Source organism: Mytilus edulis, chromosome 14, assembly GCF_963676685.1.
Source record: "Mytilus edulis chromosome 14, xbMytEdul2.2, whole genome shotgun sequence".
Taxonomy (NCBI): Eukaryota; Metazoa; Mollusca; class Bivalvia; order Mytilida; family Mytilidae; genus Mytilus; species Mytilus edulis.
Window position 1 is genome coordinate 58,197,784 of NC_092357.1, and position 58,499 is coordinate 58,256,282.

Sequence of the window (58,499 nt, forward strand, 5' to 3'; positions counted from 1 at the left end):
ATCTGTTGCAAATACGGAATGAAGAGTGATCATTTCTGTTATTTTAAGTTGCAAACGCTACCTTCGAGTTTTGGACAGAACTGATGTTGTTGAACCTACAGGTTTGTATGTATTGTTTAAACTGCTGAATGTTTCCTTCTAGCTTTTTATCTTCTTATTCCATAGCACTAGTGTAATTGTTTTTATCATTGTTATATTGGTTTCAAAATCTAAGAAAAAATCATGAAACTCAACGTTTTGATATCTTTAAATATTTATTATGAAAACTGCGTGTTTGGTCAATTTAATGAAACAGACATTGTTTATTCAAACTAATACAGTAAACAGATAAAGGCAAGCTGTATCTATGGGAATGTTGATCCTTGTTATGACATGTGTTTAAGATTTTGTAACTTCTAAATAGTTTTATCCTTTATATGAGCTTCGCAACATTTACAAAATCAATACATTTCATTAAATCATGCATATTTAAACAAATATCAACTAAGTTACTGATGATTTTGTAAGACAGCCTTTCTATGTTGTTTCTTCTGTACAAATATTTGTCTGTTTGTCTTTTCATTTTAAGCCATGGTGTTGTCGGTTTATTTTAAATCAATGAGATTTACTGTCTTTATGGTATATGTCGTCCCTCTTTTATATGGAAGCAAATTGACCACATTTGTTTGTTTCTCTTCCTTTTAATATAAATATTTGAAAAGAGAAATGATTTTTGTTATTGATCTTAATTGGTTTTCACCATATTCAAATAAAGTGACATGAACCATAACTAGTTCCTACTCTAGCTAGTTTGTACTTTTTGTAGTTTTTATTTTTGTAATGAAGAATACACATTATAAGGATTATAACATACATAGATGATATATAATGCTCGGATACATTCATTTCATTTATCGAAGAGGTTCATCAAGGTTGTTATAAAAACAAGTTTTGAAATCAGATCCTTTTACCTTTTTTTAATGTTTATGAAGAGAGTAAATCAAGATAAACACGTTTCACACTCACGACTTTAAGGAAAAATATTTTTGTTATTTTTAGATAATGGATGATCGTGGTGTGATTAAAGATCTAATTGACAAGGACAGAAAAAGAAGGGATGCAATATTCGAAATTTATAAAGAGATAGAAGCATTTTTGCAGACTGATGTTGATTTACGCAGAGTTTTGACAACAGCGTTTGACGATGTAACGAAAGATTTAGATAAGCTGAGATTAGCATTGACATGTTCAGAGTGCCCAATACTGGTCGCAGGTATTTCTCATTTCAAAAATTCTAAACCAAATATAAAAAGAATCATTTGTTTTAAAAGTAACATTTCACATTATTGTTTTACTAAATTTAATCGTAACATTGACAATTTTTAAATCCCGATTTAAAATGCAACAAATGTACATAAAATCCCCTTTTGAATTCGAGTTTTTAAAGCAAATGAAAAGCATTATAAAATGCTCGGGTTCCCCAGAATAAAATGAATAAGTAGAATCGCTTTCTATTGATTCCAAATTATTTGCAAAAGTTAAAAATGTTTACACAAACAATACCTATATAAAGAATTAAAGGTATTAGTCTATCTTATATTACGACTCCAGTTTCCGGGGCATGACAAAACGTGGAGTGAAACAAAATAGTCCATTTTTTTATTGACTCATTTTTTTCTGTTTGATTATAAATGCATGCTGAATTAAAACTTCTAAAAAAAATCTTGCATCTTTTTGATGATATCAATCTAGGAAAGTGGACGGATATCATGTGTACTGAAAGTGGTGTAGCCTGGTAAAAATAGCAATCAAAAAGTAGGAAAAAATGTTTGGACTTCAGGGTTACGTAATTTTTTATTTTTCATGGCATAACCCACTTTTTTCGATAAATACACAATTTCACATTAGTACATACATGATATGAAGATGAACTTTGTTTTCTATGTAGAATTTTTTTTTATTTTTTCATTTCCAAAGATCAAATGTTTTGCATGTAGGCCTATGGAGCAGTCAATAACAAGACTGCAACCTAAAGTGAGATTAACGTTGCTCTATAATTTTAATTTACAATGATTTAATTTGTGCAAGGGAAATACACTTCCGTTTGTCCTATACTGTGACATAAGGATATAAACAATTATTGTGATACAATTAGTGGGAAATTAATTATCAATGGTGAAACCATTTTATATCAATAACAAATGTTTGTCCCCATGATTAAAAGTAATCGTGGTATGTTCCCGTTTGCATTTCTTCCAGATTAAGCAAGATACACTACCTGTATCCTATTATATCTTTATCATGTAGTTGTAGTCCTTTTCGCCAAGTTTTACAATAACAATCAAAACCAAGAAGTAAACAAAGACTAACAAAACCAAAGGACATTTACATCAACAGTTATAAATAATAATTTAGAAACAACACGAACTTCACTAAGAACCGGAAGGGTAAGCATTTCATGCACCGTATACGGCACCCGTCGTGTTATTTCTTTGTTCAGTTCGGTAATGATGGAAGTTTATTATGACTGAGGAAGAATATCAGATATGATTTCTGACACACTTTTTTTTCATAATGGCCAATCAGCTCATGATGACGACCGTAAAATGTCTTGAGTGATGACTTTAATTTGATTGATGCATAGCCCTGTCTTAACAACTTTTGAGAAAGCAGTATTCCTCGTTTAAAAAAATCAACGTACTTTGAGCTAGCCCTAGAGTAACGTATCAATTGAGACACATATACTCCATATGCTGGTGCCGCTGGGATGTTGCTACACAGAAATGGAAAGTTGACTATAGGAAAATTAAAATCATCGCGTTTGTCATAAATTTTGTTATTCAACCTACCATCAGTAGTCATTTCGAGAACAAGGTCTAAACATGAAGCAGATTTATCTGTGTTGGTAGTATCTTTAATTTCAAGTTCACTTGGATATATTAAATGTAAGTGATCACTGAATTTATTATTATTAAGAGACAGTACATAATCAATATATCAAAAGGTGAAATTAAAACATAAACACTCAATCAAAAATATTCACTAACATTTAAAACAAAGTAGATTAAATAAGATATTTTTTTCCAATTTGCATGAATGTTATATCAATCAAAAAACGTTTAGATTAATACACAGGAAAAATACAATTTATACAACTAAAAGAATTTCGTGAATTGTATACAATATAGCTGATATTAGATTCGTAGCATGATACTAAATTTTATATCAATACTCATCAGGTTGACTTGGGATGATGTTTCAGCAATTTGCATAACATAGTATGTGTCTTATAGAATATATTTTTTAAATTTCATACTGAACTCGGATTAAGTTTGATTGCATTTCCTATCTTCAGTATAGGGAAAACGGTATAATATATTTCTTCACAGGCGACAATACATTTTTTCTTAATTTGATACTTTTTAAAGTAAAATTAAAGACAAAAAAATAGTGAAGGTTATTATCCCTGTATCATTCTGTTTAAAAATTGAAGTTAAAGGGTAAGAAGATTATCTCACTTTTGCACTATATTCAGCTTACTTTTTATAGGCGGATTTCTGTACACGGATTATATATGTTCCAGACCATATGAGTATTTGGACCATACGCGTATGGTCATTACCATATGGGTATATACTCACATATATATATATATATATATATATATATATATATATATATATTCGGGGTAAATAACACGTTTAAATCTATTACTTTTAACTCTTCATAAGGTATGACCCTTCTAGTTGTCACGTCATGAAAAAGGTAATTTTATTGTATTTTGATAATAAAAAGGATTAACTAAATAAAAAAAACAGTTTCACACAGTTAATTTTACTCACTATTTGTAAGTTCAATAAGAAGATGTCAAAATCAAATGCACATATTCCAAAGGGAAGTTTTGATTTTTTAAGGGTATACATGGTCTAGTGATTTACCACATTTTTGTGTAAAGTAAAAGACATCATCTGCAAAGACCATATTTTTTAAGTTGCCATGTGAATATGGTGTACTGCAGTCAAGTTACGATATTGGAAATCTAGAGTAGTGACTCTGCAGCTTTCGCTAATCTAACAGAAGATGATTATTTGTGCACACCAATTTGAAGCATACTTATTGCCTGGTAAAAACAATGACATTATTTCTTGTTATCGGTACGGCAAATTTTTAAAGGACATTATCTCACCCTTTGGCGCATTTTCTTCTCTGGAGGAATCTGCTCTTTTCGGTCCTATGGCAATAAAACTAAATAATTGGCATAATTTTAAAATACCTTAGTAATTTCTAATAAATATAATGTATCACTGTTGAATAATTATTAGATTGTTTCAGGACAGTAAAGAGCATGAACAAGGTTGTGGTAATATTCCAAAATCTTATATCAGCAAAAACTGAAGTTCAGAAAATAAAAATATTTCATACCAAGGAAACTTCTGAGCAATGCATATCATTTTAAATGCAATGACTCTTTAAAATAATACTATTTAATAAAAACATACAATAAATTAAAATAAAATGACTTACATTATGTAATATCACTTAGTCACCATCAAAACCTTTATAACTACACAGAGGGAAGTCAATATGAAGTGGGATGAAACGAGACAAGAGTAGAAGATATTTCAAAACACATAAATTCAGTTGTCATATTGGCAATAGTACCACATCTCCTTCTTTCAATACTGATATATCCATCTTAAATGTGGAATAATTAAATTATTCATAAACAAGTTATGAAGCTACAATTCTGAAACCATGCAAGTTGCACCAAAGCTTCAAAAAGTTGCTAACTTTCAATTTAATTTATGTTGAAAAACCACAAATTTCATTTTTGCATAAAGTTTAAGTAGACCTCCAAATAGCTATTGGGATTGTGCTGCTGGCTTGCTGTCTCATTAAAGTTTATCCCAAATCTCATATTTGAAATACATAATAAAGAAAAGTTAGATTTATTTCTATTTCAAGGTAAATTTTTATTAAAATGGTGACTCTCATTCGTAGTTCACTGATGTTTCTTCTACTTCTACATCTGAAAATGACACAAAATACCAAAAATAAAATTGTTGAAATTGGTATGTGCTGTTCGGTTGTTTCTATATTTAAATATATTAAGCTTACTGGTAATTTAAAATCAAGACAACAAACATCAAATGGATTTTCAAAAATGTTATGAGTAGCTGTTATCTGTTTTCATAGATTTTATGTTTTTTCAACATTGACGCAAATTTGCAATTTGTCTAGTCTGCTTTGTCTAACCTGAAATATTGATCATTTTTTTTTCAGTCATAGAACTAGTAAATACTTTCAGCATTATTCAACAACATACATGAATACTTCTACTTAATAATTGTTAAGGCCATTTAAAGTTATTTTTTTAAATATTACTATCAAATTGTTTTTAATTTTGATTTGATGATCATGTTGTTTGGTTGCTGTCTAACTACATATGACTAATTTTTTTTTCTTTCTAAAACATATTTGTTTCATGATATGTATAAATAACCACCTACCTGATACATTTTCTAACCTAATCAAAATCTCAAAGTTAGACATCAGCACATCTATCATATCAGTAATTATCCATTCTACTTAAAAAATTAATAAAATACTCAATTAAAATAATTCATTTGAATATAATGAGTTTCAAAAATGTAAATGAGTTTTTTGTATGTGCATGATTGTGTGTGTTCTCATAGACAGGTCACAAAAAGGACGGGCAATAACCATATAAAAATATAAAAAAAAAATAATCAATGATGGGTTAAATGATATAATACATCAGTAATGAAGCAACCAAACAATACAAATCTAACAAGAATGTGTCCATAGTACATGAATTGCCTCACTCAGACTTTCATTTTCTACATGTATATTCAGTGGACCGTGAAATTTGAGTCAAACATCTCATTTGGCAATAAATTTAGAAAGATCATATCATAGGGAACATGTGAACTATATTTCAAAATTGATTGGACTTCAATTTCATCAAAAACTACCTTGACCAAAAACTTTAACCTAAAACGGGACAGATGGACAATCTTACAAACGGACTAACAGACCCAAAAATATAATACCCCTCTACTATCGTAAATGGAGCATATAAATTCTTATTTTTTTTCTTAGTCAAAAATATTGTATAATTTAAAACACTATCTTTAATGTAATGGAAATGGAAAAAAAGAAAAAAATCTGATCATTGAGAATATTTTTTTTTTAATTGGGGATCAGTTTACATTGTATTTGTAAAGAAAACATAACCCCCCGATTTTTTCAATATAGTTAATTGTTTAAATGCATTCAAAGTTGATTTGAAAAAATATATTGAAGGCGATTTCAGACAGGAGGTTTTTCTATACTAGGCTATTCTTGTAAACGAACATGGTTTAATGAAATTGAGAATGTGTTTTAGGGCGGCAAATACCCTGCCTGTAACAAAATGAACCAATCAATTTCCGCATCAAGTGCAGGATTAATTTCATTAAGGCCCTTTTGTTATTATAAGCGTTGTGTATAAATTTCATAACATTTAGTTGAAGCAAACAAGAGGAAGATAATTAAACCAACAGATTAAGTAATTGCTTCATTAATAAATGAACATAAGTCATGAATGGTAAAAATGACGCCACCCAATGTTAAACATGATCTGTGTTTTGGTAATAAGGATTGTGTACCTATTCGTTTTATAATATTTGTTTGAGGCGAACTAAAGCAAGAAACTGAAACTCAGCATTTTTTATTTAATTTGTGCTATAGATAAAAACTGTATGTTTTTCTATGCCACATTGTTGTGTTAATGTTTCATTGAAATTAGTTTCAGTGGCTGAATGGTCTTAAGTAAAAACCTTCTTTATCACTATCCTGTCAACAAAAAGGTTGTGAATTTCGAAACACACACTTAGCCGTTTCGTTTGACTACAATCTTGGTTTTCTACAAGCATTATTTTCTCACTAAACAATAAAAACCTACTACTACGAAATAGTACATAATGCTGAAAGTGGCGTTAAACACCAATTAACCATAGACATGAATCACACATGTGACAGAATAATTAAAAATTGGATACCTTTAAATGTTGTGTTTTTTGCACTCGGGGACTTGCTTTAAATATAGTAAATATTTGATAAATGTATTGACAAAAATATTTATATAAAGCATAGTATTACTTACAAATAATTGAAAAAACAAAAAGCATCATCATATTTTCTTAATTCTTGTGCGTTTTGTACAGCGGCTGGTATTAAATCTATATAGAAATTATAATAATTTTATCTCAAGATTTATCGCATAAGTAATACAAAAATGTAAGCCCACATTTTCTTGTTATATCATATTATAACTTGACCTTTGTTTTCTCTTGCTGAGAGCTATATATTTGTTGGATTGCTGTTCATGTCTTATTAACATACTATCTACTGGCTTATTGATAAATCATTGGTGTATCATTATACATTAAATGAAAATGTTTTTGTCTATAGCAGTATCTTTGTTTTTTTATCATTATTTTTGAATTTAGTTGTTTTTGTGATCTCTTTTTAAAAATGCACATGATTTAAAAAAATATTCTCTAATCTTAGCAATTCATCTAATATCAGGACAAACAAATACTTATAGAGTAACTAATCGAAGAATTAAAATAGAGAAAAATATTCAACGAGTGACCGAACAACACATTAATTCACAAATGCGCGTTGTACGGTCACGAGTTGAATATTTATCGATATTTGAATTCTTCAATTAGTTATTCTTTTTATTACATTGGCAAATGTTTTTTTTTTTTTAAAGAAATTAATGTAAAACATGTTAATGATGTAAGGAACTATATATTTTTTTTACGCATTCACAATTTGTTTTAATCCGCTGTTATCGACGTCTTGACAACGCCTATTGTTGTATGATATATAATAAGAGATTGAAATATCCACGTTTATTTTACATGTGAAATTTTCGGTTTTTTATTTAACTGGGAAATCAATGTAATTCATTGCAACCAATGTTATAATTGTTTATATATCAAAAAGGAAAGTATTTCATGAAAACGAATTTATCAAACAAATACAGCTTTGATAAATCTGAGTCTAATGATTTTTTGAAGCAAAAAGATATGCCTTCGATTTTTTTTGCATTTTTTTATATTTTTTGTTAGTAGTTCTATCTGAATTATATAGCAACAAATTGAAACACCCACGAGTCTAAAGACAGTAAGGTGAAAGTTAAAAAAAGAAACAGACTTTAGTTTCTCGTGATATATATAGACAGTATGACAAACAACTCGGGTCTCCGTTTCAATCAGATATTACATAGAGTATGCAGTCTTAATTTCGCGTAGATCTTTATTAGAAAGCCAGATCAAGCTAAAATTGTGTGATTATTTCAACGAAGTTCTCAAGTATGTTCTCTGAAAAGCTTCAATTTATTTACGTACGTTTTTGACCGAAAGATAACATTTTACATTTTAAACGTACAGGGCTAAAGTATTTACCCACCGAACGATAGTACAATCTCTGAAACTTTTCAATCACAATGAGTCTTCTGCTATAAATATCCGTTGTTTTTATAGATGGCGCCCTACATTAATAAAATAAGGTCTGTTCCAATAAAATAAACGTAAAGTGTAACGTCGTCTAAAAAATAACCGTTTTGTATATCAATAAATATAATGGCATGTGAAATTTGCGATAACAACTAAATATTGTATGATGCGAAGATCGTAAAATTACGACTTCCTTTAGCGGACAGCGTGCCTATCTAGAGCTTCTTAAAAACACCGTAGACATATCAGAGTGTCCCGATACATCGGTACATGTATCAATGCAGCTGCAAAAACGTTACCTTTTCAATCGTTAGCAAAAGGTGTTACTGAAAAGGATCGTACACAACCATGACATGCAAATACAGAAAAGATATGGTACCGTGTGGAGGTAAATGTCATCCTTAGTATACACGTATTAATATAGAATTAGGGATGAAAACTAAGACCATAAGACTGTTGCATTTATATCTAATGTGTATGTAGCATTTGAATTCTAAGACAATAACAATCAAAACCAAGGAGTAAACAAAGACTCACAAAACCAAAGGCATTTACATCAACAGTTATAAATAATAATGAGGAAACAACAAGAACCCCACTAAAAACCGGAAGGGTAAGCATTTCCTGCACCGTTTACGGCACACGTCGTGTAATTTCTTTGTTCGGTCATGTAACGATGGAAGTTTATTAGGACTGAGGAAGAATATCAGATATTATTTCTGACATACTTTTGTCATAATGGACAATCAGCTCATGATGGCGACCGTAAAATTTCTTGAATGATGACCTTAATTTGATTGATTCAAAGCCCTGTCTTAGCAACTTTTGAGACAGCAGTATTCCTCGTTCAACAAAATCAACGTACTTTGACCTAGCTCTACAGTGACGTATCAATTGAGACACACATACTCCATATGCTGGTGCCGCTTGGATATTGCTACACAGAAATGGAAAGTTGACTATAGGAAAATTAAAATCATCGCGTTTGTCATAAATTTTGGTACTCAACCAACTATCAGTAGTCATTTCGAGAAAAAGGTCTAAATATGAAGCAGAATATTTTGTGTCGGTAGTATCTTTAATTTCAAGTTCACTTGGATATATTAAATGTAGGTGATCACTGAATCTATTAATATTAAGAGACAGTACATCATCAATATACCAAAAGGTGAATTCAAAACAATTTGATGCAACCATCATTGTTTTTCAAGATAAAATTTGAGATGTTTCTACCCGATTTTTGACATATTCAAAAAAATACCTTTATGGTCCAAATACTCATATTTGTACCGTGTGTCCGGCCAGTTAATTACCAAACGAGTATATATACCGATATGGTCCAACCATATACGTACGGTCAAACCTTACACGTATGGTTGGACCATATGAGTTTACGCATATGGTCCTGACCATACGCGTATGGTCAAAACACACATATGGTCAGGAACATAAAAACATGTGATTGAGGTACACTTTTATTTGATTACTTTTTTCTATCAAAAACATTGGCTTAATGACAAGATAGTGTATGGCCTGATCGAGTATATATATATACATATAATTTAATTTTGGATGTAACGCGTCTTCTGATTGGCTGACGTTATTTTGTTATCAGCCGATACACATAATTTAGTCACAACTGTTTTTGTATATTTACTGTAAAAACACATCGGAATTCCGCACCAGTCGAAAACTATGGTCCGTTACAAACCTTACATCAGGATTATATATCTAGCCTGTGATATATAAAATCAACTAACTTGTCTGACACCTTTATATTAGATTTATCTTTGAAAGCAATCGGCATGATAGCTTAACCTTTACATTTCTACAGTTAATGACACAACTTATCTGTATCGGTGGTTGTGGTGAAAAGAGATACTGTTACAAGACAAAACATCTTTTAGCCAATATGGACTTCCTTTGGATACACTGTATACTGTGCATTTTTTTCCCAGACAAATAAAAGAATGTGCTGCCTCATATCTTATATATTTTAAATATGCAACAAAAAAGTAACTTATTAATAAAACTGTTCTTATTTAGAAGGCTTTGTCCTGTAAAGGGATAAAAGATACCAAAGGGACAGTCAAACTCATAAATCTAAAACAAACTGACAACGCTATGGCTAAAAATGAAAAAAAAACAAACAGAATAACAATAGTACACATGACACAACATAGAAAACTAAAGAATAAACAACACGAACCCCACCAAAAACTAGGTGTGATCTAAGGTGCTCCGGAAGGGTAAGCAGATCCTGCTCCACAAGTGGCACCCGTCGTGTTGCTTATGTGATAACAAATCCGGTAAATAGTCTAATTCGGTAGGTCACATTCATGAAAGGGAAGGGGATTGTAGTTACGACGTAAGGAACATATCCGATATCATTTGTGAAACGGTTATTCCATAACGGTCAACCAACTCGCGATGGCGTCCGAAAAAATTTAACTATAGTAAATACTCAAAACATTTACCCAATTTCGGTATGAAACACCTCTACAAAATAGTACGTGATTTATTGAATATTAAATGTATGTATCATGAAAATAGATAATAAACTTCTGCTATGAAATACGCATTAGGACCACGGGTTTAAAAAGGTGTCACTTAAAGATAAACACTTCTTCCCATCTGACCTTGTATTATTAGTGATATAGTGTGCTAGTGACCTAATACGGAAGATATGGGGTCAGTGAATTCCATATGGGGTGAGACCCTATATATACCGTAGTAGGACACTAGCACGATATGTAACAAATTTATCTTACCGAATATCTTTACGTGTGAAATTTAGACTATTGACCTATCAAAATGAGCAAATCTTCAATACTTTTAGCATAAAGAAACTACTTCCATTTATCCTACAAAAACAGAAGCCACCTGAACAATAACAACTTTTTAGTTTTAAATGTGTTTTATGAATTTGTTTCAATCTTAATCATCAATTTCTTCGTCTGTTGAAACATTTAAGTTTTTTTTTTCTCAGTACCGTTTTGTTTTTATAAAGAGACGTAACAGCACTACTTATAAACCGTATATGAAATAAAGCCCGCCTCCATTCTAACCTAATATGGAATATAAAGGGGCGTTACACCGCTACTAACCATGTTTGAAATAAGCCCCGCTTCCCTACTAACCTTTTATGAAATATACACAGTCTTCACGAGGACGCTTTTAACCAATCATATTCCTAGAAATGTATAGGAAGTAAGGTAAATATAATCAGTCCTAAACTTTGTTTTTTGTTTTTTTTTTTTGGTTAAAAATTTGATGCTAGCAGGATGTTATTGTATAGTGTTAGTTGGATTTTTTTTTTCTTTAGCAATATCATTAGAAATCTGCTGACATTTAAGGAAAACGAAACAATTTGTATTTATTCATTGCATATAATGTACAACCGAATGTGATTTATATAACGCTGGTAAAAACCCTTAACAATCATGTTTCTAACAGTTTCCTTTCAAAAATCAATTCACAAATACTTTAATTTTACACATAATTATACAAAAATAATCTAGAAAACATATTTTTTTGACGATGTATTTTTAAATATCAATATGAAGACATTTGATAGCACAGACGAGATTCCTTTCGGGTTCGTGTATTCCTTTGAATTTTTCAAAAAACTAAGAATTTTCTTATCCAAGGCATAGATTGCCTTAGCCGTATTTGGCACCACTTTTTGGAATTTTGGGTCCTCAATGCTCTTCAACTTTGTACTTGTTTGGCTTCATAAATATTTTGATATGAGCGGCACTGATGAGTCTAATGTAGACGAAACGCGCCTCTGGCGTACTAAATTATAATCCTGGTACTTTTGATAACTAATTATATATACATTTATTTTTAAAATGTCGTACATGTTGTTCTGTTTGAACGAACTTATAGATTTTAATTATCATAGATAATGTAATATTTTCTCTTTGAATTGCTGTTTTTATCCAACACAACCATACATAATTAAATTGGCTTTTCAGTGATTTGAGGAATCGAAACGGTATTAAAGGCCATATAATTTACGCTAATTCAGGATAGACTCTTGAATTTTATAGGAGTCGAAATAGGATGAACGGATCATATAAACCCGAAGGCAGATATAAGCCGAAACGAAAAATAAAGACAACAGTAGCATACCGCTGTTCAAAACTCATAAATACATGGACAAAGAACAAAATCGGGGTAACAAACTAAACTGAGGGAAACGCATTAAATATAAGAGGATTCTAAATTGAAAACAAGGTTCAAACCTATTGGATAAAAAACAGCAATTGTTATACGTGTGCATGTAAAAAAAATGTTCTTTGTAAAGGTGTCTAAATATAACTTGATATAAAAGGCAAAATATATTACGCAAATTTAATATTTTAGGAGAAACTTCAGCTGGAAAAAGTAGCCTGATCAATCTTCTAATTGGAAGATCTATACTCCCACACAAATTGTTATCCTGCACGTCTGCTATCTGTAAAATATGGAACAGGAACGACAGAAAAGTGGTTTTCACAAATCTACAAGGCAAACAAGAAATGTATTCATTTGATCCTGACGATTGTGAAGAACAAATGAAACATCTCCTAAATGAGAAATTAGGAAACGAATCTGACGATCATAATTTGGAATCAGTGGATATATATTTACCGGTTCCAATGTTGCAGGTATTGTTACTGTATATATGCTGTTACTTGTGCTAAAGCTGTATGAGCATATTAGTGTTGGTATCAGTTGACAGAGTTATATGGCATTCAATGAATACACACAAAATGTTGCATGTACAGTAAGGAACAATGTCATTTCTTTATATAAAATAAGATTAACGCGTAAACAATAGTCCGTTTCCCGAAATGTCTACCCTCATTTTACATATGATTAGGATTGAATTATTTTTGAAAGTCTGTCAGGTAAAGTTTGTGCTTCATAATTAACTTATCACAAACACCTAGCTTACATGTTTGTACATCTGACGCGCGTTCGTCTACAAAACATTCGTCAATGACGCGCGAATAAAAGAGGAAGGGACAAAATTAAGTACGAAGTATAAATACAATTTTATTAGTGTTGGATACATTAAATTGAGGTCATGGTTAGATGAAACGAACATAACTTAGAAAACTTAATATTGTCAAATGTACAATTCCATTGAAATTAAAGTACGAATGATATATACATCTTACAATCCTTTAAACCACCAAATATAGATAAGACACGTTCTGTATACATATACACAGTGAGAAGAATAATGCACTACCTTGATTTTCTCACAAATCCAAACATTAAAGCATATTCTATACTAGTTATGGCCCCACAGGTATATATTTCATAGATTGTGCCATTTTGTATTGATAAGTCAACATGCATAAATGATTCAAAATAAAGATATTTTTTAAGATAAGAAATTGTTAAGGGGACTCAAAAGTATTTTGGATTCGGACAATAAGAAAACTTCGATATGATCATAATGCTTTTTGTTTGTACAACAAAAATATGTATCAGTGGCTACAATTAACAAGTTGCAATGTCCAATAACGAGTGAAACCATCATTCAAAAGAATCGTCAAATGAATGCATACTGTCTATGATTTCCATAGAGCAAACATTTACTGTGTTGTGGTAGTCTTTGCTTTTCCTGCTTTAAAGTTGGGACTAACTAGGAATTTTATGCACACTAACAAGTACTACGACAACAAAATACATGTATGTTAATGATTTGCTTGGCCAATGATTTATTCTGAGTTTGGAATTATGAATTGTTGATATTACTACAACTAAACATTCAAAGTTTAGACCATGGAATGAGTAGATGTTTATCATTGGTGATTCATATGAACTGTGATCTTAGCTGGTACTAAACATTGTATGGTTTATTCTTACCACTCACACATATTCTTGTTTATATAAAAAAGGAAAAAGGGCTTATCAATTTTTCTACTTGTAAGCCAAATAAAGGCATCAGTAGTATACCGCGCTTCAAAACTCGTAAATCTATGGACAACAAAATTGGGGTAACAAACTAAAACTCAGGGAAACGCATTAAATATAAGAAGAGAACAACGACACAATATTAAAATGTAACACACACAGAAACGGACTAAGCATTAGACAAAATCCGATGAGAATAACAAATATGACATAAAAAAAAAATACATGAATTTGGGATAGAAAAGTACCGTGACACGTCTTATAGTAATGTGAATTCACACTCAAATATGAGAGAAAACAAACGATACAACGGAAACACAACGTTAAAATGTAACACACACATAAACGAACTATAATATAATAATGGCCATATTTCTGACAAAGTTCAACCTTGATCATTTTAGGACCCAACACCGCCTTGCGTTTGAAATAATTTGTACTTGATTAAATTCGTTATTTGCGTCAGCCCCTTTATTTTATTTATGCTAGTGATTCTGTCAATGACAGAACTGTCTACTTTATATACTTTTGGAGCAATATATTATATTGTGTGTTCTTATATTTTCGTTTGTGAAAAAAATCAAGGTTGTGCGATACTTTTTTCCATATGTATATAGTTGAGCAACTACTTACGTATCTCAGATAGGGACAATGCACGATGATATTTGAATGTTGACCAAGAAACCAAATAAATGAGTTCAGGATCAAGTCAACTCTTCTAGACAAGTTTTCCTTACACTTTGCAATATTTCCCGTCGTTGAAATATACCGTTACCTCCAAACTTTGACCTATGCACGAGTTATAAGTCATTATTGGTTCATTTACTTGTGTATTTGCGTTTGTTGACATTTGAACGTGTACTGACAGACTTTAAAACAACATGATAAAAAAAGACAGTAAATTTGTAATACACAAGGCAGATCAAACATAGCTTCCGTCTGTTCATTACATCTATGCATGCATTTACAGTTGTAATATGTGTGAAATAAACGGTGACAAAACATGCAATAATCTTTGAATGTGAATGTAAATCTAAGAAACTGACTTCTCGCGTGTCCCAATCCGTGATGATAAATGCAATTTATTAATAGTTAGCAAAAGATGTCGGAAGTGTTAATATTTAAATTTTCCGGGTAAATGTCCGGCTTCGTTAATACGTATTGCGTCAAGTGACCAGTTTATCATTCAGTTTCCTATAGTAAAATGTTGTCATTTCAATTCATTCAATTTATAAGTATCCTACCGGCATATCCAAGGGGACTTTAGGTTTGCACTTCATCTGTCTGTTCGTCCGTCCGTCGTCAGTCCGAAACAGTGGGATTGTGGAAGAACAAAACAACTTAACAATTTACCAACCTAACAAGTCAATCGTTATCACTTGGGGTAATTGTTTTCTTTCAAATTTCTTTTACTTTTTAATTGAATTTACCTTCCAACTATTTTCATTGGAGATATTTTCATGAGATTTCTGTAGACGTCACATATGTCTTGCTTTTAAAATTATCAGCGATGCATCTTTGTTGAGTTTTCATCTATATTTTTTTTTAGGAACACATTGCATTTGTTGATACACCGGGAATAAATGTTCAGGGCAATACAACGCTGCTGGAGCGTCTATTTGAATATTTGCCTAATGCTATTGCATTCATCTATGTTATAGATGTGAATAGAGCTGGAGGTCTTTTAGATGATCAGTGGGTAAGCTTTTCTTATTCTGATTATTTCCAAATTTACTCACTATGTTTGCCATATATATTCTATTGCATTTGCAATAAAGGTCACCACTGATATATTTAGGTCTTCTTAATTTTTACTATGAATGAATGCTAGTATTAAATGATCATTATGATCTTAACATCACATGAGACGTCTGAACAACACATTATTGTGATCATTCATTCAGTCAATTTTAAAACTCATTAACTGCTGTAAATTCAGTCTGATCAGACAATCTGCCTTCAGTCAAGACAGTTCTGTTAAGTACTTTTGCAATACAATGCAGTATGATGCTTATATGTACAGGTAGATAACAGCTACTGAAACGTTCTTTGTTGACAGCAGATCGGTTAAAAAATTGAACATGTTGAACGAAAAACTGAAAATGACCTAATAGTATAGTATTTAATATTTTGAGCGATGTTCAGATTGAGATGACCGTTTCATACCAAACTTAGTTTAAAATGTTTGGTCAGAACCTGTATCAGCTCCTTGGATGAATCTAAATATGCTCACAGTTTTTAGAAAAAGTGACATCTTCACATTTTCATGATGCCGGAAAAGAGTAGGCAGTCGTTCGAGATTATCGTTTATCAAAATTGAAAAAAATATTTGATTATCATTGACGATATACAATTATAAGATTTTGAATCTGTGAGTGAATAATGACAGAGGAAATTAGCACTACTAAAACATGCCTCAGTCCGTTTTCTGGCTTGGAATATTTTAAAGAGGCTGTGCTTCAGGAGGAAAGTGAAAAAAATAAAAATCATCAAACCTTGCTTTAAATAAACATCTTAGTCTTAAAAAATCATACGACAAACAATAACGATCATTTTTGAGGAAAAAAAAAACTTTTTTGACAGCTAAATAATGGTTTCTATAGAAACTAGTGAATCTGAGACACTATTTGAGGTAAAAAACAGGATATTCCGACATGAAATATAAAATCAGAATAAAGAATATTTTATTCATATAACCTTAAAATTATCAGCTAAAAAAAATCTTTTCTTAAAAATATGTTTATCTATGGTTGCTATGGTAACAGAAAATCAAAGGGTTCAAGTTTATAAATTTTACACAAAAATAAGCAATTTTTTGGGTCAAAATTGTAAAAGTTCCAGATGTATATAATATAAAATATGGTTCTGACAAAAATGAATGACTATCATATAATTCAAAGAAAAAATCAATTGAATTTTTATTGGTGGCAGCTACCCAACATTATGCTGTTCCGGAAGCAATTTTGTACAAAACTACACATTTTGTCACCTAATAGGGGTCACTATCATAAAAAAATGCACATATGATTTAATTTGTACTGACAAAATAAGTGACACATAAAAGTATATTCAATTGAGTAGAAAAATATGCATAAAATTTCCATGGCAACCATCTTTTTTGCATAGCAACCTCTTGAGGCTGAATATATTGAATGATGATTTTTAACAAAAACGTAGAAAATAAGTCACTTGAAGCCTGCTAGTGATAAAAAAACACACAATTACAGTCAAATTGTGCGTTAAAAGATGCGAAACTCTCCTTAGCAACACTTATTCATGACATAAATGCCTAGTAACCAACTGATACTTTAAAATACCCAAGCTCATTTCATGGATAACAAGCTCAATTCAAAAGTATAAATACTTGATAAAAACTACACTAACATAAAAAGATCAATTATGCATCATGTGCATAATGATCTTTTATTTAAAAATAGCTTATGTAACACTACTTATTGCATAGCAACCAGCATATGTGGTGTAAAAGAGGGACGAAAGATACCAGAGGGACATTCAAACTCATAATCAAAAATAAACTAACTATGCCATGGCTATAAACTAAAATGACATATCGGGAAAAGATGTATAATTTGACTGATTTTTATCATTCAAACTAATAATGTTTGTTTTATATGTATGAAGATTATGTGTATCAAGTTTCAAGAACGAATCAATAATGCATTTTTTTTCTACATTCATGAATATTTGATAGATATGAGTTATTTAAATAAGAATTCATGAATTTTATGATTTTTTTTATAAAACAAACATTACAGATCACTTATAGAAAAAAAGCTTGTGTTTATCATTTAAAATGAAAAAGTTATGTATTTCTTTGAATGGAAAATTAAGTCCACAAATCCAAATTTTGTGCAAACATCTGAAATTTCGACCTCATTTTACTCAAAAAGTAGCACATGAAGGTATATATTTTATTACATATTTGATTTAATCAGGACTGGTATTAATAAATATGCAAATTTCATCAAAATTTCAATATGGGATCAAAACTGTATTGTATGCCCTAAAACACTGCTATTTGATTTTTCAATACTAAAGGAGAGGGTGACTATAAATATTTTCGGCCCTTTGCATTCGAAAATAAAGTCATAATACAAGTAAGATTTAAAGATAAGTCAACATAACCAAAATTGACCAAGGAGATATGGCCTTTCAAATTACATAGACAAACCGATGTTGAATTACTCCCGCTCAATTGCTAATATTATTATTGATAAATAAAAAACAAAAACGGCAAAATGTGTAGCAAGGTAGTATCTACAAATAAGTCACCATGATCAAAATTGCCATTGACCCATAAAGAGTAATTGGCCTTTGCAGAAAGTTTTTCAACACTTTTAGTAAATTTTGTATTTTTTACAAAAATAGCTTCTGCTAATCATCTGGGCAAAATAAAACCAAAATTGGTTTAAAATTTATTGTCTAATAGCCTGTTGATTTATCAATAAAGTTATCATACTTTTGATAGACTTGAATAATTTTACTTTTATGTTTTTTCTGCAATTTCAGGGTTTTAATAATGGCTTGTATCCTACCTCCCTCTGTCAGATAAGATTGTCAACAAAAATACTCAATTGACTTTATTGTAGGATTGTCATTTCAAATAGAAATTAAAGTGAATATTAAAAGTTTGATCTTTTTATCTTTTACTTTAAACTTTTGGGATTTAATCTTTACAGAGCCCCGTATATACGTAGGTGCCATGTAAATATAAATATTTTGTTTGCTGTAATTTTAATCTGGTGCGCACCAGTTTGAAAATTCGTGTGCATGACTTTAAAACTGGTGCACCCGACTTTTTGAAGCATATGCATGACTTCGAACGTCATGCGAACAAATTTAAATTGTGTGCATAAGTTTCAAAAAATTGTGTGCATAACTTTCAAAAATATTTCGCACGACTTTCAAACTTGTGCGCTCCTCCTTATTGAATCAGTCAACTTTGTTTGAAAGTCGTGGTCACTAGTTTTTAAAGGACTGCAAATTTCTTGGCGTCATATATTTTTTGTTTTTTCCCATTGATCATTTCTGATTTATATATATAAAAATATTAAGTTTTGCGTAATAGTCAGAAATCTTCAATTGCATAGTATTGCGCAATATTGAGAAATAATTCAATTGCACAGTATTGCGCAATATCACAATGTTGCACAATATCAATAAATCCTCAATTACACAGTATTGCGCAATAGCAAAAAATCTTCAATTCTATAGTATTGCACAATAAATCTTCAATTGCACATAATTTCGTCATAGTAAAATAGCCAAATAACAGAAAATCTTCAATTGCACAAGTTGTTGCATTAGCAAGAACTGTTCAATTCCACAGTATTGCTCAAAAAGCAAAAAATATATCTGATCGCAAAGTGTTTTGCAAAAGCAAGAAAATGTTATAATTGAAAATTAAACAAAATAGTTGGTATAAAAGTACAAAAAAAAGATGTGGTATGATTGCCAATGACACAGCTTTCTAAAAGTGACCAAAGTGAAACAGAAATTAACAACTATAGGTCATTGTACGGCCTTCAACAATGAGCAAAGCCAATACTGGATAGTCAGCTATAAGAGGCCCTGAAATAACAATGTAAAACAATTCAAAAGAGAAAAGTAACGGCCTCCTTTAAGTACAAAAAAACACGAAATACAAATATGTAACACATAAACAAATGACAACCACTGAATTACAGCCGGCTCCTGACTTGGAACAGGCACATACATATATAATGTAGTGGGGTTAAACATGTAAGCGGGATTTTGCCTATTTCAAATTTTTAAGATCTTTCGCCACATTAATTATGTGTCAAAAACCTATATTATGTTAAACACTTGATCATAATCCATTCAAACTGTATCAAACTTCAATAGTGTGTCCAAAAATGCACCAACTGTTCAATGTTTTACCTCAGAGGTCGTATCAGGCTGCTATCGGCGAAGCATTTTTTTTTTTAAGTTGTGCACGAGTATAAATTCGGTACGATGTTTTAAACTGGTCTGCATCACATTAAACCTCTGGCAAAAAAAAAATATCTATTTTATTTACATCGCACTTAAGGGACTCCATAAATGATTGACAATCTCTTCATATTTGTAATTTATTTGGTGATCAATCTCTGCATTACCTTGTCCCGCAAAATTAATCAATGTTCTTTCGAGTTGGCATTGATGAAAAGGGATACAACTGCAATGAAAAGTTTGTATTCTTCGCAAATAATTTTAATCAGAGTTTTTTAAGAGCTATATTCATCACCTAAATAGAAAAGAATGTATGATATTGGAATGAATTGACCTAACAATACTTGTATTCAAAACCGTCCCTTATGAGGAGAAAACCAGAGGAGATAGGACCTTCAAAGGGACTTTGGGTCTAGTTTGGGTTCGGGTGTGATTAAGCTCGGGATTGTGGGATTTACCCTTTCAGGATAAGTTAATCTTTTTTTCTAATTTCGCGATGTCGGGATTTAAATTTATTTAAAGTTGGGGCCTCAGGATTTGGTGTTTTTAAGCCAGGGATTTCGGAATGAGGACCCCTTTTACCCCTCCCTCTTTATAGTAATACAATAGATACAACATTAATGCAATTTAAGTTAAAGTTTTAGGTATATTCCTCCCATGGATATATATCAGTTATAAAATGAGAGAAGAGTCAGTAAAATGACAGATTTTTTTTTGATCAGATGAACTCAAATAAGAAGTTGTGGTATAATTGCCAATAAGACAAATACTCACAAAATACCAAAAACTTATGTGTCTACTATTGGTCTTCTTACAACCTTTTACATTGAGCAAACCCCATACTCTATAGCAAGCTATAAGCAATGACAATGACAAATATTTAAAGCAAATAAATTAGAAAACCCATGCATGATTTAGGCTTTAACTATACACAACGAAATAATATTTATGGCAGACTTTGAAAATTGAGAATGAAAATGGGGTATATGTCAAAGAGACATTAACTCAACCAAATGACTAGGCTACAACTGAATCACATGCTTCTGAGTATTAGGACAGGCACTTACCTTATGTGTAAGGTGAGGGGGTCATTTGTTTACAAGCTTAACCCTACTAGTCTTGAACAATAGTGTAAAATTTCGCACCAAATTGGTTCAGAAACTTCCAGCAAATACCATGTAAATTGACTGATTTCAAAAATTCAACAGGTTTTGAATTAAAGATGCTTGACCATAGTTGAAATAAAGCAAATAATTAACATTAAGGTTATTTTGATAGGATATTGTGGGTGCTTTAATTAGAAAAAGAAGTTAGATCAATAATTATAGTGAATTCTAATCAGACAAACTCTGTAAAGTTATCAACTGTTGAACATATGAAAAATGTCATTTGTGTAATTGTAAAGGTTGGAATAAATGAACTTGATATTTAAAAAAATCAAAATCATTTATGAAATTCAGGACTTAGTATTACATAAGAGGGATATAACCAAGGTTGGTGAAATAAAAGAGGGTTAAAATTGTGAATTTTAAATGGCCATTAATGTGGTAAAAGTTTTAGACATTTTAAACCAATTTAAACCCCCCCCCCCCTTTTCGAACCCTGAATCCACCTTTATTAGTCCCCAGTACTTGATAATTGGCATATTTCATCTATAAATAGTTATATCATGAAACAAAACAGTGTTATAATGATATTATATTAGCAGTAGGGTGACGCCAGGTCATCTCAAGTCTTCACCCCATATCTTGCACACTTCAGAAAACTCAGAAAAAATGAAGAAAAAAGCATTTTAGAAACCGTCAGCAAAAAAATCCTCTTTAGGGTCTACCCACTTTTATTTTATTGATTAACAGTATAGATATTTAATATTAGGATTACATAATACATCATATCACTGTATTTATATGATACAAATCAGGTCGTATTCCTTAATATTTCCAATTTAAATTCCTTTGCATTTTCCTGTTGCCATAGCAACGTATTACAAAAACATCATCACTAATAAAGATTTTTTATATGATTTGCAGTGGTAACCTTACTTTTTACTTTTGACAACAAACACACTACAAGTCACACTTTTGCTCTAGGTAGCCTGCAAATGTATTGATTTTTGTCTAATTTTGGTACGCTTTTTGGACTCGTAACTAAGGAAACATTTTCCTTAGACATGTTAGATACGAGATGTAATGATGTGATCGAAATTGTTTTTTTCTTTAACATGTTTTTATGGTATAACAAATCAATTAAGAGCACTTTAAACAAAATCTAAATTTTTGTACATTCCATGTTTGTACAGTATGAAGCTCTTTGCTTATTGGCACGGCCTCTTAATGCCTGGCTTACCCCCAAACTATCAGACAACAGATGATTAGTAAATACAATGACTAACATTCGTTGTTCAATTTATCTTTATCAATGTATTGAATAATCACTGTTTTAATTTTTTGACTTATGACTTAATTTGTGTAATAAACAAGTGTCATCAACTATCCATTGTCAAACAGGGACCATAATTTCTTTTTCCGCATTTGATTTAGATGTTAACTTTCCGAGATATGACATTCTATTCATAAAAAAGGGGGGATTTTCCAGTTTTCGGACAATAACTCAAAAGTCCTTTGAGCAGATTTCATAAAACATATAACATTTTATTCGTCAATTTCTGATATACAATGTAACATTGGGGAGTAATTGAACTTTATTCGTTGAAAAAGCGAATGGCGCAGCTCTTTATTAGCCATGACGTTGTCAGTTTATTTTCGATTTATGAGTTCGACTATTCATCTGGTACAAATGTATCTTTCAACCCTCTCCTCTAATTTTAAGTTGCAAACGTTACCTCCGAGTTATAACAGGATTGCTATTGCTCAACCTATAGGTTTATGTATATGGGGTTTGTTTAATAAACTGCTGAATGGTTTCTTATAGCTTTTCATCTCTTTGTTCCATAGCACTAGAGTAATTGCACCTAGTTTTTAATATTGTCATCTTGCTTTTAAAATCTAGAAAAGATCATGAAATGAAACGTTTTGAAATCTATTTATTCTGAAACCTAGTGTTTGATCAATTTAACAAAACAGACATTGTTTATTCAAACTAATACAGTAAGCAGATATAATCAAGCTGTATCTATGGAAATTTTGATTATTGTTATAACATGGGTTTAAGGTTTTGTAACCTCTAAATAATTTATCCTCTTATATGAGCTTTGTAACATTTGCAAAATGAATACACTTTCATTAAATCATGCATAGTAAAACAAATATTTACTAAGTTACTGATGATTTTGTAAGATAAATTTACAACAATACTAGCTAACATATTGACTTTCTTGCATTTCAATCTTATCTGAAAATTTGATGTTGTGTTCTTTAAATCTATTTTAACACTCAAATACTACACGATTTTCACATGCCAAAAAGATTTTCGATTCATGGAGTACAAAATGTTGATAAAATATGATAACCTGAATACATGTGCACAGTTTTACATTGATGAATTTGCGTTATATTTTGTAGCTAAAAAAGATATTGTTAGGAATAAAAGAACAACAGGATAGAGGAAACATGCTTGACTTTCAACCAGAAACAACATTGTTCGTATGTAATAAATGGGATGCAGTTGAAGAGGAGGAGGAACGAGAGGTTTTAAATTTCATTTCAAGTAAACTACAATCAATTTGGCCAAATGTGAATCCTGACAAACAAATGTTCAAACTTAGCTGTAAAGAGGTTGGTTTATAGCTATGTGTTTTTCACGAGAATATTTAATTTCTGTCGTTGTATTTCAAAAATCTTATCATCTGAAACAACTTGGCAAAATACCTCCAATTTTTAACTGAATATTTCTTATGGTATCTAGTGTATAAATATCCGAAGTTTTTATCAATCAACAAACATGGCCAACAAGGCTAAATAGAACATAGGGGTCAAACGCAGTTTTTGCTTATATCTCAAAAGCTATATGTAAAGCTGTCAAAGCAAAACTGACATGAAGTAAACATGTTCAATCAGTATGATCTATCAGTCCTGAAATTAAAGACGAATGGAATAACCCACTATTGGGATGCTGCCACTGAATTAGTAATTTAAAGGAAATTGTGTAGGTTTTGTTTTGTAATTATCTTGCATATTATAATAGACATTTTGTAAACTTAGATGCATGATTTTTTTATTGGTTGTTAGTGTCTTTGAACTAGCTGTCAGATAACTGCGAGTACTCTCAGATCTGTTCATTGTGTCTTTTTGTGTCGGGATGTATAAGTACCCGGCCACGTCCACTTGTATTTTTGTCCATCTGATGAGTTAATCCTTTTTCAACTGATTTTTATAGTTCGTTCGAATGTTGCACTGTTATTGCACATGTATATATATATACACATATAGATTGAAAAGGGGGGCCTAGATAAAATATAAGTGTACTTGTATTGTTTAAATCTGTATTCTCATTGTTTTACCTCATGCTTGTATGATGTGCTCGAAAACCATATTTCAAACCATTATACAATAAATTTGCAAATATTTAACGGGGTAGTCTGTCAACATATTCCCTTAAACCGTAGTATTAAAAGGGTACAACCAAATATACCAAATATCATACTGTTGATTGCAAGCAGTAAACAAAATTAAAAAATTTGAAATGATTAAATTGCATCCGTGGAACATTTGCCTGCTGACAGGGAAATCTTTAATTATTTATCGAAAAACGAGTATTTGGGTTAGAATTTCCATGTGTATTCAAAAACCTGTTCGACTGCGTTGTAGCTCCAGCACTGGACTGATACCTTGTTGCAAAATTGTTTGCATCAGGTGCCCTAGGGTAATTTTGATACCTAGGAGTAGAATTGTCCGAAGTTACAGAACTTTGAGGATTATTCTTGAATAATTTGTACAGTACATCGAAGGATGGAACTGGCTACATCTTATACATGAATGGCTGTATACACAATTCATACGAGTACAAACGGCCTTAAAATTATAATCGTAGCAAGGACTATTAACTGTGTGAGAAGTATAAGAAGATGTCTGTGGAACATGATTTATGCCTACAGCAAAAAACTGAAGCCATAGCTGCCCATCAATGACGTCCCATGCACGCATATGGGGTATTAATGGCTGTTGTTGTGGTATTAATGGCTGTTGTGTTGGCATTAATGGCTGTTGTGGTGGCATTAATGGCTGTTGTGGTGGTATCAATGGTTGTGGTGGTGGCATTAACGGCTGTTGTGATGGCATTAACGGCTATTGTGGAGTGACTACATTTTGTCTTATAATTTCAGCTCTCCTTGGGCGAAGCTTTCTGTTAACTTGTAGCTGTACTTTATTTTGCCTACGTACAGCACGGTTTGGCAGCACCCTCTCCCCTTTTTCTCTCGGCATACTGGCTTAAAATTAATAATTACAATGTTAGTCAATGCATTAGTAAAATATAATATAATTTGTCAATGTTACATCCCTTAATTAAACAATTGAAACAATATAGAAATACAAATATTTCAATTTTTACCATTGCCTAATTAGTATTAAGATACAATGGCAATAACCAAAGTAGAAAAAGCCGTAAATGCCTGATTATAGCTGTCAATGTCCAGTGGCAGATATTTCAAGTATATTCATAATGATAATATCATGTTGATAACGAAAGTCATAAAAGAAATAATTATTGTATCCACCGAATATCAATTAAAGTGGCCTTCGTTAATGAGAAATATTCCTATCCTATAATTGACTATAAAACATGAAAACTATGAAACAATTAAATCGAAATGTATATATATTTTAAATAGTCAACTAACATCCTTGATGGCTCCCAAAGTTTACAAAAAGTAGAGATTCATAGATTGTATCTTTATTCCAGTGGCACCTATTTCATGCATATTGAGGACTAAAAAGAATTTATATATACATTCATGTTGAAATTAATATGTGGCTTACTCACCAGTTACTTCGCACTGCAAGATTTAGATTTGGATTAAGAATGAATAACATGGTAAATGTTCATTAGCGTATTAAGAAAGTTAAACAATTAGATATAACAACTCGCACTATAAGTATAACCATCTACTCAATTTACAAATAGAATATTTTTTGTAAATGTTGCTTAAATCTAAAACTAAAACGGAATACTCATCTTTTCTTCTGTGTTTTAAATTCTATAGCTTTGGTCAAACTCCGTGTAAGGTTTGAATCTAAATGACCAAACCACACGAGGTAAATTGCACGGACTAACATTTCGCGGGCTAAACTAATTAGCATATGAAAGTGACCAGTATAAAATGAATCGAACACACCGTCAATTTAAATCATTAATAGGCATACCAAGTTATAAAATTACAATAACTGAATTTAATTATTATTGAATTAAATTCTATTATACCACTGTCCCAGGTTAGGGGGAGGGTTGGGATCCCGCTAACATGTTTAACCCCGCCACATTATTTATGTATGTGCCTGTCCCTAGTCAGGAGCCTGTAAATTCAGTGGTTGTCGTTTGTTTATGTGTTACACATTTGTTTTTCGTTAATTTTTCTACATAAATAAGGCCGTTAGTTTTCTCGTTTGAATTGTTTTGACATTGTCTTATCGGGGCCTTTTATAGCTTACTATGCGGTTTGGGCTTTGCTCATTGTTGAAGGCCGTACGGTGACCTATAGTTGTTAATGTATGTGTCATTTTGGTCTTTTGTGGATAGTTTTCTGATCGGCAATCATACCACATCTTCATTTTTGATATAAACCGAAAACAGCAAAATTATTCAACAAAGTAAGATCTACAAGTTAGTCAACTTGAAAAAAAATGTCATTGGACCCCAGAAGCAGTTATTGTCATTTAGGGACAATTTCACACAATTTGTTTATGTTTTATAACTTGATAAAATCCATTTCTAAGCCACACATTAATAAATATTGAAAAGCAAAAAAAATCATTGATGAAAAATTTAAGCAAAAATTAACAAGTGAGCAATTCAGGCTTTAAAAAGCCTCTTTTTATTATTGCGAAAATTGCGACAGGATTCAGAAAATGAGAAACTCTCATATTAAATTTTGAAGTATTATGTGTATGCAGCATTGCTTTAAATTAAGATGGTTGATGTCGTACTTGTGTCAATTCTTAAACCACCGTAAAAATAAATGCACACTAAATGATCTACATTTGCACATTGTTTTGTCGCATTTATAAAAACTTATGATTACAAGTACTTGTTTATAATAATGATATTTTTTTAAAGAGGGTGATTCAATTAAAATTAGTCTACTTTTCATTGAGGTCCTAGAAAAAATGCATTATATAGTTAACATCAAAATACAATATATTATTATATACAAATTATTAAATAATTTAAATGTAACAATCACTGAAGTTTTCATCATCTAACCATATGAGAAAAAACATTTGACTTTCATAGAATTTCCTGGAAAATATTTGTAATAATGTTTCAGGAATAATTTCACATTACGGCATTTTTATGCCCCACCTACGATAGTAGAGGGGCATTATGTTTTCTGGTCTGTGCGTCCGTTCGTTCGTTCGTCCGTTCGTTCGTTCGTTCGTCCGTCTGTCCCGCTTCAGGTTAAAGTTTTTGGTCGAGGTAGTTTTTGATGAAGTTGAAGTCCAATCGACTTCAAACTTGGTACACTTGTTCCCTATGATATGATCCTTCTAATTTTAATGCCAAATTAGAGATTTTACCCCAATTTCACGGTCCACTGAACATAGACAATGATAGTGCGAGTGGGGCATTCGTGTACTGAGGACACATTCTTGTTTTTAATGTGAATGGTAAGTTATTTCATATCTTGTTTGCAGAATAATGAACAGATATTTTTTTTTTAAATTGGCTTGGAACACACAAATCGTTAACAGAGAAAAAAGATTAAAAGCCTTACTGAAGAAAAACAACAACAAAAAAAACACACAGAACTTACATTTTCTCGATTATCTAAATATTTTAACCATTTGTCAATTAGTTTAACAAGTGCAGTTGACACGAATGACCCCGCATGAAACCTAACTGAGCATTTGTCACATATGTTTTTATTCAATTCAATTCAATTCAAATATTTATTGTCATGTAAACTCTGAACAATAAGTTTGTAACACATACTATAAACAAACACAAAATACATTAGTCAAAAATGCATATAAATATGTGCATACATGGTTTTCAAAAATCTTAGATATTGGTTTCAAAAAAGAAATCGGACGATTATTTGAGCGAGTATTTGATGATAGCAGTTTCTTTGGCGTGTTTTAAGTTTTTTGGAAAACGATTAGATGATATACGTTTCTTTCATAGAAGCGATGGTGATAATATCTCTGTGCGAAGCTTTAAAACTTGCATACCAATTCCATCTGAACCATCTGAGTTATTATTATTAAGGTGTTTCAGTTGTGTATGTACCTCTCCAACAGAAATGAGGTTCAATTCAACATTTTTTTTCCTCAATTTTTGTAAATTGTGTAACAAGAAAAAAATCCATATCTGAATATTGATATTAATAAGTTGTTCATTTACCGGATAAAAATTAACATTTGGTTTATGAACAATATCTTTGGGGTTATAACCAGTTTAGTCGGACTTTCATACTGCAGTTAAGATGGAAGAATATTATTCATTATTGGATCTGTAAATATGCAATTTGCCTTTGCAATTGTTTTCTTCTTCCCTCGCCGGGATTCGAACCCATGCTACTGAGATAGCGTGACTCCAAATCGCCTGCACTGTAGCCGTCCCGCTACACCACACGACCATCTGGGCTTCATAAAAATGAAGCTTTCGGTGGCCGGGTGTTACCTTTCCATGTCAGTTCTAATCTAGCGTCGATTGCCAAATAAAATTAATCACGAGATGTAACAAAATGGATCTGAATATAAATTTAATACTAAACAGAAAACAATAAACGTGTTGCCCAGATGTCATGCCACAAACAAAAGGTGTCCATATTTTTTGTGTACACCAGATCTAGATTTCGACAATATATGTGTCTTCAGTGATGTTGGGGATCGAAACGGTATTTGGAAGGCCATATAATTTACCCTCAATTTAAGATAGACTTTTGAATTTTTAGAGTCAATAAAGGATGAACGAATCATATAAACCGGAGTGAAAATATGATACAAGTCCAAACGAAAAATATAAAAAAGTCTAAATTGAAAACTACGTTCAAACCTATGATTTCGTTGGATATAAACCGCAATTTTTATACGTGTACATGTAAAAAATAAATGTGTTGTAGAAGGGTCTAAATACATCACAAACAACATTTTCCAAAAGACCAAAAAAGTGAAAAAGTATATTTAAACAAAACACATTTGACTAACAGGTTGAACAACTGATGTTCTTTAACCCTGCTGACTGCCATTGGCGATCGCCCAAAAAAAATGATCTCTAGATGTAACAAACTGGATGTAATATAAATTTAATACTAAACAGAAAAGAATCAACGTGTGGCCCAGATGTCATGCCACAAACATAAGGTGTCAATATTTGTTTTTACACCCGATCTAGATTTCGATAATATATGTTTCTTTAGTGATGTAAGGGATCGACACGGTATTTGGAAGGCCATATAATCTCAATTTAAGATAGACTCTTGAATTTTAAGAGTCAATATAGGATAAACAGAGCATAGAAACCGGCGGGAAAATATGATACAAGCCCAAACGAAAAATATAAACAAGTCTAGATTGAAAACTACGTTCAAACTTATGATTGCGTTGGATAAAAACCGCATTTTTTATACTTGTACATGTAAAACAAAGTAAGACCCCTTTTTGGCCCCAAAATATAGCAGTTTTACAAAATTGTTAAAATGTAAACTTTTAGTTATTTATTGTACAGTAGAATGCTTCTGCTACATAAATATGGGCTGTTTTTGACAATACGATGCACATTTATCTTGTACTAGCACCATTAAGTCATGCTAAATTACGGAAACCTTCACAATTCTAGCATTTTAGTTAAATTTTAGACGGTTTTCGTGTGAAACAAAAATGGCCGCATTCTGGTTCATCCTTAATATTAAAATGTAAGTTGTATTTTATGGTAATACATAACATATATAAAGATTGAGAATGAACACGGATGCGGCCACTTTCATTTTTGACAAAAACCGTCTGAAAAGTGACATTTTTCGGCATATTTGGTATGATTGCGTTGGATAAAAACCGCATTTTTTATACGTGTACATGTAAAACAAATTTCGTTGTAGAAGGGTCTAAATACAGCATAAATAACATTTTACAAAAGACCAAAAAAGTGAAAAAGCATATTTAAACAAAACGCATTTGACTAACAGGTTGAACAACTGATGTTCTTTAACCCTGCTGACTGCCATTGGCGATTGCCAAATAAACTTAATCACGAGATGTAACAAAATGGATCTTAATATAAATGCAATACTAAACAGAAAACAATAAACGTATGGCCCAGATGTTATATATATATATCGTATTTCCGTATTTAATACAAAATCCGTGACAATATTATAACAACGCATGCGTAAGAATGAACAAATAAAAAGCTTGAACTTATTTAAATTTCACGGCTGTAATGTAAATAAAAGCGTAACGTGCGCTCATTTTTAACACACAATATCATAAATATGCGATTACGGCAACGCATTAACAACCAAACAAATTATAAAAAAATAAGCATTCAATTATTAATTATAAAAAACAGTCATTAATCTAGTACGTCTAGTTCGTTGGTGTTGTTCAAACTATTATTTTGGAAATATAATCCAAACAATTAATTTTATGTTTGGTTCGTTTTGAAATGTATGTACAATATCGACTTCTTGGCAAATAACGCTTTCATTATTAAATATAAGTTGACCAAAAGAACACGACGAAGACGTTAGGAAGAATAACAGTAATTTATCAGAGAAGTTTTATCGATTTAACATATATTTTTTTTATTTCACAAGGGAAAGCGGCTATCCGTAGTTAAAGTAATTGATACCGATTATGTCTGGGTTTTTTTGCCCACACATTGTTTTCAATATTATAATGGAATTTTGTTTGACTGTCATACAATTTAGAGGTTGAGCTACCTCTAAAACCAGATTTATTTCACCTGTTCTACATTAGAAAATGCATGTAAAAAGTCAGGAATATGCCAGTTGTTTTTCATTCGTTTGAAGTGTTTGAAATTTTGATCATTTTATTTAATTTTTTTTATTTTCCCTTGGAGTTTTGTTATTTGTATTTTTTTTTACTTTTTTCATACAACATATACACATATTGATATTGTTGACAAAGCTTCAGAATCGATATTTTAAAACATTTATATTCCAGGGTTGGCGGCTAATAAAGACACTCTTTTCAAAATTTAGATATGTTAGATTGAGCAGAAATCTAGCCTTATAATTGGCCCCATTATAATCTTTAAATGAGTTATGAGTTATTTAAAGAGGGGAAAACTAGGCACTATATCATTAACTCGTCTGTCAATTCAAACCGGACATGTTTGTGTATATAAACATACAGTACATGGTTACCTTTATGTAACCATTTTGACCAAATGTTACGGTGTATTTATTCGCCATTTTGTTCTCTTTAATAGCATTTTCTTTTGATGCAATGTCATTAATATCAAGCGTAACGTTTAGAATATTAATACATCTTTGTTGTTAAAGGAATGCGTAAGATACCGAATAGACATTGAAACTCATAAGTCAAAGATAAACAGACACTTTTTTGGCAAAACAATCCCAAGAAAACCAAACCAAAATGAAATTAAAAAAAAACCAATGAGCACAAAATGAATTTACTACAATCTACACCACAGAAAACTTAACACTAAGCAACATTAACCTAACTAAGATCTGGGGTGATCTCAGATAGATGCTCCGAAGTATTGAGTATTAAATGTCTTATTCATTTCAGGAGAAAAAAAGGATTGGTAAGGGATTATCAAAAACAAAAGACTTTACCAACCTAGTTGAAGCAATCACAAATATGATGCTTTACATATTAGAGACAAAACTGGTTAAACATGTCAGGTAAAAATATGTCATTTTATTTTTTTTAAATGAATGTGTATTTAATCAATTATTAAGAGTTTATACAAAAACTTCTCGAAAACACTGATAAACACCTTTACTTTCATAGTCATCAATTCTTGTCAGTCAGCTAGTAACGTGCATTTTAGTGAGTGCTCACATCTACTATATACTAGTGAAATGTATGCCACGGATACTTTACAAACGAAAAGGTCTGATCGAAATCTTGGAATATTGATTGATATTGACACATGTTGAACTTATATTTTAGCGGTCTAGTGTTTTGGATACCAGTTTAGTCATATTTGAATCCAAATGTTTCCTTTTCCTAATAGTGAGATTATTGCTGAGTTATCATATGCATGGCGGGTAGTATTGGAAAGCAACCTACTATAAATTACAGGATCAAACTGTTGTACGCCAGACGCACGTTCCTCTATAAAGAAAGCCATCAATGACAAACAAATCAAACAGTTAAAAGTCAAAAGGCACGGACCCTATCGACGTACCATATCTCAATCATGATGCATTTCATTCGAATTCATCAGTTTTATTTGGTTTGTTACCTTGAATTGTATTACTTTAATTGAACTTTCTGTTATTTGAACATAAGTAATTTATTTTTGCTTCTGATTAATGACAAAGTGCAATTAAACTTCGTCATAAGCATTAATTCATAAACAGATTTAACAGAAAACTGTTTGATAGCACAATAGTATGTATTTAGTGTCTAGCTTGGATTTACCCAGGCAAAAAAAAATATAAAATAGCGATCAATAGCTGTAAAATGATAGGAAAGCTTTAAATCTTCCGGGGTTAAAAATCTGTATAAATAGATAAAAACAGAGATTGTCAAAACTGTAACATACACATAAATACAGTTATATTGTTCAATATATGGCAATATAATGGTGTAACATATTGAAACTCGAACCTGTTCTGAAAACAAAACAAATCGCAAGAATCCTTACTTCCATTGCTTGCTAATGTGTTTAAACATTTTCCATTTTTCTCATTTATTGCTGTATATATATATATGTTACACTGTAGCATAAGGCAAAAAAGAGGGACGAAAGATACCAGAGGGACAGTCATAGATTTGAATAAGGTGGTAGATTTGGTGTTCTGTTTTTGTGTTTGTGTGTATGCGTAATTGTGTTAGGGGATGTTTCACTTCTTTGATGTATTTGTCATTATGGATCGCGAGTAATGCAGATACATTCAGTTTTCAGTTCTGAAAAAAATGTATATACCATATTCAAGCAACAGATGCTTTTTTCCAACAGCAGGATCAATGCTGCTGTAGGTTATATGATGTAGACACAGTTTATGTATCTATGACATCTGAATGACTAAATGTGTCTATTTATACGCGTTTTGATCACCTGTATGTTTTACCTCATGTTATATGTAAACAGTTTTCTGTTCTGTCTGCGGCAATGCACTGACAGTCTATTTCTTAACATTGTCTGAATGCACAAAATATCTTGTGATACAGTCTTGCATGTCGGTGTTGTAATATTATGTGAGTAACTGAATACTTTTAAAAAATGATAAACGGTTCTTTGTATTGGTATGTAATAATTTTAAACGTTTCAAATTAATAAGATTACATTGATACATCATTGTCTTTTTAAATACACACACTAAAAAAACTAAAATTTATTGAATTACAATTTTTTTTAATTATCTAAAATTTAATAAAATAGCTATACGTTAATATAAATTTATGAACCTGTTCAAGAGAAAGAATACTCACATGGCTTGATTGCTCCACCTTCAATGCATATTTTAAATTATCAATATAACAAAAATTTGTAAATTTATATATTAGTGACGACTAATGAATAATAACCAACAGTAAAGAATATTTCTTTGAGCTACACGGCTTTCAAAGCTCATAATGAACGTGTTTACATTATGATATAATATAGTAGATAAAGCTTAATCGCTTTTCATAGTACATGTAGTATCAGATGCAAGACATGTCGTATGCTTCCATCAACTTACCAAAATACATATTAAATTAAAGCCTGAACATTTTACATTGTTTTTTTTTATCAATACCGGTTTTTAAAATTACCTGTTAAGATCCGGCTCTATACCTATATCCATATATCGTCAGGTAAATATACTACTTAATATATACGGGATAATTCCATTCAATGCTAGCAATGATTTCCATAAAACAAGTTTTAAATGAAAATGCATTATATTTAATTAGGTTATGGACCTATTCAGGCATATCTCTCCTAGGGTGCACTCGATAAAGATGCAATCACAACATTTTATACTTAAATTGTATAAACGAAAATTTCTGTAACAATGTCTATATTTTCTAAAAAAAATCTTGGCCTAATTTGCCACAAATTCCCCATATTCTTCGAATAAAATTGTATAATAAATATGATTACTGTAAACGACGTTTCCATTTAGTATTTTTCTCAATATACCACATCTGTTGTATTAAGCATTTTTGCCGTTTTGATTGTACATTACCTTGAATATCTCGTAAAACACAGGGCTACAGAAGGCGACAAAAACATTAATCCATGTAGTATAGACTAGTCTTTTTGACTGTTCGCCAATAAATGATATAATGAATGTGAATGAAAAAATTAGATAATAGTTAATATTGTAGGCATATCGTATAGTATAGTAAATCATACAAACAATGAACATAGTCTGTTAGTGTAGACTTCAAACAAGATTCAGTTTGGGAGAATTAGGTAAAACAAAATATTTATTGATACAAGGGCAGAACTTATAGTATAACATGAAAACAAAAAATATACCGTTGAAAGTGAAAACTTACGATATGGTTTGCACAACTAACGCGTTGATATGTCATATAATTTAGGTAACGGATAAATGCGTTAAGTCAACAATCCGTGCGTAAAAACGAATAACAAACGGTTAAAATGAAACTAAAGCAATACAAATGAAAACCAACGCGTTTAAGATTTATACAATTTTATACTGGCAATGACATGGATGGCCACTCATAACCGTGTTCTGATATACATCATATGATTTATAAACACTATGATAACTATTTACACCACTGTGTCGATGCCACTGCTGGTGGACGTTTCGTCTCCGAGGGTATCACCAAGCCCAATAGTCAACACTTCAGTGTTGACATGAATATCAATAATGTGGTCATTTTTCTAAATTTCCTGTTTACAAAACTTTGAATTTTTCGAAGAACTAAGGATTTTCTTATCCCAGGCATAGATTACCTTAGCCGTTTTTGGCACAACTTTTTGGAATTTTGGATCCTCAATGCTCTTCAACTTTGTTCTTGTTTAGCTTTATTATTATTTTGATATGAGCGTCACTGGTAAGTCTTATGTAGACGAAACGTGCGTCTGGCGTACTAAATTATAATCCTGGTACCTTGGATAACTAATTATACTAAGTCCTGCTGTTGATATTTACTCGTTGTAAAAAGTTAATCTATATACGGAGTCATAAACCTAATATGCTTGTTATATAAACTTAACTTGAAATTCAAATCGAATCTCCACTAAATTTACCTTGTTTGGTTTCTTCTCTGTTTTTACTTTGTACTAAGTGCAACATTCATTATAAAAAAATGTTATAATTTTTTTCGGTTCTCGAATTTTCATATTGAATTTATATTTCTAGAGGTTACTTTTCCTGGAAAGAGGTTTGCTGTTAGTTTTCTATCAAGGATTTAAGTTGTTAAGTCATTCTCTTGAAAAGATTTTGATCCCTGTTACGGAATATTTATGTAACTGATGACTAATCATGTGTTCCGATTGTCGTAACCACAATTCTATCTTCCCGATTGTTACATTCGAATTAGACTTATCAGCCAATGTCTAGTTACCGTGAGCAACACGTCAGGTACAACCTGTTGGACGTGATCTACCTACCATGAAAGCACAATCAATATCATCTCAGTTGTTTGTGGGAAATGTGTTGATGCACTTAAATGTAGTTTTAAAATGTTATTCTTTGGCTGAGTTTTTGCATTTTACCATATCGTTATGAAAGAAAAAGTGTTTAATGTTTATTTTCAAATATGTCTTTTCTTGCTTACATGGCATTGTCATGTTATCAATAATACATGTTACCAAATGTGTATATATATATATATATTTATTGATAATTGATATTATGAAGTGACTAAGTCCGAACTCAATCTCGACAAAGACAGTCGTCATGCAATGAATGTGTGTTTTTGTTGTTGTTGTTATAATGTCACTTTTGTTCATATAGCTCCTAAATTTTATGCCTACTTAGACATTTCTTGCATTTCTTTCTTATCAATTTACAAGATTTCTGCCGAGAAACTGTCGTTCCTTCAAATTCAAATATCCAGGTTTGTTCGTTCCTAATGACGGTTAATCCAGCAAAACGCTTTAGATTCCCAAATAATACAAATAGTTATATTCATTTTGTCTGTTAGCTTTTGTTATATATTTTTCTTAGTTGGCAAAAGCATGCTGTGCAAAACATGATGGATGTCTTCGCATCGACAATAGTATCATCAAAACAATCATTGGTAGAACGAGAGAAAAAAGCAAAAGAAGCAGAAGCTCGACTTGCTTTCCTTGAACATAAAGTAAATAAGGTATGTTATAAAAATGTGGGCATTTTGCAGTTGGGTAGTTTTATTAGAAATCAAGTGATTTGTCTTTGATATTTTTGAGTGCAAATATACTTTATACACAACAAAGAAATGCAATTTTTAACATATTGAAATTTAAAATGTCTGCGTATTATATATGTTGTTCTTCATGCATTATTAAAAGGTAAGACAATTTAGATTATCACTAATATGTATTATACATTTTACTCTTATTAAATGTGCTTTGTTTCTTTTTTATTTGTCAAAAAATTAAAAAGATGGGATATGATTGACAATTAGACAAATTGTAATATTTTAACATACCATTACCACATGTTTGGCTGCTGCGTCGGCTGGTATGAGCACAAACATATTTACGAGTACTTTTAAACATGTGTATCTTTTCTAGCAATAGGCGTAAAATGTCCAAAGTATTTTCAGAATATGATATTCGAACATCACCTATAGTCATACAAATTTGAATAAGAATCAAGAGATATTTCCCGTTTACACTATTTTAAAAGAAAAGATAACCGAAGTACACAATTTGTATAAAACGTAGACACGCTTAATTCTAGAAAATGTGAGCACGATAAACACTTTCACAACCCTATTAAATTAGATTTTATGCTAAGACCATACAAAAAAATATTTTAAATTTTTTCATCTTTTTTTTTCTCTTCTGCAACATAAATAAGGGTTGAGATCTCACAAAACACGTTTAATCCCGCCCCCTTTTTGCTTTTTTCAAGTCATGAGTCTCTGGCCTTAGTTAGTCTTGTATGTGTTTTTAAGTTTGATTCATTTATATGTTTCAGATTCTGGCACACACTTAAGTGTGACGTCCATTTTACTTAACTAGTACACATTTTTGTTTAGGAACCAAATACAGCTCATCTCGGGTGCTGGGTTTTACTGTTGTGTTGAGGTCTCATTGGTGGCATTGGTGGGCTGGTTTTCTTCTAAATCGGGTTGTTGTCACATGACACATTCTCCATTTCCATTCTCATTTTTTCTTAATATCATAGAGTTGGCTGAAAAACAAAGTCATCTACACTCCTTGAGAATGTAGTTTACTATTTATATTTGACCAAGCTAACGTATTATGTATGCCTACCATTATTTTACTATAAATAAACATTTGCGAAACTATATTTATACTCAGAATACACTTAGACTTACAATTAAAGTTAATGAAAAATTAGAGGTCATCTTACACTAATAGATGTTTCTTTGGTTATGTAGCCAAGGCTTTTCGACGACACAACAATGCAGCGCATATAATGTTTACAACAGATATAAAACATTAAAGTGAATTTTGCATAACTTTATTTTATTTATTTTCTATGGCGTGTTCAATTTGTCTATTTACGTTTTATATCCACCACAACGCAGTGTATTTGGAAACAATTATGTCCTTGTTTTTATGATTTCATGTTTTATCCGCATTTGCCCTCTTGCCAATTTGAATATTGTGAGATCTTTGAAACATTCTGCATGATATATATATGCCTTTGCATCTTTTGTTCCTTTTAAACAACGAACTAATGTTGCAGATAAACGTTCTGTCACCGTCATAGTTGTACTTGATAGTTAAAATACTTTATTTTATTGCATCTTGTAACAATCTCACCTCCCGAGTAACTGCTTATGCCTTATGCTTCTAGCAGAAAACCGCTCATGTTCATAACATGAATCCAACATATATGGGTATATATCTTCAAATTGATACGATATTCCTGTGCTTGCATTTCCAATCATGATTTTCTTGGTAGAGGGTTGCTGCTCAAAAGGAAGCTATAAAACCAAGAGTTCCAAATGGTGGAGTTGAAATCATTCCTTCGTAAATTTTACGGACGCCATCACGAGTTGGTTTATCGTTATGGAATAACCGTTTCACAAATGATATCGAATATGTTCCTTACGCCGTAACTACAATCCTCTTCTCTTTCATGAATGTGATCTACCGAATTAGACTATTTACCGAATTTGTTATCACATAAGCAACACGACGGGTGTCACATGTGGAGCAGGACATGCTTACCCTTCCAGAGCACCTGGTATCACCCCTAGTTTCTGGTGGGGTTCGTGATGTTTATTCTTTAGTTTTCTATGTTGTTCCATAATTTTTATGTACTATTGTTTGTCTGTTTGTCTGTTTCATGTTTAGCCATGGCGTTGTCAGTTTATTTTAGATTTATGAGTTTGACTGTCCCTTTGGTATCTTTCGTCCCTCTTTAATAGAAGAGAACTTTTCGATACCTTAAAAAGGTTAATTCAATAATGATTTTTCAAAATCTGTAAAACAAATTGCACAAAAGCAAATAACTCCGAACCTGGTGGTCATTTCACATGCGTGTCTAAAGGCGACAATTGAGCTAGTTGACCGTGAGTAGCAATATTCCGTCAAAGTTATCTTGACTTCAAATGAAGGGAATAGTTTTATATTCGGTCTGTTGCTTTTTGATAATGAGTTGAAGCAACATCTTCATATACCCTTAAGTCACTTCCTCTTTGCAGATGCATTGCTCGTTGCACAAGTATTTTTTTCGTCACATTTTTTTTTTTTAATTTGTAAAGAAGGAAATGATTTCTTTTGTACCGTAGAAACAATTTTCACATCTGTCATGCAGTCACTTTCTGTTTTCAGTCAAATACTTTCAGCGATGCATTTCAAGACCCGCTTTTGGTCGTGTTCAGTTTGAATAAAAAAATATATAGTAAAGTTCAAACTATTTATATACATATATTTTACATTTCAACAATAGCTGACGAATATTCTAGATTGTAAACTCCACACAATGATGTACAATGATAAAGGTGTTGTGTTTTTCGTTTTCATTCCCCATTTATGGGCATATTTTCTGTGCATCCGTTCCGTGCGTCAGTTTGTTCGTTCTTCTGTCTGTCCCGCTTCAGGATAAAGTTTTTTGTCAACTTAAAGGTTGTTTTTGATGAAGTTGAAGTCCAATCAACTTAAAACTCAGCACACATAATCCCTTTGATATAAAAGTTTTGTACCCAAATTCACGATCAACTGAACATATAAAATGATAGTGTACTATGGACACCTTCTTGTTTTAACATATATTCCTTAATACAATAAATGTGCCAAATTCAGAAAATAGTATAAAAATCATTCCGAATGACATTATCAAAAATCAGAGAAAAAAATATCTTGCCAATGGCAAATGTACCTACCAACAGAATAAAGTATGGTGCATGTAGTACGATACTATCATTGTATAACCTGATTATTTCTTATTGCACTTGGTATTAGTTCAAGACTTATTGTACTGCAGCTGACAAAAGACCAATAGCTAAACCAATGCAAACATGATGACGTAATGGTACTTCCATTGCATGAACAATGCATAAGTCTAGTACATAGTCACGCAGCTGACAATGTCGTAATGCAATAATAAAAATAAGGAGATTTTATTTGACAGTAAGACCACTACAGATGTATCTATAGAACAATTGGGTAATGTACAAAGATGTGAACAAATACAGGTTCTTTACACATTCAATGTAACAATTGATGTTTGCACTAGGTTGAAAGAATTATGAAATGGTTTTGCAAGAACCTGCGAAAAGAAGGCAAATAGACACCTTTTATTACGAGGTCGCCATGAAATGAGCTTGCGACTACGTTCAAAAATTACAAACTAGTTTGTCAAACCCATAACAAAGCTATTAAAGTGTATACTTACAAAGGGCTTTCCGAAAAAAAAAACTTTTTTTTTTTCATCATGAAAAGTTGCCCCACCGGACGATACACGATTTTGGTGTATTAATGAAAAAGGAGTTTTTCAGACGACCGTTTACAATAAATTGGGGTTCATTAATGCTTCCGATCTTATTTCCAGAAACATTCCGCAATCATGCATTGGTCATATCAAAACACGGCTAATAGCATAGGTTCATGTTATTCTATTTGATACATCATCTAATAAAAGAGAGGCGAAGTATACCAAAGGGGCATTCAAACTCATAAGTCAAAAAAATAATGTGATAACGGCATGGCTAAAAAAGAAAAAAAAGTTAACAAAACAAAACATAGAAAACGGATGTCTTAGGAACAGGAATCCAACTCATGTGACCGGAAAGGTAAGTAAATCCCACTCCACATGTTGCAACCGTCATGTTAGTACGAATCCGCTGATAAGTTATATTCGGGAGGTCACATTTTACGAAAACGGAACGGGATTGTAGTTACGACAATTGAAATATATCCGTTGTCATTTGTTTGACGAACATCTAAAAACGTCAACCATGCGGATTGGACGATCTTAGCTATACTGTAGAGGTCTAAAACCAATAAAGCAATCAATATAAGAGACAGGTTGGTACGTGTGAACTGATACTTTGAATTACATGCATTGAGTGCATATTTGTCAAATATTAATACATTGTCTTCCTGATTACAGGTGAAAGAGTCTGCACTTGAAAAGGTCAAAGAAAAAGGTAAAGCAATAGCAAAAGATATGATAGAACACCTGCATGCAACGAAGTCGAAAATGTTTAGTTGGAATCCAAACGAAATACCGAATATATCGCTATCGAATACAACTTACGCAACCACCATCATAGGTAGAAAAATAGAAAATGAAATAATAGCATGGAGCATACAGAACAAATATAATATAAATAGTGAAATGGAAAACATTCTAAAGAAAGAATTCATGATTTTAGAAGAGGATCTGGGTATTGAAAAGGGACAATTTGGATCAATTGATGAGTGTCAATCACAGTGTGGGAATCGGGCAATGGTATTTTGTGCTACGCTTGGATTTTCTCCTCCTGTTTCCTATTCTTTGATAGGAGGAGCAATTATAACTGGAATTTTAATTCCAGAAATCATCGTTCCTTCTCTGATATTATTGAAAGATGCTGTGTATAGAAAAAATAAAATGCAAATAATGGAAATATTTGCCAACAACATTTTAGAAAATTACGTGACAGAAAATTACACCTACAAGCGTATAACGCCATTCTTAACACATATACTGGACAGAGTAAAATATATTTGTGATAGTGTTGTTCCCAGGAAAATAAAAGCGGACAAAATGGTCATTGAATTCGCTTCAAAAGAAAGGTTGTCTGTGAAAGACATTATGCGGAAATATCGACCTAACCAAATTCGATGCGAAATGCTACTTGGTAAAATTGATATTATCTTAATGGAGTATTTTCCTGAGAGCAAGGGTTCATTCCAATATATATATAATTCGAAAATTGTAAAAGACATTGGAAGGGGAGCATTTTCGTATATTCAATCAGCAGTTGTCTCTATTAACTTTGAAGACACATTGGTCGCTGTTAAAACACTGACGTCACCACTGGATGGCATGTATTCCTACACACAACTTTCAGAAGCCCGTATTCTAAGGTAGTTCATAATTTTCTTTGGTAGTTCTTAACTTCTTGTATACCTATTTTAATGTTTCGCAAGCAGAGCCTGATTCATATTTCTCTTTCAATTGTTGTAACAATCATAGGTTGCAATGTAGCTCCTTGAATTTGAAAATTATACAAGAGGGGCGAAAGATACCAAGGGAACCTTTTAACTCCTATTTTGAAAATCAACTGACAATGACATGGTAACAAAAAGAAGGTGTAATACCACTAAATCATATAACGTTACATCCGGTTGCATCCGAAAAAGGGTCGAACAATATTTTCTTGAATTTGACAGTCGGAGGAAATTAATTCTTAATTTCATTGCAGTAAGAAATTTCTGACTCATAAACATATATCTTCTTAGGTGTTTCGAAGCACCATTCTATTTTTAGTTGGTGTTTCTATAAAACAGTTTGGAATCTTGAGGTTACAAGGTTACGAATTAAGAAAGAGATGACAATCTGATTGGTCAACTTCTTTTGATAGTTATTAGCTTGTGTGCAATGAAATGGTATGTGAAATGTTGTCTATAGTCCTGGACAGGATAAAACCTTACTCATACCAGGTTTTTTTTAATTTGAAACAGAGATAACTTCTGCGCATGTTGTTTTTCAAAAGTTCAAGTTTGACAAAGACTAATGGGAAAACGATGGTGGTATTACACCTATTGAACACCCATCCGTACACAAAGCACACCATAGAAAACTAAGTACTCAACAACCTACCTCCTCTAAATTGATGGGTAAGGGCAAAGGGTTAAAATAAAATACCTTATTAACAATATTTTGAGCAGCAGTTATATGCAGTTTTTTTTTAAATAATATTTTTGAATAGGAAGTAAACACACGAGAATTTAGACAAAAAATGGAACAATCGTATGCTTATGCTTGACAACCGACCCTTTACTAACATATTACGTATTTTCAACTGATTTTGATATATCATGGGTAGTCTTATAAAAAAATTATTTAGAAGTAAGATACAAAATTCGAGACATTTAATTTCATAATTCTATATCTTGTGCTATGACAAACTACTTATTTAAAATCTATTGGGTTAAAAGTAAGTTATCACAAAAGGCAGAATCAGTGAATTTATATCGAGCTTGAATATTTATGAATACTGGTATAAGAAACAATAATTTTCTTTTAATTTTTAGAGTCATTATTTTTTTTATTTGTTGTTATTGGCTTTGCGAGTCCTATCAAATCTGTTCCTTAAGTTGGGTGTTTTGTTGTTGTGAGTGTTTTATGAATTCGCTGTCATATACGTCATGTTTCCATGATAAATGTTTCCCTTATCCATCACATCTCATATTTTTAAACATGTTTTCACTTACATTTGTTAATAACATTAATTAATGCATAGTATCGATTAAATAATTATTTAATCACTCCGTAAATCTAACGTATCATTTTTTATCTCTGGAAGATACTAATAAACTGGCATAAAATTGTTGGATCAGAACTTGTAAGGAAATGTTAGCATTGTTTTCTTATCAAATGAAACAAAATACTCACACCATTAGCCGAATTACCATGAGCGGATGTTCGTTCTTGTTTATGATACGCATCTGTGTTTACTGCAATGCTTCGTTTTAATACATAGATCACAACAATTTGACAATACAAAGAGATAAAGACACTTTATATATTGGTATAGTAGATTTGAATCATCGAAAAAAATATATCATACAACTAACAATCATTATCTTGCATAAGCTTTCCGTAGACAAACAGAAGACTATTGGATTCGAGAATTGTGAATTACGACACCATATTGTAGTAATGACAAATCGATGATATATGTATTCTAGTCTTGTTTGTAGCTCTGTGAATATTTTTAAACTCTACTCCTAGACGTAGACGCAGTCAGGCTCATCGTCATAATACATCACTTACTTATCCTGATATCTCTATTCATGACCTTTGAGTAAACATCAAATTCGCTACCACTTTCAAATACTGTTACAAACCCTCATTCAACAACTAATATCAATCATATCGGATATTGCCAGTCACAGACTGTTTAAAACGGTTCGAATTCAAAAAAGATGAAAAGGAGAAAAAATCCTTTCTCAAACTTTCCTTTGCTCTCACAAATCTTGATGCTATCAACTTGGGCAATGTCCTTCGTCATAATCAATTCACTGGAACATCCATCCGTATTTTAAAGATCAATCTGTAAATATCACATATTATGCCTATCCCTAACCAATTACCAATACAATGTTCATTTACAAACACATTTGCATGGTCTCAATATTGTTGACTTCAGATACAAACTATCTGCTTCCACATGCATATATAATCCGACTGGGCATATCGCAGATGTCATCTTTCTTAATTACCTTATGGATAAACTAATACTCAAATCAAAAGATTATTAAATACAACTAATATACAAGTAAGACATTTTTTTTTTTAATTGAAAACAAAGAAAATATTTTGAATGCAATTTGTTGATATTGCAGGACCAATTAAAACTCACGTTCTTTTAATTGTAGCAAGTTAAGCAAAAATCACAAAAACATTATGAAGATGTTCGGCATATCGTTGAAAAAATCTGGGGGAAAAAAATTTCTACAGATATACATGGAGTACTGCGAAGAAAGTTTATCCAACCTTGTTTTGAAGAGAAAAAAAATCAAAACAAAGTCATGTGGTAACTGCAAAACGTTAGCCGACCGTAAAGATGCATGGTCATTTGTTACAGGTATAATGGAAGGTTTATGCTCAGCTTTAAATCATGTTCACAGTAGTGGGTTTGTGCACCGTGATTTAAAACTTGATAATATTCTGGTGAGTATCCATAAAACAGTACTTTCAGTCATGTAAGAAGAACACATTTTGTTATCTCTTGAATATTGATTTAATATAGCTCAATTTCAAAAACTAAAATTTAACAAATATTTTCTTTTTTCAAAATTGTCTATCTCAATTTAAGGGGTATACCTGGTGTATGAGAGACAACATTTATAGAAGTAGTTGAAATCATTTCTGTAGTTTACCTTGAGTAAACAGTTATTGAAACAGTGACCAGGTATTTACATTCTTTGTATTTGGCTATGAAAATGATACAGGAGCCTATAAGACAATTTCACAAATTTAATCCCACCAAGCCTGAAATCCAGAAATAAATTCTTTTTCAACGATTCAAAAGACAAAAGTTAAAAAGGTACATTTGTACATGTGATAACATAAACATATATCAATAAAATGCTTCTGGAAACATCTATATCATTATGAGCTTTTAAAACTAATCTTGCCATTTCATTTTTAAAAAATCTTCGAATGTTTCGAACAAATGAATTTGGAAAACATGAATTGAATAATAAAGTTATACTATTATTGTCATAAGCTAAAAGCAATATGCTATATAAAATCTTTGTTTTTGATTTTCAAAACAAACCAACAATATTCTAGAAGAGAAAATCTCAACATACATCCCAGAAAATCTAATGCCAACACATAACCTACATGAGCACACAAAAGTACTATGATAGTGACAGACTGTCGAAACATTGAATTGAGTGTCTGTTGATTCGATGTTAGGGGCATTTTGTAGCCTAAGGGAAGGAAACCAACATTCCGGGATACTATTTTAATGATGATATGGCAACTCGTCCACATGGGAATCGTTTAATTTATATATTGTAGTTATAACATATTGAACAGTCAGAAGTATTACTTAATAACTAAAAAACAAATAACTTATTAAAATACCTATACAAGAATTTTTAAAACGCGGCTATTTCGAATATTACTCATGTAAGTAACTTTTCTAAATATTATTTGTATAGGTTTCTACTCACAAAATTTTCACAATCATCTAGTTAGTTTCGAGTGAAACATAAAATCTAATCTTCCTGAAACACTAATTGCCTTTCTGACGCACTTATCTCTCATATCGACGCATCTGATCAAAGATTGGTCTCTTGGGACTATTAAAATACCATGGTCCTTGAAAGTCTTGAAGGCTGACAGATACACATATTAGATAGAAACTTGTGATTTTATTAAGGCTTGACTATATTTGTAATTTTTAACCCAAACAATGTCCTTAAATAAGTGTTATTACTCAATCTTTTTTAAAATAACTTATTCAAGTAATATTGCTGTCATTATTTGTAAGGAAAACTGTTGTCTCTATGCTCCCTTCAAACTTAATAAATACTTAAGAAATTTAAGAAAATTTAAGAAAACTACATGTAGCTCATGCTTCGATAGAAATTTAAAAAACATGCAAATTACTTATACAAGTTACTAAAAAAACATGTTTAGGTAACGTACTGACTGTTGAAGGGTATGTTTAAAACCTATTTGTTATTAAGACAGTTTATATTTTATTTTCGACAGAAAAGCGTAAAATAATTAAATGCATTCACTGTTGTTGGTATGTCCAGATGCAAATATTACAGTTTTATCGTCAGTACATTAGCAGTTAAAATTTTGAAATGTTAAAATGAAAAAGAAGTAAATACATGTACCTTAGTTCATATATTGTTCTTTTTATTCACGTCTGATCATACAAATATATTTTGAAGGTTAAAGGAGATCACAGCGTGAGACTAGCAGATTTTGGATTAAGTAAGAGTGAAGAGGATATTACCGGAACGATAGCTGGTACTCCGTTATATATGGCACCTGAAGTCATGAAAGGAGAACTATACGGATCGGAAGCTGACATTTATAGTCTTGGAATGGTTTTGTATGAGCTATGGTACTACAGACCAGTATTCACCCGTCCGTTGCTATCAAATCCATCAGAATATGCGCCTATTTTTCACACATTAAAAGAACTAGAAGATAATGTGTCAAAAGGCTGTCGACCAGATTGCAAAATTCCAGTTGAACCACCATTTGAGCTCAAAGCAGTAATGGAAATCTGCTGGGACGCAAACAAAGAGAAACGACCAAAAGCTGCTGAAGTATATGAACTCATAAGTAAGGTGAAATTATGATTGACTCTATTCGCCAATTTAGAGTCGTCAGAAATAATTGAAAGACGATATTCAACTTGCTTACATCAGAACATTTCATATTTTACATACACAAGGCGGTAATTATTATCAGATTGTTTCCCAATTATGTTTCTTTGTTATTACCGGTGTCTGTAGATAAATTTATATATATCAGTACAATTGCCTTGTAACTGTATGTTGCATGGTTTTTTGAAACTTCAATATTGATATATCCTCTAAGAAATTAATATACAAAAGAATTGAACGTAATTATACTGTGATTACAGATTTCGATGCATTTTATGTACGTTTCTTGATTAGAATATAATTCATTTATCCAACGAAAGATTGGAAGTTAACTAAGATATTAACTTATGAATTAAACATTAAATGGTAGATAATGAAAAATACCTTCGTGCTTTGTATGCGTAATGATTGATAACGAAATTACAGTTTTTATTAAAAAGATATTTTAACGTCATTTGAAACAGAATATGCGTACTCAGTTTTGTATAATAAACTCACATTGATTCAACAATTTTCTTTACATTTTAATCATATGTGGTTTTATTTTTATTTAATACGAATCAGTAATTTTTTACCGACAAAAACGTTTTATCTGGTAAATGTTATTTTGAATATTTCTCTTAAGTTGATTGAAGGGTGACTTTGAAAAAAGATAGTCGATAAGCGTCCATAATTAAAAGTATTTAAAAGTGTATTAATATAAAACAGTTTAAACATAGTTTAAGGCATTTTGCAGCTATCTAATAAATCTTCTGGCTAAAAAAAATGCTACTACTATCAGGTTAAACAGTTGTTTTGGATATATCATTTTTCGTGTCAAGCCAATAGTCGTGGATTTTTTTAACCATAAAGAAAAATGTAAAACGCAGTACACATTTTTATAAGCATGTATGTTGACTATAACAAAACAACATATAAAAGAACATTCAATTTCATCAATCCACGAAAATAACTCGTATCGTTTTGTTAAAACAATTCAAAACAGTACAAGAAAACATTTTTGTTTTTAATGAAACCTAGTCATTAGCACACTACTCTAATGTCAACAAGACTTAAATAGATTTTGTATGGACCGCTATCCATTTCATGGTGTTTACTTTGACATAAAATCAAACATTATATTCTAATGTCACTTCCAACCTTAGACAAACATAGTTACATATCGTGCATTTGTACATATACATGATATAAGGACATTTATCAAAAGAATAATTTAATTTTGTTTAAATCCCATTCTTTTATATCAGACTTTGCATCATGAACTTTCCACCTTTGCCAGTTTTTTGTTTTAAATTGCTGAGCTAAAAATGTAATCCTGATTTTTTTTTTTAAATTGTTAATTGAGATTTTTCATCACGATTTTTTTCCAATTGCTCCAATTTTAAGCAGTGTCCTTTTCTATATTTAAATATTTCAGTTTTACACTGGGTACTCCAAACTAAATTTTACGACAACATTTAATTGACTTCAGTTAATGGTTGTCAAAAAATCTAAAAAAAAAAAATTCTTATGTATAAAGTTCAACCGAAAAAAATATAAGTGTTTGTGATAAATTATTTTAAGTGACAAAAGGCATATAAAAGTGGTATAACCTACCTACTTGTAACGAAATCCTTAACTTGGAGAATCATCTTTTAAATTTAAGGATAATTGTTATATATAATTTTGCTCAATGTTACTTTGTCAAAAGTGGTGTTATTTTTTTTTTTATTGTTTTGAGCTTAAAAGTCTAACACTTGTTTTTGTGTTTCGATTTCAACAAAATATCCATTAACTTTAGGTTTTAAAACATTCTACATTCTTCTTTGATGACAAAATTATAATTCTGACTCATTTTTTTAAGACTTTTCACATTTTGTTTTGATAGGATTGCATTAAAAACCTAATTTAGAGTTAATGGTTCTTAAACACCCAGAAAAGTACTGTGTATTATCAGATTTATAAAAAGATTTTCACAATATATGCTATAAAAATTCGAATTAAACTTAATCCACAGCACATTTTATAGTTTTTTATACACAAGGCTTTAAAAAATCAAAATCGATAGAAACTATAACGTTTGTGTGCATTTTCTTCAGGAAAACACTGGAAAACTTGAATTATCGTAACAGCTGTGATTTATATAAAACAAAATGATGACCGTTGTTTCATATTTGAACTAATAAGAATGTTTATGTGTATTTATTTTGTTGATGAAATAAAAATAAGTTGAAAGGTGTTATGAATATGCTTTTAAAATAAACAAATATCATTATTGAGACATAGCCAGGTTTTAATGCATATCCTCTCGGATTCAATAGAGTCAGAAGCTTGAAAATAAAGCGTTTTAGAAGTTATACACGAATCTGTCAAAACCGAAAACTGTCGAAAAAATCCGAAAAACGGAATGGTAAATTAAACCAATAAACGGAATATGTCGTATCTAATTATACTATTGCAACAATAATATACAAGTGTTCAAAAATCATAAATCGATTGAGAAAAAAAAAAGATCCGGGTTACAACACGAAACAGAGGGAAACACAACAATTAAAAGAGTAAAACAACATTTACATCGAAGTGCAAAGAAATCAAACTCTACCACATATAGAAACGCGCTATTTGATAACAACCGCCATATTTTTGACTTGATACAGGACATTTTATGAACAAAAAGAGCAAATCCTCCCGCTTTTAAATAACATCACTTAACACTACGTGACAGAAAGACAACGCTAACACACACAAGAACATTCATAACAAAGAAACGCACCAACAAATAATAGAATATTCGACACAAGATGCAAACAGTAGAACAACAACGAACATCAACGATAAACACCAAAATATCAAAAACAACTTACATAACTAACATGCAATCTCGATCTTTATACTATTATTTAACAACATTTATCCAAACAATCTTCATGACAATGAAGGAATGAAAGGCAATTTCATAATTATTTGCACAACAAACGATAAGACATAACATATTAGCCAATCGACACCACAACAGAAATATGAAACAAATGAATGTTGGATGTTCAAAATTCTTTTAGTTTAACCGTTACATTCCACAATATGACAATGATGGTATTGGATTTAAACAAAAAAGATGTGGCATGCTCTCCACATGATACCAAATTACACAGAATTACAAACTATCGGTCACCTTCCAGTTTCCAATAGTGAGCTCAGCTCAAAGAGCATAGTCAGCTATAAAAGGCCCTTAAAAGCCATATATAATACAATTTAATCAAGAAAACTATCAGCTTAATTTATGTACAAGAAATTAACGAAAAGCATGTGTCACACAGCCAGCGGATGGACTGCTTTAAAAAAAACGGCTGTTTAAAAGAAACGAGATTACAAGCTATTGTAGACCATATGCATCCTTCGTTGACGTTTCCTTCTAAAATGCTTAACACTTTTTAAGGTTCGGGGTCCAGCATTGTCTACAGCACCAAAGGCATTATGGATTTGGATTTAGTCCTTTGCCTTCTCTGTCGTGAATAACCTTCAATTGAGAAATGTTGGTTACTCAGAAGTAGATGCGGAAAATGGCTTCATCAGATTTGGTGTAGAGGCTATGCATGAAGGTGTGTTATTAGTACCGATAGGAAGTAAGTTTCCTTCTTCTGAAGATAACAATTATGAATGGAGGTTTTCATTTTCTATAACTAAAAAACTGTTAGTCCACTCATTCAACCACGGTCAGTTGTTCTGCTATGTCTTGTTAAAGATTTTCTAAAAGTGATATTTAACAAAGTGCATATTTTTCACAAACGTGTATGTTCATATTACTAAAAAACGGTTATATTCTAGGTCTTAAAAGAAGTCAATCACTCAAATTTGGAACCAGCAAACTTGTTGCGTAGCTTGTTCCTGTGCCGACATCGACTGCATTATTTCATTTAATTAATTATATTCCAAATTATTTCTATCTAGAACATAACATGATTGATGGAAGATTTTCAGAAAATAGAAAAGAACAACTTGAATTTTTTATAGAAAAAAAATCTAAAAGGAAATATATGGAAAGTACGGTCGTCAATTAATGTACTTTCTAATTTAGAAACATAGAAATTGCTATACTAGTATATCGAAGACATTAAATTACTTGTTATTTCAGAAGTCGATAAAACTATGATCTCACTGAATATCCCTGACCTTGTACAATTTATTGAAGATAGATCAATGATTTTCTTTGTTTACAGGATTCAAAATGAAAACTCTCCAATTTTTTGTCAAAAACATATATGCAATTGCGTTACTACACTTGTGTAAACGTAAAACAACTTTGATTAAAATGCGTGTAGTTAATTCACAACACATCAGCAATAAACATTTTAACTCTCAATATAAACAATCTTTATTCCATCTACTGTTGAATGTAAACGGCGATGCCGTATCAGGTTGGGTATTAGCTGCAGCATTGTTCTACACTTGTCAGTAATATCGTTAGTTGAATGCTACACTCCAACTTTCAGAAGATATTTTATCTCGTGATTTATATACGTTGTCTCATCGGGCGGATGTATCTGCAGTCAAACAAATTACTTTTCAAAAAGATTTAGTTCCAAGTAGACAATTCCTTTAAAAGTTAAGACATTCGATGATCAGATTTGTTTGTGGTGAAAATAATGGAGAAAATGACGACAGTTTTATATTTCACGAAGACCTGTCCCTTTACAGAACACACTTTTTTTTTATAGGAACAGCAATTGGATTTAAACGCTATCTTAAATTCTTATACTTTCACAAAAAAATCAATACAGCTGAAATGAACCGTGCTTTGCTGCTTTTTCAGGAAACTGTTGAAACATTCCCGCAGTTGGATGATTGTTCCATTATCGCCAGTTTTTCTTTTTTGATACATGCACAATTATTAATTGATGGTTTTAACATCAAGTGTATTTAAATATGCAAAGCTTTTTGAGTTTTCAGGTAGATGTTCAGTTTTACAGGAGGATTTTAGAGAAGAGTGGACGAGTTATTTGAATGGATAAATAGTAAAGATACATTATGAAATATATTGTAGTGTCTGCATTCTGCATTTGCCTTCACTAAGATAATTATTCAAGATGTTAAAGAGGTTTGGTTTGACTAGCCACAAAAAAGGTCCAACCTACCGTTTTGTTCTTAAAATGTCTTGTACCTAGAAATGAAAATGGCCATTGTTATATTTTGTTCATTTCTGTGCGTGTTACATTTAAGTTTTGTGTTTCTGGTGTGTCTTAGTTCTAATCTTATATTTGATGTGTTTCCCTAAGTTTCTGTTTGTAGCCCGGATTTGTTTATTTTCTATTGATTTATGAATTTAGAACAGCAGTATATTACTGTTAAATAAAATTGAGAAAGGAAATGGTGAATATGTCAAAGCGACAACCACCCGACCATAGAGCAAACAACAGCCGAAGGCAACCAATGGGTCTTCAATGTAGCGAGAATTCCCGCACCCGTAGGTGTCCTTCAGCTGGCCCCTAAAATATGCATAATAGTACAGTGATAATGGACGTCATACTAAACTCCGAATTATACACAAGAAACTAAAATTTAAAATCATACAAGACTAACAAAGGCCAGAGGCTCCTGACTTGGGACAGGCGCAAAATTGCGGCGGGGTTAAACATGTTTATGAGATATCAACCCTCCCCCTATACCTCTAGCCAATGTAGAAAAGTAAAAGAATAACAATACGCACATTAAAATTCAGTTCAAGAGAAGTCCGAGTCTGATATCAAAAGATGTAACAAAAGAAAATAAATAAAATGACAATAATACATAAATAACAACAGACTACTAGCAGTTAACTGACATGCCAGCTCCAGACCTCAATTAAACTGATTGAAAGATTATGTCTTCATCATATGAATATCAGGTACAATCCCTCCCGTTAGGGGTTTAGTATCATACTATCATAAAATATATGAGAAGAACATAACCCGTGTCATGCCAACAACTGTTTTTTTAGAAATAAATGTGTTTAGTTCCGATGCAAAGACCCTATCAGTGAATCAATGTTAAAGCCAAAATATGCAATCTTTAATGACCTGACAACAGTATCGTAACTATATCCCCTTTTAATAAGTCTATTTAAAGGTTTTGTTAGTTTCTGAGGAGAATACTGACATTTTTGTGCTTTATAAAGAATATTTCCATAAAATTTTGGATGTGAAATACCTGAACGTATAAGATGTCTGCATGTTGAGTTATATTTACGAATTATTTCCTTATACCGGTGATAAAATTTAGTAAATGTTTTGACCAGTTTGTGATATCGAAAACCCTGGTGTAATAATTTTTCAGTAATACATAAATTTCTCTCGCTAAAATCTAATACATTGTTACATACACGAGCGAATCGTACAAGTTGAGATATATAAACACCATAAGATGGTGACAAGGGAACGTCACCATCTAAAAATGGATAATTAACAATAGGAAATGAAAAATCATCTCTTTTATCATAAATTTTTGTATTAAGCTTCCCGTTTTGTCGGTAACTAATTCATCGGCGTGTTTTATATCAGATATTGTAAAGTTCATGGGTAAAGTTACAATTTGTGTTTTTTCAAATCACAATGTGTTAGGTAAATTTGTTGAGTGATTGACGAGAATTAAAATTATTAACCGAATGTTTTAGCGAAAATAACATTAAAAAGCTGACAGGCTTCAAGTAAAAATCGAAAAATAGAATTTCGGTGTGTCAAAGAGTTGTAACTCTCAAATTGGACACAGTAATTAGCCATTTAACTTTTAGATAGAGTTGTGAGAGTTTAAAATTCTGACAATCACTTAAAAGTCAACATTATTATACGGATAAATTAGATATCACCAGGATATTATATCAGGTAAGTGAGTTTGTTACAATCAAATGCATATGTCTAGGAGAATATATCGTACGGTAGGACGCTAGGACAAACATGCACGTTTTCATAAACATCAAATTAGTATGTGCTACCATTTTTGCGATGGTTTCTCAGACATTTGAAAACATTTAAGGTTTTTGTATCTCAAACATAATTAAATTGCTCTATTGGTATACTTTCTTACAACTTATCATGTCAACTTTTTTATTTTGACTTGTGAGCAACAACCCTCTATCGGGGAAATCATGATAGGAAATACAAGCCCGGGAATAACGTTTCAATTAAGAGATATATACTCCGTATACAGGCGCTGTTGGAATGTTGCTACATAGAAACGGGAGCTGAAATTACATTTTTTGTCGTAAAGTTTTGTTTGCAACAGACCCTCATTGCCAATTTCTAGATGTTAGTCATGGAAGACTTAAATGTAGCTGTTGTATTTTATATCTCTAGTTCAAGATGGAGATACACAGAAACTTAATATAAATGTTTTTCCTTATTTCGTCCATCTATCTGTTTGTCGTTATGTGTCATTTTTTGCGTCTGTAAGTACAATTTCAATATATTAAATAGGGTAAGAATATATAGAAATTCATTGTAATTTTTCCTACTTTTGTTAATACGAACAGTAATTGTTAACACAAATTATTTCCCAACTATAGATATCCAAATTATGTTTTGAAAATAATTAAGAGATATACTTATTGACACAAAAAAAAACTTCAATTATTGGTTTATCTTGCTTTCTAAAATAGTGCTACACTATTTAATTGTAAGAGCTTATACCAAAGAATATTTGATAAAAACAAAGTGTTTGATGGTAAAAAAAATTGTTGGATGCTTTCGTTAAAGTTTGTTTCTCCTATGTTATCACCAGCCCGTAGTCAACACTGTTGTGTTGACATAAACTATCACTGAGGGGCGAAAGATACCAAATGGACATTCGAAGATAAACTGACAACGCCATGGCTAAAAAGAACATCCGTATTCTCGTAGACGCTAATACAAACACGAACGGAACCCATTGTACATAAAAAGAAAATAGGTAATGTCCATGAAAAACTGTTAGCCACTACATGCAACTATTCATGATACCTTAACCTAAAAATCAATAGAAGTAGATTTGCATGGATTATAACTTTAAATTGACTTGTCATTTAAAATGAAAGTGTCAAATGGCATATATCCCAACCTCAAACAAAATTGTGCAATGATAATTCTTTTACTTTTTGTCGAGCCTTCGACTTTAGTCGAAAAAGCGAGACTAAGCGATATTACATTCCGTCGTCGTCGGTGTCGTCGTCATCGGCGGCGTCCACAAATATTCACTCTGTGGTTAAAGTTTTTGAAACTTTAATAACTTTCTTAAACCATACTGGATTTCTGCCAAACTTGGACAGAAGCTTGTTTATGATCATAAGATAGTATCCAGAAGTAAATTTTGTGAAAATAAAATTCCATTTTTTCCGTATTTTACTTATAAATGCACTTAATTTTTCTGCGGGAAAACATTACATCACTCTGTGGTTGTAGTTTTTAAATTTTAATAACTTTCTTAAACTATCCTTGGTTTGTACCAAACTTGGACAGAAGCTTGTTTATGATCATAAGATAGATCCAGAAGTAAATTTTGTAAAATGACAAATCCATTTTTTCCATATTTTACTTTAAATGGACTTTTTTTCTGCCAGGAAACAACACATTCACTCTGTGGTTAAATTTAAAAAAAAATTGATAACTTTCTTATACTATTTTTTATTTGTACCAAACTAATACAAAAGTTTGTTTATGATCAAAAGCTAGTATCTAGAAGGAAATTTTGTTAATATTTGTATTTTACTGATAAATGGACTGAGTTTTTCTTCCAGTTAACATTACATCCAGTCTGCAGTTAAAGTTTTTAAAACATTTATTAGATTCATAAACTATCCAGGATTTTTTACCAAACTTGGACATAAGCTCCCTATAATCCAAACATGGTATCAAGCGGAATATTTTTATTGATTTTTTTCCCTCATTTTTATTGATCCTGCAATTTACAGCAAAAGTAGGCGAGACACTGGGTTCCGCGGAACCCTTACAATTTTTTTTATTTATGTGACTTTTCTATGTATGTTGAAGTTTGATTCTCGATTTGTGACTATTGAACAGAAGTATACTACTGCATTTATTCATAGTATTACCATAAAAAATGTGAGGCTGTTGGAATTCAGATTCAAAATTGTAGTAAAAAAAATATTTGTAAATCTATCATGTGTAAATAAAAGAAATGCATGCTGTGTGTTCTTAAAAATCCTACGAAATGTAATCATTTTTTTATCACATTTAGGTTAAAAGCGAGGATTAAACAGATAATTTTATGACAACCATGACACTTATTTAGTTAAATCACCAAATTAATTTAGTGATATTTATTCCTTAACGCCACAACATTCAATTTGTATTCAATATCAATTTTTATAAAGGTCATGACAGTTGAAAGATTTTTTGATGACAATTATAAGTAAATAACTAATCCGTGAATAGTTCTATTATTGAGAAAGTTCACTACGCATGATAACATTTATAATATAGGTCAATGGAGAATTGTCTGTTTTGAATCACCAAAACATATAATTGAACTGATATTAATTGATTTTAATTGTGCGTTAATTTAAATGGAATATTTTACTAAGTGAATAATGTAGTTGGAAAAAAAGGAGAAAATATTGGGACTATTAAGATATCGTTTTCCTTCAAAATATTGAAGGTAGACAGATATAAATAGATAGAAACTAATGAATCAATTAAGACTTGGAGTTATTTATAATTTGTAACCCAAAACAATTACATATGTTCCTTTAGTAAGTGTTATTACTAATTCTGTCAAAGATGTACAAAATAACTTATTCAAGTAACATTTTTGTCATTATTTTTAAAGTAACCCTTTATGTCTATTCTCCTCTCAAATCTTACAAATTCTTAAATTTATGATATAAAATAATGTAAAAATTCATGAAAACTACATTTAGTCCCTGCTTTTATTGAAATTTAAAATAACTCTATTGAGTAATTTTGTATTTTTTAAAAACAAAAATTACCTATATAAGTAACTAAAAAAAGTAACTTGTTAAAGTAACGCCCCTGACTGATAATTATGACGGGTTGTAAAAGTTACAAGCCACATCAAATGGATATACCGCATATCATCTCTGATGAAAAAACCTTGCTTATATGCGAATCATTACAACTTGTTTATCTCCTTACACATAAATCTTTCAACTATCTTACACAAGGAAAGTCAAATTAGGTTCTAATAAAAGTACCGACAATACAAATGTATATAGTATGCACAGCAAGACTTTAAAAATCTGGACATAAATTATATACCAACACGATGTATAAGTCACCTTTTTACAAACTTGTTTTTAAGTTTTGCTGGGTTTGATTGAACTCAGCTTTTTATCACATGTTTGTTTTTTTATGGAATTCTTAATTTTCAATTTTTTATTGTTGCGGAGATCGAAACACTGTAAAGAATTGTCATAAGCCTCACGCATTTACCTTTCTCGTGAAACTTTATGCTAAGATAACACAATTTTGGGCATTTATCTTTATGATTCTTCAATCAAACAAGTTTTTGTTATAGTTCAAATCTCAATATTTAAAAAGTATTCGTACCCTATTTCATTTTATTATATTTTTCTGTTGATATATTTTGTACAAAAAAAATGCCAGTCGGAAACAAGAAAAGAAGTAGTTCAGATGACAAACTGTCGTGTTCAACTAGCATAGAGGTAAAATTCATTTCCCATTGTGTGACTATATTTTTGAACGCTACATTACACTAGTCAAGGTGATTTTTTTTTAAATATTTTGATACTTATGGAAAGTATGAATGCGGTACTATCATTTACGTATTCTATTCATAACACATATGAGATTCTAAAAAGTATCTGTTTTTTCTCATGCGGTTGTTTCTTTTTAGTTTTATACTTCTTTTTTTTTATTATTTTTACATGTTTTATTAAGCAAGATTATAGCAAAGCATGCACATTTTTTATATTATAGCTTGCTTTTACTTTCACGATTTTCTTGGCAGTAAGTTACTGCTCACAGTAAAAGTACTTAATAAAGGCAACAATAGTAATAGTCATGAATCTATTTGAATGAAACAAACCAATGTCACAGTCCAAAACCGAGGAAAACGCATTGACTACAAGAGGAAAACTACAGAACAACATAAACACTGCAAAAGATAAAATCAAAT

The 58,499-nt window shown here is 31.2% G+C and overlaps 2 protein-coding genes across 2 annotated transcripts; both read left to right on the forward strand.

Moving 5' to 3' along the window:
- Window positions 1-1,041: 1,041 nt before the first annotated feature.
- LOC139504331 (uncharacterized protein in xynA 3'region-like) lies at window positions 1,042-37,842 on the forward strand. Its single transcript, XM_071294401.1, has 7 exons — window positions 1,042-1,252; window positions 12,882-13,165; window positions 15,976-16,125; window positions 23,921-24,133; window positions 32,291-32,406; window positions 36,868-37,009; window positions 37,825-37,842. Exons 1-7 carry the CDS (start codon window positions 1,042-1,044, stop codon window positions 37,840-37,842), a joined length of 1,134 nt encoding a protein of 377 aa, XP_071150502.1.
- A 4,106-nt stretch (window positions 37,843-41,948) lies between these two features.
- On the forward strand, window positions 41,949-49,613 carry LOC139503732 (serine/threonine-protein kinase Nek7-like). Its single transcript, XM_071293576.1, has 3 exons — window positions 41,949-42,398; window positions 44,916-45,210; window positions 46,956-49,613. Exons 1-3 carry the CDS (start codon window positions 42,076-42,078, stop codon window positions 47,370-47,372), a joined length of 1,035 nt encoding a protein of 344 aa, XP_071149677.1. The 5' UTR covers window positions 41,949-42,075; the 3' UTR covers window positions 47,373-49,613.
- The last annotated feature ends 8,886 nt before the right edge of the window (window positions 49,614-58,499 follow it).

Bases quoted from the DNA above. Each gene is read 5' to 3' on its own strand.
- LOC139504331 (XM_071294401.1), top strand. From the start codon at position 1,042: ATGGATGATCGTGGTGTGATTAAAGATCTAATTGACAAGGACAGAAAA. The intron at 13,166-15,975 runs GTATTGTTACTG...ATTTTTTTTTAG, and splicing joins TACCGGTTCCAATGTTGCAG to GAACACATTGCATTTGTTGA. The intron at 32,407-36,867 runs GTAAAAATATGT...TATTTTTCTTAG, and splicing joins AAACTGGTTAAACATGTCAG to TTGGCAAAAGCATGCTGTGC.
- LOC139503732 (XM_071293576.1), top strand. From the start codon at position 42,076: ATGGTCATTGAATTCGCTTCAAAAGAAAGGTTGTCTGTGAAAGACATT. The intron at 42,399-44,915 runs GTAGTTCATAAT...TTTTAATTGTAG, and splicing joins TCAGAAGCCCGTATTCTAAG to CAAGTTAAGCAAAAATCACA. The intron at 45,211-46,955 runs GTGAGTATCCAT...TATATTTTGAAG, and splicing joins TAAAACTTGATAATATTCTG to GTTAAAGGAGATCACAGCGT.